General features: G+C 44.2%; 1 protein-coding gene and 1 pseudogene across 2 annotated transcripts in view; both read right to left on the bottom strand.

The window, feature by feature from the left end:
- Positions 1-2618: 2618 nt before the first annotated feature.
- LOC109908717 (integrin beta-1-like) lies at positions 2619-48416 on the bottom strand (annotated as a pseudogene).
- Positions 48417-63185: 14769 nt separating this feature from the next.
- LOC109908715 (neuropilin-1a) overlaps positions 63186-72089 on the bottom strand; it is an 86382-nt gene continuing 77478 nt past the window's right edge. For both annotated transcript variants that reach the window (XM_031796383.1, XM_031796382.1), the window contains exons 14-19: positions 71874-71921; positions 70471-70614; positions 68259-68536; positions 67026-67122; positions 66506-66559; positions 63186-66219 (exon numbers count right to left, since the gene is read on the bottom strand). In XM_031796383.1, coding sequence (XP_031652243.1) covers positions 65918-66219; positions 66506-66559; positions 67026-67122; positions 68259-68536; positions 70471-70614; positions 71874-71921 — 923 coding nt within the window. In that variant the 3' untranslated portion in view covers positions 63186-65917. The remainder of the gene's footprint in view (positions 66220-66505; positions 66560-67025; positions 67123-68258; positions 68537-70470; positions 70615-71873; positions 71922-72089) is intronic.

A 72089-nucleotide genomic window follows, 5' to 3' on the forward strand; every position in this document is an offset into this window, starting at 1 on the left:
GACAGGTGGGGGCGACGGACATGTTGCGTTTATATTTTTGTTCAGTATAGTACCGGATCGGACCCCCCTTTGCCTCAAGAACAGCCTAAATTCTACAATATACTGCAAGGTGTTAAAAATGTTCCACAGGGATGGTCCATGCCAACGCGACGGCATCATGCAGTTACTGCAGATTGGACGGAGGTACATTCATGCTGTGAACAGCCCGTTCCATCTCATCCCAAAGATCTTCTATTGGGTTGAGATCTGGGGACTGTGCAGGCCACTCAAGTAAATTGAACTCAATGTTATGTTCCAGGCAATATTTTTCCACTCTTCAATTGTCCAGTTTTGGTGATCGTGTGCCCACTGGAGCCACTTCTTCTTGTTTTTAGCTGATTGATGTGGAACCCAGTGTGGTCGTCTGTTGCAATAGCCTATACGTGACAAAGATCGACAAGTTCTGAGTTCCCGAGATTACGTTCTGCACATTGTTGTACTATGCAGTTTGTGGCCCGCCTGTTAGGTTACACGATTATTGCCATTCTCCTGCGACCTCTCATCAACAAGCTGTTTTCGCCAACAGGACTGCTGCTGACTGGATGTTTTTTTGGTTGTCGCGCCATTCTCAGTAAATCCTAGTCACTGCCATGCGTGAAAAGCTCAGGTGGGTGGCCGTTTCTGAGATACTGGATCCGGCGTGCCTGGCACCGACGATCATACCACGCTCTAAGTCGCTTTGGTCACTCGTTTTGCACATTCCGACGTTCAATCGAACAGTAACTACATGCCTCGATGCCTGCTTTATATATGTCTGTAGGCCAGCTTCCTTAGCTATTACGCCTGCCAAACTCTCGCCATAGTTAACAGAACTTCAGGTAAACTGTGCCTGACAGGTGGGGGTGAAGGACACTGGGAGACTCTCAATGACATACTTCTCGCTCACTCTTAACGATCGGCTATGAAAAGTCAACTGACATTTACTCCTGAGGTGCTGACTTGCTGCACCCTCGACAACTACTGTGATTATTATTATTTGACCATGCTGGTCATTTATGAACATTTGAACATCTTGGTTATGTTCTGTTATAATCTCCACCCAGCACAGCCAGAAGAGGACTGGCCACCCCTCATAGCCTGGTTCCTCTCTAGGTTTCTTCCTAGGTTTTGGCCTTTCTAGGGAGTTTTTCCTAACCACCGTGCTTCTACACCTGCATTGCTTGCTGTTTGGGGTTTTAGGCTGGGTTTCTGTACAGCACTTTGAGATATCAGCTGATGTACGAAGGGTTACATAAATCAATTTGATTTTGATTTGATGAGAAAGCCAGAGGTCCCTCCCCTCTGACCTTCTCCTCCAATGGATTTTGAAAAGGAGGCGAGAAGAGAGGATGCGAATAGTATGCAATTGAGATTCCTTTGTATACCGTTTTCCTAGCTAGCTAGCTCCACCTCTGCTTCTGTGGGGTTTATCGCCAGTTTGCATCCAACGATAAGGTGCATTACCGCCACCTACTGTACTGGAGCGCCCCCACCTCCCAACTGTGTACGGGAGTCCAAGACCAATAGAAGTATAAAGAGAAGTTCCTGCAGAGTTTGAATTGTCTACAGTGTCTTTGGCTTCCCGCTTGATTTTGAATTAAATTTGTCCGCTGTTCCAATTGGCTGCTGCAGCTTTTCAATTGGATGACCTTATTTGTCTTGTGTTCCGGTTCAACCGAGGTACCGGGTTAACTTTGGTCCTGTTCCCCTGCTCAGACATTGCATGCATCAACCAAAGGTTGGGTGCCATGTAATTGACTGTGCCATCAGCCCTGTGATTTCAAAAACTAACTTGTATCAGTATGTCTTTAGAACAAATTTCACTTATTTTTTTACATTGATCAACATGAAACACAATAGTGCAATGATCACTTTTAAAACAATGTAAAAGTTATTCGCACTTCTTCATGCATTGTTATCTGAGTAAGTTTAAGTTTAGAATCAACCAATGGTTTTCTATGATTGACAATTATGCCAATGTTGAATGTTTATCCTTCAAGCTTGGAAAAGAGACCCTTAAACCCAGACTTGGACCACACACCCACCCCACTGAATAGCAGGCTAGTCATTGCTTTGCAATGCTTTGCAGTTAGCCACTGATTCCCTCCAAACCACTCATTGTTGAATGTGCAATTTCCAACTTGTGAAATGTTTGTCCAATAGCCAATGAGCACCGATACGTTCTCTAATTTCTCTTCATTATGACAAGGATTGAAAAGGTTTTGCCAGTAGATTGTCAACTTGATTCATGATGATGACTGCTAGCTTGCTAGCTCAGATTTAGAAAGTGTGATGTTGACATGATCAGTCCAATCAAAGCTACTGTGGATGTAACGTGATTTGAAGTAATTCTATCTGTGGCCAATGACCTTGAGCCTTCTTGGATGGGCACTTCTAATGTAACTCTATGACAGCACCCAAGGGGCTTGAATTTTTGAGCTCTACCCGCAGATTTTGTTCTGAACACTGAGCCAATCACTGCACAACTGGAGAACATTACCAACCCCTACGTTCTGTATTTTCCACTGCCTGCCGTACCACCACAGAAAGCACCAACATTTTGGAGTTGCCTTACTCAAGAAACCAGAAAAGAGACCATGTTTGTATGCAGCTTTAGTAACTCAATGACAATTTTTTGTACATTGTTTGCAAACTGATATGTGACATATATTAATGCTAAAATAACATGCAAAACAGGCAAACAGGTGGAGCTTTGCCTGCCCTGAATGACGGGTCACCACTGCTTGTAGATAGGGATTTCGCCCTGGAAGGCACAAGAGAAACAAGGAGAAAACGTTAGAATTGTAATGTACAGTCAGTCATAATATATGTCACATAACATGTCAGTCGTATGACAACAGCTGCAATATGAGACAATTTATTAGGAAAAAAAACACCACAGCAAAATCAGAGCCATTCATTGAGAATATCAAATGATTATGAAGCATTCTTTGGACAGATCTTTCCAACTGATCGTGCTATCACCTGAATATGTTGCTATCATTGTGAGTGAGCATTTGTGTTGTCATCCAGGGAACACTTTTAGAAGAAATATCAACAAACGTCACAGTCACAACATGCCATTTCCATCATACTGTAGCATTAAATATGATATAAATACTAGACTTAAACTGAAGTGTACTGGGCCTACACGTGACCACCTGTTAATTACTTACCTCCATTTAAACTACTAACAGACAGGACAGCTTGTGTTGACCAACAAAACAATAGATATTATTGTGGGTTTTAATATCCCCTCACATGGATCTTTCTACACAGTTTCATCAACTGTCTTATTTGGCTCAAAGAGACCAAATGAAAGACAGAAATAATGAGATGGATGAAGAAGTGACAGTTTACAGTAAGATGACAAACATACATATTGTCACGCCTTGGTCTTAGTATTTTGTGTTTTCTTTAATTATTTGTTCAGGCCAGGGTGTGACATGGGCTTATTGTGTTGTCGTATTGGGGTTTTTGTAGGCATTGGGATTGTGGCTGATTAGGGGTGTGTCTAGCATAGGCTTGTCAGGTGAGTCAGGTGATTCTCGTGGTCTCTGATTGGGAACCATATTTAGGTAGCCGGCGTTTCACTGTGTATTTTGTGGGTGATTGTTCCTGTCTCTGTGTAGTGTTCACCAGATAGGCTGTAATTAGGTTTTCACGTTTCGTTTGTTGTTTTTTGTATTTATATTAGTTATTTCATGTATCACTATTCTTCATTAAAGAACATGAGTAACCACTACGCTGCATTTCGGTCCGACTCTCCTTCAACATACGAACGTCGTTACAGAATCACCCACCACACACGGACTGAGCGGCGTGGTAACAGGCAGCGACAGCAGGAGAAGCGAAAGGAGGAATGGACATGGGAAGACGTGTTGGATGGCAAAGGTTGTTACACTTGGGAGGAGATACTGGCCGGAAGAGATCGCCTCCCATGGGAACAGGTGGAGGCACTTAGGAGAGCAGAGGCAGCCGGAGATAAGAGCCGACGATACGAGGGAACACGGTTGGCAAGGAAACCCGAAAAGCAGCCCCAAAAATGTATTGGGGGGGGCTCAGGGAGAGAGTGGCAGAGTCAGGAGTCAGACCTGAGCCAACTCTCCCTGTTAATCGTGAGGAGCAGCGATCAAAGGACTTCTGGACTTGGGAGGAGATATTGGACGGAAAAGGACCCTAGGCACAGCCTGGTGAATATCGACGCCCCAAAGAAGAACTGGAGGCGGCTAAAGCGGTGAGGCGCTGGTATGAAGAGGCAGCACGGCGACGCGGATGGAAGCCTGAGAGTCGGCCCCAAAAATGTATTGGGGGGGGGGGCTTACAGGGAGTATGGCTATGCCAGGTAGGCGACCTGCGCAAACTCCCTGTGCTTACCGGGGGGCTAAAGAGACCGGGCAGGCACCGTGTTATGCTAGTGAGTGCACGGTGTCTCCAGTGCGGGTGTATAGCCCGGTACGGTACATAACAGCTCTTCGTATTAGCCGGGCTAGAGTGGGCATCGAGCCAAGTAAGGTTGGGCAGGCTCGGTGCTCAAGAGCTCCAGTGCGCCTGCACGGTCCGGTCTATCCAGTGCCACCTCCACACAACAGTCCTCCGGTAGCAGCTCCCCGCACCAGGCTTCCTGTGCATGTTCTCGGTTCAGTACCACCAGTTCCAGCACCACGCACCAGGCCTTCAGTGCGCCTCGCCTGTTCAGCGCAGCCAGCGCTTTCCTCCTCTCCTGCGCTGCTGGAGTCTCCCGCCTGTTTAGCGCAGCCAGAGCCTTTCTCCTCTCCTGCGCTGCCGGAGCCTCCCGCCTGTTCAGCGCAGCCAGCGCTTTCCTCCTCTCCTGCGCTGCTGGAGTCTCCCGCCTGTTTAGCGCAGCCAGAGCCTTCCTCCTCTACAGCGCTGCCGGAGCCTCCCGCCTGTTCAGCGCAGCCAGAGCCTGTCTCCTCTCCTGCGCTGCCGGAGCCTCCTGCCTGTTCAGCGCAGCCAGAGCTGTCAGCCTGCATGGAGCAGCCAGAGCCGTCAGTCTGCATGGAGCAGCCAGAGCCGTCAGCCTGCATGGAGCAGCCAGAGCCGTCAGCCTGCATGGAGCAGCCAGAGCCGTCAGCCTGCATGGAGCAGCCAGAGCCGTCAGCCTGCATGGAGCAGCCAGAGCCGTCAGCCTGCATGGAGCAGCCAGAGCCGTCAGCCTGCATGGAGCAGCCAGAGCCGTCAGCCTGCATGGAGCAGCCAGAGCAGTCAGCCTGCATGGAGCAGCCAGAGCCGTCAGCCTGCATGGAGCAGCCAGAGCCGTCAGCCTGCATGGAGCAGCCTGAGCCGTCAGCCTGCATGGAGCAGCCTGAGCCGTCAGCCTGCATGGAGCAGCCAGAGCCGTCAGCCTGCATGGAGCAGCCAGAGCCGTCAGCCTGCATGGAGCAGCCAGAGCCGTCAGCCTGCATGGAGCAGCCAGAGCCGTCAGCCTGCATGGAGCAGCCTGAGCCGTCAGCCTGCATGGAGCAGCCTGAGCCGTCAGCCTGCATGGAGCAGCCTGAGCCGTCAGCCTGCATGGAGCAGCCTGAGCCGTCAGCCTGCATGGAGCAGCCAGAGCTGTCAGCCTGCATGGAGCAGCCAGAGCCGTCAGTCTGCATGGAGCAGCCTGAGCCGTCAGTCTGCATGGAGCAGCCTGAGCCGTCAGTCTGCATGGAGCAGCCTGAGCTGTCAATCTGCATAGAGCTGCCAGTCTGCATTGAGCAGCCAAAGCTGCCAGTCTGCATGGATCAGCCAGAGCTGCCAGTTTGCATAGAGCAGCCAGATCTGCCAGTCAACCAGATTCTTCCAGATCTGCCAGTTAACCAGACTCTTCCAGATCTGCCAGCCAGCCAGGATCTGCCGGAGCCAACTACCTGCCTGAGCTTCATCTCAGTACTGGGCTTCCTCTCAGTACTGGGCTTCCTCTCAGTACTGGGCTTCCCCTCAGTCCCGGGCTTCCCCTCAGCCACGAGCTGCCCCTCAGCCACGAGCTGCCCCTCAGCCACGAGCTGCCCCTCAGTCCAGTGGGGTTCTGGGTGAGGACTATTAGGCCATGGTCGGCGGCGAGGGTGGATTATCCCAGGACGCGAAGGGGAGGAACTATGACATTAATGGAGTGGGGTCCACGTCCCGAGCCGGAGCCGCCACCATGGACAGACGCCCACCCGGACCCTCCCTATGGTTTTGAGGTGCGTCCGGGAGTCCGCACCTTGGGGGGGGGGGGGGGGGGGGGGGGGGGTTCTGTCACGCCTTGGTCTTAGTATTTTGTGTTTTCTTTAATTATTTGTTCAGGCCAGGGTGTGACATGGTCTTATTGTGTTGTCGTATTGGGTTTTTTGTAGGCATTGGGATTGTGGCTGATTAGGGGTGTGTCTAGCATAGGCTTGGCTGCCTGAGGCGGTTCTCAATCAGAGTCAGGTGATTCTCGTGGTCTCTGATTGGGAACCATATTTAGGTAGCCGGGGTTTCACTGTGTATTTTGTGGGTGATTGTTCCTGTCTCTGTGTAGTGTTCAACAATTAGGTTTTCACGTTTCGTTTTTTGTATTTATATTAGTTATTTCATGTATCACTATTCTTCATTAAAGAACATGAGTAACCACTACGCTGCATTTCGGTCCGACTCTCCTTCAACATACGAACGTCGTTACACATATAATCAAACTGAAATCCATGCAGGAAAACAGAGGAGAGGGAAAGTAAATACAAACTTATAGATCCACAGCTTTATATCCATAGTTCGGATTCTGGAACTTATTAATGGGGCTCTTGTAAATGGGATTCTCTTGCTATGGGTTGAGAGAGTGGGACAGACAATTAAGAACAGGAAACAGAGAATGAAATGATGTGATAACATGCGTCTTGGTGAGAGGTGTAGGAGTCAGGCGCAGGAGAGCAGGGATGTCTGAGAAGCATGTTTAATAATATAGTCCACTAATACAAAACGGCACAGACAAAAATCCCAAAACTACGCTCTCGAATACTCAGAAACTCGTGCAAACGCACGGAGGAACAAACACAGTTCCGACACTTTACATACACGTGCGTAATAGCGAAAAAACAACAAATATCAAATACAATCGTGCGCAATACACACAAATATAATCCTGCACGAATTACGGCAGGTAACAGGTACCCTATATATCCACAGAAATCAGAGCAATTGAAAACCAGGTGTGAAATGGAACACAGACAAAACAGAAAAAGAAAAAGGGATCGGTAGTGGCTAGTAGACCGGCGACGCCGAGCGCCGCCCGAACAGGGAGAGGAGTTACCTTCGGTAGAAGTCGTGACAAATGAAAAGCATGGGTGAAGACAAATGAGAAGGAATGAAACAATGATATGACAAAGAAGTGAAAAAATGAATCCCCTGAAAAAGGGATGTTTCTACATCAGGATCCTGGACTCGGAGGTTGATCACCTCCCTTTGAAAATCATCTTACAGTGCTGGTTATATTCCACATTAATATGTAACAAGTCAGGTCAGTCTGCTCTCTCATACAGTCATTTAGGTCTGGTGTCTTCTCCATGTACCATAATGAGAGGGTCCAGAAGCCTCAGTGCCCTGCCCATGTCACCAGACCAGAGAGGCTATCACATGTGGTGGGTCTGACTGGGAGTAATCAGGATGAGCTGAATCATTAAGCATTTCAAACCCTGCCAGCTGTCTGGAATTGAACCTCTCCTGCTGTGTGGATAACACGCCACTAGGTTGAAGCATAACACAGAACAAACTAAGCTGCTGTAGCCACTCCCATGAAAAGACAGATGTGTGTCCAGACCTTCGCATTCCAAAAAGACTTCCTTTTTTCATAGCTGTATTTTGCACAGAGATGACTTAAAACTACAGGGTTTTATGAACATTTTAAACAAACTATTGGGTAGGACTGTGGAAAAATGTGTGTGGCATCTTACGAAGTCATCGTCAAAAGCAACAGGTCTGTCATAGTCATCAAAGGTTGAGAGAGAGTAAAATATTTCCAATTCTGTGTTCCTTCAGGAGGCTGTTCTCTGTATAAGAGATTCACACATTGACCATATCTATAACACCAGTTTTCCACATCTCAATCAACCTACTGAAATTACAGTCAGGGAGAATACAAACTAGGACCTGCAAAAGTACATCATCATCATCCCCATTATGGGCCATAACGAATAGTTCTCCAACATGGCTTCTTGCATCCTGTATCTACCATCTCCACTCCCTTACCGTGTCCCATTTAGCATTCATCTTCTCCTTCTCAAACTTGGCGAACTCTCTCCTGTCGTGGATGATCATGAGCAGCTTCCAGATGAGAAGCAAAGCCAGGCCGATCAGCACGATGCCCGCCACCACGCCAGCCCACAATGGGGATGATGTCAGAGCCCGTAGGGCAGTCTGGAACACAGGCAGGAACATTCAGTTATCCCAACTTTTATTTATTTATTTGACCATGCAAGTCAGTTACTGTAAGAACAAATGCTTATTTACAATAAAGTCGTTCCTGATTTGCATTATATATAGGCCCAGGAACTACAAGTAGAGCCTAGAATTTTTCCTAGTCAGGTCAAAAACTCCTAGCTCTAATCACAAAACGACTTTATAGACAAACAAATAACCTCCCTTTTCACTGTAATATCCTCAGTCACAATGACATAGTAGGCTGTATGTAATATCCTCAGTCACAATGACATAGTAGGCTGTATGTAATATCCTCAGTCACAATGACATAGTAGGCTGTATGTAATATCCTCAGTCACAATGACATAGTAGGCTGTATGTAATATCCTCAGTCACAATGACATAGTAGGTTGTATGTAATATCCTCAGTCACAATGACATAGTAGGCTGTATGTAATATCCTCAGTCACAATGACATAGTAGGCTGTATGTAATATCCTCAGTCACAATGACATAGTAGGCTGTATGTAATATCCTAAGTCACAATGACATAGTAGGCTGTATGTAATATCCTCAGTCACAATGACATAGTAGGCTGTATGTAATATCCTCAGTCACAATGACATAGTAGGCTGTATGTAATATCCTCAGTCACAATGACATAGTAGGTTGTATGTAATATGCTCAGTCACAATGACATAGTAGGCTGTATGTAATATGCTCAGTCACAATGACATAGTAGGCTGTATGTAATATGCTCAGTCACAATGACATAGCAGGCTGTATGTAATATGCTCTCACCTAGTGTTTCCACCACATGGACCTCCTTCTCTGTCTTGTTGACAGCGTAGGTATAGTAGAACCAGCAGTCGTTGGCATCCATCTCCTTACAGTGCATCAGGGGGAAGGCCTGTCCTGGCTGAGGCAGCTTGTCCCTGTCCTTCACCTTGATCAGGTTGAAGTAGCTACAGTCTCTCTCGCACGTGTCCTTCTTCTCCCCCGTCCCAAAGGCCCTGCACTGAACACACTCCCTGTGGAAGACAGGACATTGACATGTAACTCTGTACAGATGGAGTAACACACGCAGGTAGTCTCACATTGTGATGCTTGATAGACTTGTGACATATTCACTAGTAGGGCTGTGGCGGTCACAAAATGTATTGTCAAGCAAATAACTGTCGGTCTCATGGTAATTGATGCTAATTATAACACATTTATCATCTCCTGGCTTCCACACTTACAAACCACTGATGCAGGCCTTTGGAACATCTACATTTTTACAAATCTAATAAATCCATGTAATATAGCCTACACCTTCACAATAAATCCATTATTTATTTTAAACAGGTTTAAAGAAACATGATATGAAAATATAGTCTATTTCAAAAGAACAGAATAGCATACTCTTAGTTGTCCTTATGTTAGGTCCTGATCTGGCTATGATAAATGGATATGGGCTACAAAGATTTGCTTAGAATTCTGTGGCATTATTTCATAGTATGAAGAATACAATTGAACAAAGCTGAATAAAATAGAAAGGATATAAGTGATTAACACAGAATGAGGTATTCCTATATGCTTCATTTAGAGTTATTAATGTAACTTTAGTTCTACAAATGTTGGGCTATATGCTTTGATTTGTAATCTTTGTAAGGATGCATGATGTGACTAATGATGATTTGAAAAAAGTCGCTTGAAAGGCATGAGCTTTGCTTAGTTTTTTTTGCGCAGGCTGTACACACTTTATCAGTCTCTCATTCACAATATGACAAGCACTTGACAAGGCCTCAAGTGCTGCGTTGTGCCGTTCTATCTGAGTGCTGCGCGCTCCGAAGCACCTCTCACTTACATGGCTCTCCATCACATGATCGGGTCTTTCTCACAGGCTACAAGTGAAGACAGACACATCGGGGACGCAACTGCACACATCCTTTTCCAATCCTGAGGTGAATATTGAAGATATTGGAAGAACTGTCCACGTGTACGTTTAGTCAGCCAACAAAATGAGTAGGCCAAACGAACAGCAAAAGCACAAAAGCACTATGTCAATCTGCTATCCCCCATAGTGCAAAAGTTGACCTATTCTATTCTGTGCGAGAAATAAATATTCCAAATAAAGTCTGTGACATTTGTGGGATGCGATAGATCCCAAATTAATACAACCATCAGCACCAAAAAACATTTTTCAAGCTAAATGGCTAACGCAACAGATTAGAAAGTTTAGCATTAAATGTTGATAAACTAATTGGCTATTTATTCATATTGTAAACCCAGCAATGCGCACATGGCAATAGGCTATAAGCACAGATATTCCATTAGCGGGAAAACACCATTATTAAAACTGACCGCAAATGTGATTACGCATGTAATGCATTTATCATGAAGGTGCATTTTTATGGTGAAAATTATCTTCCCCAAAATTGAAACTCACGCGCTCATTATGTATGCCAGTTAGGCTCTACACCCCTTGTAAAGCGGATTAATGTGCTTAATTTTAAGAAGTTATTTGGCCACTTTAGTTGTGATACAAACTGAATCAAAACATATAGGTCTATGGTCTAGGCTACATGAGGTGTGTGACTATGATTAGAAAAAGTCATGAAAACAAGCAATTGATTCTTGCCTTATGCTGGGCATCATTCACAAGTGATAACATATAATTCACAAGTTATTGGCTAATTTTGCCACCCATCAGACTATTCTTGATTTAATCTGGTCTTTACATAAAGTAAATACATGTGTGAAATTATTTTTTATTTAAAACTGGACCATTATCATGCACCGGTCTCAGAACAGGGGCAGTGGGATAAAAAAATACATGTAATCTTTGCACTTAAATAGCGAACGAAGGACGTTTTTCCCATGGTTCATTTTCATGCCAACCAGGTAGGCTATACTCCTTTTGTAAATATAAGCAATGTGCTTAATATTAGGAAAGTTGAGAAAAAAAATACACTAGGCCTAGCCTATAGAAAGCTGATGAGATACTCCTCTTTTTAATAGAGGACACGACTCACGCAAATGCATAGCCTATAGAAATGTTGCACAACATTGGGGTGGCAGGTAGCGTAGTGGTTAGAGCATTGGATTAGTAACCAAAAGGTTGTAAAATCAAATCCCCGAGCTGACAAGGTAAATAAAAATCTGCCCTTCTGCCTCTGAACAAGGCTGTCATTGAAAATAAGAATTTGTCATTAACCTCTTTCAGCTAGGTAGCACTAGTTTTATTTTTGGAAAAATAACGTTTCCAATGTAAATGGCCTATTTCTCAGGCCCATATGCTAGAATATGCATATAATTGACAGATTAGGATAGAAAACACTCTAAAGTTTCCAAAACTGTCAAAATATTGTCTGTGAGTATAACAGAACTGATATTGCAGGCGAAACCCTGACGAAAATCAAACCAGGAAGTGGCTTCTATTTTGAAAACTCCATGTTCCATAGCCTGCCTTTGCTCCATTTAAAGGAATATCAACCAGATTCCTTTTCCTATCGCTTCCTCAAGGTGTCAACAGTCTTTAGACATCGTTTCAGGCTTTTATTTTGAAAAATGAGCAAGAAAGATAACATTGCGTCATTGTATGGCTGGGTGCCAGCAGCGTTTTGTATGCGCAACAGAGCTTGGGCGGCCATTGCCTTTCTCTCTCCTACTGAAAAAGACAGTTGCGGTTGATATATTATCGATTATATATTTGAAAAACAACACGAGGATTGATTATAAAAAACGCTTGACATGTTTCTGTGGACATTACGGATACTATTTGTAATTTTCGCTCTTTCCTGTGGATTTCTGAACATAACGGAGGTATTTTGGATATAAAAATAATCTTTATGGAACAAAAGGAACATTTATTGTGTAACTGGGAGTCTCGTGAGTGAAAACATCCGAAGATCATCAAAGGTAAACGATTAATTTGATTGCTTTTCTGATTTTTGTGACCAAGCTACTTTGATGCTAGGTGTTCATAATGTTTTGTCGAGCGATCGACAAACTTACATAAACTCTTGGATTGCTTTCGCTGTAAAGCATATTTTCAAAATCTGGCATGACAGGTGGATTAACAAAATGCTAAACTGTGTTTTGCTATATTGCACTTGTGATTTCATGAATATAAATATTTTTAGTAATATTATTTGAATGTGGCACTATGCAATTCAGCGGTTGTTGATGACAATTATCCCGCTAAAGGGATGGGTAGCGTCAAGAAGTTTTAACTGACTTGTTAAATAAGATGGGCAATCATGAAGTGTTTGATTAGATTTAGCATTTGTCAGAGTGATTAGAGGGACAATAGAGTGCTGAATACCAGGCAGTTAACAAGTTTGGTAGGCTACTAATGACCATCAGCAGCATCAGAGCTTAGAGAAGCCTAAATACCGTGACTAAACGGTCACGTGGAATTTGACTGCCTTCATGACTTGTGACCGCCGGTGTGGCGGTAACATGGTCACCGCAACAGCCCTATTCATTAGTCTACTTGAATGCAAGAAAGCTGGATATTGAGGTTCCACTCCACATGCAGGTGTTTGTAGTGGACAATGCTGTACCCTTGCCACCACTACTGGTTTTAGATATCACAGTTGTGTCTAGACTTTTCATTGGTCCCCTATCTTGGAATTATCAGAAGAAAGTAAACAAAGGTCAAAATAATAATTGAGGTTAAGACGGATAAAGGAAGACATCTCTTTATGCCTACTTTAAAAGGTTAAGAGGCATTAAACTCAGGCTGAGGAAAGAGACAAGGAACCGGTCCCTCAGATGAACAAAAATAAAAAGCAGAATTCATTTCAACCATCACAACAAACCTTTATGTAATCCACCCATAACATTCCCAGAAGGAAATACTATCATGACTTAGGACCACCAAGGGACAGGCAAAAGGACAGGTCGAGGGCAGGCAGAGGTTCGTAGTCCAAGGCAGAGTCAAAAAGGGACAGACCGACAGGCAGGTTCAGGGCAGGCGGAACGGTCGGAACGGGGAAGACTAGAAAACAAGAACTCGTGAACAGGAGAAATGGGAAACACGCTGGTAAGAGCTGACAAAACAAGGCAAACTGGCAACAGACAAACAGACAAACAGAAAACGCAGGTATAAACACACAGGGGATAATGGGGAAAAATAGCACACTTGGTGGAGGGTGGAGACAAGCACAAGACAGGTGAAACAGATCAGGGTTTGACAAATACAGCATATGAAGAGTTTCAATCCAAATTGCTATATATACACAGTACATTTTAAAGAAGCTTTTATTGTTTTCAGAAATTCTGAAAGAGATTGGTGTGTATTTTCACTATCTAATCATGGCACAGGGTTGATCAATGACAACCATGTGTTTGTTTAACCAGGCTGTTAGCCAGCCTGCCCGCTTAGTGGAGTCTGCCACTAGCACAGTGTAGTCAGCTCAGCTATCCCCATTGAGACCGTGTCTGTCCCTCGACCTAGGTTGAGCACATGGCGGTGTTCGCCTTAGCAATCTCACTAGAATAAAGACCTCATCCATTCCTGCCATTATTGAAAGAGATTGTGATACCTCACATCTCAAAATAGGGCTACTTAATGTTAGATCCCTCACTTCCAAAGCAGTTACAGTCAATGAACTAATCACTAATCATAATCTTGATGTGATTGGCCTGACTGAAACATGGCTTAAGCCTGATGAATTTACTGTGTTAAATGAGGCCTCACCTCCTGGTTACACTAGTGACAATATCCCCCATGCATCCCGCAAAGGTGGAGGTGTTGCTAACATTTACGATAGCAAATTTCAACCCCCCCGACGTTTATCTTTTGAGCTTCTAGTCATGGAATCTATGCAGCCTACTCAATCACTTTTTATAGCTACTGTTTACAGGCCTCCTGTGCCATATACAGCGTTCCTCACTGAGTTCCCTGAATTCCTACCAGACCTTGTAGTCATAGCAGATAATATTCTAATTTTTTGTGACTTTAATATTCACATGGAAAAGTCCACAGACCGACTCCAAAAGGCTTTCGGAGCCATCATCGACTCAGGGTTGGGTTTTGTCCAACATGTCTCTGGACCTACTCACTGCCACAGTCATACTCTGGACCTAGTTTTGTCCCATGGAATAAATGTTAATGTTTTTCCTCACAATCCTGGACTACCACCATTTTATTACGTTTGCAATCGCAACAAATAATCTGCTCAGACACCAACCATGGACCATCAAAAGTCGTGCTATAAATTCTCAGACAACCCAAAGATTCATTGATGCCCTTCCAGACTCCCTCTACCTACCCAAGGACGTCAAAGGACGAAAGTCAGTTAACCACCTAACTGAGGAACACAATTTAACCAAGCGCAATACCCTAGAATCAGTTGCACCCCTAAAAACTAAAAACAAACATTGGTCATAAGAAACTAGCTCCCTGGTATACAGAAAATACCCGAGCTCTGAAGCAAGCTTCCAGAAAATTGGAATGGAAATGGCGCCACACCAAACTGGAAGTCTTCCGACTAGCTTGGAAAGACAGTCCCACGCAGTATCGAAGAACCCTCACTGCTGCTCGATCATCCTATTTTTCCAACTTAATTGAGGAAAATAAGAACAACCCGAAATTTATTTTTTATACTGTCGCAAAGCTAACTAAAAAGCAGCATTCCCCAAGAGAGGATGGCTTTCACTTCAGCAGTAATAAATTCATGAACTTCTTTGAGGAAAAGATCATGATCATTAGAAAGCAAATTAAGGACTCCTCTTTAAATCTGCGTATTCCTCCAAAGCTCAGTTGTCCTGAGTCTGCACAACTCTGCCAGGACCTAGGATCAAGGGAGACACTCAAGTGTTTTAGTACTGTATCTCTTGACACAATGATGAAAATAATCATGGCTTCTAAACCTTCAAGCTGCATACTGGACCCTATTCCAACTAAACTACTGAAAGAGCTTCTTCCTGTGCTTGGCCCTCCTATGTTGAACATAATAAACGGCTCTCTATCCACCGGATGTGTACCAAAATCACTAAAAGTGGCAGTAATAAAGCCTCTCTTGAAAAAGCCAAACTTGGACCCAGAAAAAAATATAAAAAATATCAGCCTATATCAAATCTTCCATTCCTCTCAAACATTTTTGAAAAAGATGTTGCGCAGCAACTCACTGCCTTCCTGACGACAAACAATGTATATGAAATGCTTCAGTCTGGTTTCAGAACACATCATAGCACTGAGACTGCACTTGTGAAGGTGGTAAATTACCTTTTAATGGTGTCAGACCGAGGCTCTGCATCTGTCCTCGTGCTCCTAGACCTTAGTGCTGCTTTTGATACCATCAATCACCACATTCTTTTGGAGAGATTGGAAACCCAAATTGGTCTACACGGACAAGTTCTGGCCTGGTTTAGATCTTATCTGTCGGAAAGATATCAACTTGTCTCTGTGAATTGTTTGTCCTCTGACAAATCAACTGTAAATTTCGGTGTTCCTCAAGGTTCTGTTTTAGGACCACTATTGTGTTCACTATATATTTTACCTCTTGGGGATGTCATTTGAAAACATAATGTTAACTTTCACTGCTATGTGGATGACACACAGCTTTACATTTCAATGAAACCAAAATTGCCCTTGCTAGAAGCCTGTGTTTCAGACATAAGGAAGTGGATGGCTGAAAACGTTCTACTTTTAAACTCGGACAAAACAGAGATGCTTGTTCTAGGTCCCAAGAAACAAAGAGATCTTCTGTTGAATCTGACAATTAATCTTGATGGTTGTACAGTCGTCTCAAATAAAACTGTGAAGGACCTCGGCGTTACTCTGGACCCTGATTTCTCTTTTGATGAACATATCAAGACAATTGCAAAAATCAGAAACTTTCTGTCCAAAAATGATGCAAAAAAATGAATCCATGCTTTTGTTACTTCTAGGTTAGACTACTGCAATGCTCTACTTTCCGGCTAAATAAAAAGCACTAAATAAACTTCAGTTAGTGCTAAATACGGCTGCTAGAATCCTGACTAGAACCAAAACATTTGATCATATTATTCCAGTACTAACCTCCCTACATGGGCTCAGCAAGGGCTGATTTCAAGGTTTTACTGCTAACCTACAAAGCATTACATGGGCTTGCTCCTACCTATCTTTCCGATTTGGTCCTACCGTACATACCTACACGTACGCTAAGGTCACAAGACGCAGGCCTCCTAATTGTCCCTAGAATTTCTAAGCAAACAGCTGGAGGCAGGGCTTTCTCCTATAGAGCTCAATTTTTATGGAATGGTCTGCCTACCCATGTGAGAGACGCAGACTCGGTCTCAACCTTTAAGTCTTTATTGAAGACTCATCTCTTCAGTCGGGCATATGATTGAGTGTAGTCTGGCCCAGGAGTGAAGAGAAAGGCTCTGGAGCAACGAACCGCCCTTGCTGTCTCTGCCTGGCCGGTTCCCCTCTCTCCACTGGGATTCTCTGCCTCTAACCCTATTACAGGGGCTGAGTCACTGGCTTACTGGTGCTCTTCCATGCCGTCCCTAGGAGGGGTGCGTCACATGAGTGGGTTGAGTCACTGACGTGATCCTCCTGTCTGGGTTGGCGCCCCCCCCCCCCTTGGGTTGTGAAGTGGTGGAGATCTTTGTGGGCTATACTCGGCCTTGTCTCAGGATGGTAAGTTGGTGGTTGAAGATATCCCTGTAGTGGTGTGGGGGCTGTGCTTTGGTAAAGTGGGTGGGGTTATATGCTGCCTGTTTGGCCCTGTCCGGGAGTATCATCGGATGGGGCCACAGTGTCTCCTGACCCCTCCTGTCTCATCCTCCAGTATTTATGCTGCAGTAGTTTAAGTGTCGGGGGACTAGGGTCAGTCTGTTATATCTGGAGTATTTCTCCTGTCTTATCCGGTGTCCTGTGTGAATTTAAGTATGCTCTCTCTAATTCTTTCTCTCTCTCTCTCGTAGGACCTGAGCCCTAGGACCATGCCCCAGGAATGCCTGGCATGATGACTCCTTGCTGTCCCCAGTCCACCTGGCCGCGCTGCTGCTCCAGTTTCAACTGTTCTGCCTGCGGCTATGGAACCCTGACCTATTCACCGGACGTGCTACCTGTCCCAGACCTGCTCTTTTCAACTCTCTAGAGACAGCAGGAGCGGTAGAGATACTCTGAATGATCAACTATGAAAAGCCAACTGACATTTACTTATGATGTGCTGACTTGTTGCACCCTCGACAACTACTGTGATTATTATTATTTGACCATACTGGTTATTTATGAATATTTGAACATCTTGGCCATGTTCTGTTATAATCTCGACCCGGCACAGCCAGAAGAGGACTGGCCACCCCTCATAGCCTGGTTCCTCTCTAGGTTTCTTCCTAGGTGCTTCTACACCTGCATTGCTTGCTGTTTGGGGTTTTAGGCTCGGTTTGATATATCAGCTGATAAATTTGATATTTGGGGAGTTTCTCCCATTCTTCTCTGTGAGGTGGGATGGGGAGCGTCACTGCACAGCTATTATCAGGTCTCTCCAGAGATGTTTGATCGGGTTCAAGTCCAGGCTCTGGCTGGGCCACTCAAGGACATCCAGAGACTTATCCCGATTCCACTCCTGCATTAGACGCTGAACCTTCTGAGGTCCTGAGCTCTCTGGACCAGGTTTCATCTGTTTTTTAAATTTATTTAACTAGGCAAGTCAGTTAAGAACAAATTCTTATTTTCAATGACGGCCTAGGAACAGTGGGTTAACTGCCTGTTCAGGAGCAGAACAACAGATTTGTACCTTGTCAGCTGTGTTCATCTTTCCCTTGATCCTTACTAAGTCTCCGAGTCCCTGCCGCAGAAAAACATCCCCACAGCATGATGCTGCCACCACCATGCTTCACCATAGGGATGGTGCCAAGTTTCCTCCAGACGTGAAGCTTGGCATTCAGGCCAAAGTGTTCAATCTTTGTTTCATCAGACCGGAGAATCTTCTTTCTCATGGTCTGAGAGTCCTTTAGGTGCCTTTTGGCAAACTTAAAGTGGGCTTATACAGTGTGGAGAACAAGTATTTGATACGCTGCCGATTTTGCAGGTTTTCCTACTTACAAAGCATGTAGAGGTCTGTCATTTTTATCAGGTATACTTCAACTGTGAGAGACGGGATCTAAAACAAAAATCCAGAAGATCACATTGTATGATTTTTAAGTAATTAATTTGCATTTTATTGCATGACAAGTATTTGATACATCAGAAAAGCAGAACTTAATATTTGGTACAGAAACCTTTGTTTGCAATTACAGAGATCATACGTTTCCTGTAGTTCTTGACCAGGTTTGCACACACTGCAGCAGGGATTTTGGCCCACTTCTCCATACAGACCTTCTCCAGATCCTTCAGGTTTCGGGGCTGTCGCTGGGCAATACAGACTTTCAGCTCCCTCCAAAGATTTCTATTGGGTTCAGGTCTGGAGACTCGCTAGGCCACTCCAGGACCTTGAGATGCTTCTTACAGAGCCACTCCTTAGTTGCCCTGGCTGTGTGTTTTGGTTCGTTGTCATGCTGGAAGACCCAGCCAAAACCCATCTTCAATGCTCTTACTGAGGGAAGGAGGTTGTTGGCCAAGATCTCGCGATACATCCATCCTTCCCTAGATATGGTGCAGTCGTCCTGTCCCCTTTGCAGAAAAGCATCCCCAAAGAATGATGTTTCCACCTCCATGCTTCACGGTTGGGATAGTATTCTTGGGGTTGTACACATCCTTCTTCTTCCTCCAAACACGGCGAGTGGAGTTTAGACCAAATAGCTCTATTTTTGTCTCATCAGACCACATGACCTTTTCCCATTCCTCCTCTGGATCATCCAGATGGTCATTGGCAAACTTCAGACGGGCCTGGACACGTGCTGGCTTGAGCAGGGGGACCTTGTGTGCGCTGCAGGACTTTAATCCATGACGGTGTAGTGTGTTACTACTGGTTTTCTTTGAGACTGTGGTCCCAGCTCTCGTCAGGTCATTGACCAGGTCCTGACGTGTAGTTCTGGGTTGATCCCTCACCTTCCTCATGTTCATTGATGCCCCACGAGGTGAGATCTTGCATGGAGCCCCAGACCGAGGGTGATTGACAGTCATCTTGAACTTCTTCCATTTTCTAATAATTGCGCCAAAGCTGTTGCCTTCATCAATCTGCTTGCCTATTGTCCTGTAGCCCATCCCAGCCTTGTGCAGGTCTACAATTTTATCCCTGATGTCCTTACACAGCTCTTTGGTCTTGGCCATTGTGGAGAGGTTGGAGTCTGTTTGATTGAGTGTGTGGACAGGTGTATTTTGTTCAAACAGGTGCAGTTAATACAGGTAATGAGTGGAGAACAGGAGGAAAAGAAAAGAAAAACTAACAGGTCTGTGAGAGCCGGAATTCTTACTGGTTGGTAGGTGATCAAATACTTATGTCATGCAATAAAATGCAAATTAATTACTTAAAAATCATACATTGTGATTTTCTGGATTTTAGTTTTAGATTGTCTCTCACAGTTGAAGTGTACCTATGATAAAAATGACAGACCTCTACATGCTTTGTAAGTAGGAAAACCTGCAAAATCGTCAGTGTATCACATACTTGTTCTCCCCACTGTATGTGCCTTTTACTGAGGAGTGGTTTCCGTCTGGCAACTCTAACATAAAGGCCTGATTGGTGTAGTGCTCCAGAGTTCCACTGTGGAGATTGGAGAACCTTCCAGAAGGACAACCATCCCTGCACTACTCCACGAATCAGGCCTTTATGGTGGAGTGGCCAGACAGAAGCCACTCCTCAGTAAAAAGGCACATGAAAGCCTGCTTGGAGTTTGACAAAAAGCACCCAGAGCACTCACACCATGAGAAACAAGATTCTCTGGTCGGATAAAACCAAGACTGATCTCTTTGGCCTGAATGCCAAGCTTCACGTCTGGAGGAAACCTGGTGAAGCACGGTGGTGGTAGCATCATGCCGTGGGGATGTTTTGACCGCCAGGGACACAGACAAGTCAGAATCGAGGGAAAGATGAACGGAGCAAAGTACAGAGAGATCCTTGATGAAAACCTGCTCCAGAGAGCTCAGGACCTCAGACTGAAACTAAGGTTCACCTTCGAACAGAACAACAACCCTAAGCACACAGCCAATAAAACGCAGGAGTGGCTTCCGGAAAAGTCTCTTAATGTCCTTGAGTGGCCCAGGCGGAGCCCGGACTTGAACCTGATCAAACCTCTCTGGAGAGACCTGAAAATAGCTGTGCAGCGATGCTCCCTATCCAACCTGACAGAGCTTGAGAGGATCTGCAGAGAAGAATGGGAGAAATTCCCCAAATATTGGTTTGTCAAGCTTGTAGCATCATCCCCAAAAAGACTTGAGGCTGTAATCGATGCCAAAGGTGCTTCAACAAGGTACTGAGTAAAACATCTGAATACTTACGTAAACGTGAGATTTCAGTTTTTATCTTCAATAAATGTGCTAAAAAAACGTAAAGCCTGTTTTTGCTTTGTCATTATGGATTATTGTGTGTAGATTGATGAGGAAATAAAAACATTTAATCCATTTTAGAATAAGGCTGTAACATAACAAAATGCGGAAAAAGTCAAGGGGCCTGAATAATTTCCGAATGCAATGTATCGCAGTCAAATATACAGGATACGAACATTCCATTCATGCTAAACAATGGACAGACAGGACCTGAGACTAAAGCATACATTTTGCATTGTGGTTTACAAAAATATTACATTTTTCATCTAAAATCTATGAATAAAAACATCAGAGAACAGTAATATTTTACACACACATGAAGGTACCCATAAGGAATCATTTCTGATGTAAAAACGCGTGAATTCTTTTCAAGAGAGCATTTTGGAAATAAACTCGTTGTATATTGTTGTTTTCTGCATAGTTAAAACAGAATAAAATAAACAAATACAATTCATCCATTCCTTTATTCAACTCACTTGTGTTCTGCGCAGACCCCTGGACAGGTAGGACAGATCTCACAGCTGGGGCCCTGGAACTTTGGGTTAGTACACTTGCAGGTGCCACACTCACAGGTGCCTTGTCCATTACAGATCTGCTTGTTTGAAGCCAGGCAGGTCGTGGTGTCCAGAGAACAGTCACAGGCACTGCCTGTCCAGTTGGCATCACATATACACCACCTGCACTCACAGTGACCATGTCCTGCCACAACACACAGGGTCAGAGATGATCCTCTATAGTTCAAACATCATTTCATATTATAGATAATATTCTAGATTAGAGATGAAATTAAGATAAATTGAACACGGGAAATCTAATTTCGTAAAAGGCCACGTCTTTATCAACTGATCTCTAATTTAATTGGGAAATCACCCATTACGCCACAAACACTAGAGGTAGTTTGTGTTCTGAGGAATATGTTCCACAGGTCTTCAGATGGAACACAGGTCTTGACCGTCATTTCATAGCAAACAAAATCTTTACTGATCATCCAATGAACTGAACTCGCGTACCTCCACAGAGTTTGTTGTTGGAGCGGTCACAGTTGAAGTTGTCACACTCGCAGAACATCCCGCTGTAGCGCTCCTCTGGGTTCTCTCTCTTCTTGCACTCACAGGTTCCACACACACAGTCTCCGTTGTTGCTGCAGATGTCTGTACCGCTGTCTTCACGGCAGCTCTTATCCAGGTCTTCGATGGTCACCTCGTTGGTGCTGCACTCACACTGTCTACCAATACGGCCCTCATTGCACCTGACAGATGATAAAGGAAATGTAATGTTATTAACAACAAGGGAGGACTACATAAAAGACTGCCTATGTAAAAATATTCACATACAAACAGTCACATGCTAATGGCCCATAGAAATGGATTTACAACACATTATAAAGTGCATTCGGGAAGTATTCCCTTGACTTTTTCCACACTACAGTCTTATTCTAAAATGGATTCAATAGTTTTTTCCCCCTCATCAATCTACACACAATTCTCCATGACGACAAAATAAAAAAAGTTTAGACATTCTTGTAAATGTATTAATAATTTCAAAGATCTTTGAACTTTTCTTCATTCATCTTTCCCTCGATTCTGAGTAGTCTCCCAGTCCCTGCCGCTGAAACACATCCCCACAGAATGATGCTGCCACCACCATGCTTCACCGAAGGGATGCTACCAGGTTTCCTCCAGACGTGACGTTTGAGATTCAGGCCAAAGAGTTCAATCTTGGTTTCATCAGACCAGATCATCTTGTTTCTCATGGTCTGAGAGTAATTTGGGTGCCTTTTGGTAAACTCCAAGCCTTGTCATGTGCCTTTTACTGAAGAGTGGCTTCTGTCTTGCCACTCTACCATAAAGGCCTGATTGGAGGAGTGCTGCGGAGATGGTTGTCCTTCTGGAAGGTTCTCCCATCTCCACAGGTGAACTCTGGAGCTCTGTCAGTGTGACTATCGGGTTCTTGGTCACCTCCATGACCAAGGCCCTTCTTCCCCGATTGCTCAGTTTGGCTGGGCGGCCAGCTCTAGGAAAAGTCTTGGTGGTTCCAATCTTCTTCCATTTAAGAATGATGGAGTCCACTGTGTTCTTGGGGACCTTCACTGGACGTTTTTGGTACCCTTCCCCAGATCTGTGCCTCGACACAATCCTGTCTTGGAGCTCTACGGACAATTCCTTCCAGCTCATGGTTTGGTTTTTGCTCTGACATGCACTGTCAACTGTGCGACCTTATATAGACAGGTGTGTGCCTTTCCAAATCATGTCCAGTCAACATCTCAAGGATGATCAATGGAAACAGGGCGCACCTGAGCTCAATTTTGTGTGTCTCATAGCAATGGGTCTAAATACTAATGTAAATAAGGTATCTGTTTTTTTGTTTTAATAAATGTAAAACATTTCTAAAAAACTGTTTTTGCTTTGTCATTATTGGGCATTGTGTGTAGATTGATGAGGGGGGAAAAATGTGTAATGCAAAGGGGAAGGGGTCTGAATACTTTCCGAATGCACTGTATATACGGTATCAAATATCATGATGTATCTCTATACCATGGAAATTATTACAATATGGAAGGTGAATAGAGGGTTAAGATCTTCTGCTAGTGAAACAAGTGCCTGACCTGCAGGTTCCACATTCATATGTCCCGTTGCCGTTGTGGCAGATGTCACTGTTCTCAATGCCATCTTTGTGACAGTCACACTCGCAGATGAAGTTCAGAGTGATCTCCACCTCCTCATTGAACCCTAGGGGTTTGATCTTGATGGTCTCTGGTTTGCCCATTTTAGGACACTGCTTAGCTGTGATGCTTATGGTGAAAGACACCTACAGATCAGGGATGAAGGGATGCATTCACACATAAGGCATAATAATCACATTTTGTAATAAAAACAATGACCTTGACACCTACAGATACGGAAAACATTATATTTACTTGATCAGAAAGCTAAAATAACTAAACCTGAATTTAAAAGAAAATCTCAAATAAATACATATGTATTTAGAATAGAAAACATTCAATGTCATCAAATCAAATTTATTTATATAGCCCTTCGTACATCACCTGATATCTCAAAGTGCTGTACAGAAACCCAGCCTAAAACCCCAAACAGCAAGCAATGCAGGTGTAGAAGCACGGTGGCTAGGAAAAACTCCCTAGAAAGGCCAATACCTAGGAAGAAACCTAGAGAGGAACCAGGCTATGTGGGGTGGCCAGTCCTCTTCTGGCTGTGCCGGGTGGAGATTATAACAGAACATGGCCAAGATGTTCAAATGTTCATAAATGACCAGCATGGTCGAATAATAATAAGGCAGAACAGTTGAAACTGGAGCAGCAGCACAGTCAGGTGGAAGTTGAAACTGGAGCAGCAGCATGGCCAGGTGGACTGGGGACAGCAAGGAGTCATCATGTCAGGTAGTCCTGGGGCATGGTCCTAGGGCTCAGGTCAGTTGAAACTGGAACAGCAGCATGGCCAGGTGGACTGGGGACAGCAAGGAGTCATCATGTCAGGTAGTCCTGGGGCATGGTCCTAGGGCTCAGGTCCTCCGAGAGAGAGAAAGAAAGAGAGAAGGAGAGAATTAGAGAACGCACACTTAGATTCACACAGGACACCGAATAGGACAGGAGAAGTACTCCAGATATAACAAACTGACCCCAGCCCCCCGACACATAAACTACTGCAGCATAAATACTGGAGGCTGAGACAGGAGGGGTCAGGAGACACTGTGGCCCCATCCGAGGACACCCCCGGACAGGGCCAAACAGGAAGGATATAACCCCACCCACTTTGCCAAAGCACAGCCCCCACACCACTAGAGGGATATCTTCAACCACCAACCACCGTCATGTTGTTTTGGTTACTCACGTCGTCACCGATTGAGATATTGGAGCATTTTCTTCCCATCTCTCCCTCACCAGTCACTCCGTTCTTGCAGCGTGACTGATACATTATGGTCACTCCCTCTGGTAGCTTGCTGTTCTCCAGAATCACCTCTGAGGAAAGAGACTAGCACATAAAGAACAATTAGCCCTTTGTACACTATATACAACATTTTCAGTAGGCTTCAGTTTTACAAAAGCAGAAATGCATATTTTTGACTATTCCCATAGAAAGATCAGTTCAGAAAGAGAAATGTGATGACTTAACAGTAGCAGCAGCATGGTTTTGCCAACTATTTTAAGGATGAAAGTTAGATAGTGTGCAGAATTAAATCTTCTCCAGTAACTAAACCAATCCAATCTATACTTACATTGTAGGCATCAATAATGAGGTTGATAACATTGCTGGAGTTAGCAGAGAGTATCCCCACTGCAGATTTAGGAATGAGATTCTTTAACTCCTGAGAGAGAAAACACAATACACTAAATGATCATGTACTCGTATGTCAATTGGAATCCTGTCAATCTCTAAATACTCACCAGAAAAGTCTAGAGCAAAACAGTTTTGTCATGTTTTGCCTGACCCATTCAGATTGCTGAGTGGTTTGATTGTGGTCTGCATCACATAGCGGTAAAGTCAATCTAAAGTTACAACGTTTTGCAGTGTTATGAGGTTCTAAATTCAGAGATCAAATCAAATGAAAGTTTGTCACCTGCTCCGAATACAACTGGTGTAGACCTTACAGGCTCTAACCAATAGTGCAAAAAAGGTATTCGGTGAACCATAGGTAAGTAAAGAAATAAAACAGTAAAAAGACAGTTGAAAATAACAGTAGCAAGGCTATATACAGACACCTGTTAGTCAGGCTGATTGAGGTAGTATGTGCATGTAAATATGGTTAAAGTGACTATGAATATATGACGAACAGAGAGTAGCCCGGTTAGCCAATGCGCGGGAGCACTGGTTGGTCTGACCAATTGAGGTAAAAGAGGGATTGGGGGTGGCACACAATGCAAATAGTCCAGGTAGCCATTTGATTACCTGTTCAGGAGTCTTATGGCTTGGTAGTAAAAACTGTTGAGAAGCCTTTTTGTCTTAGACTTGGCACTCTGGTACCGTTTGTCATGCGGTAGTAGAGAGAACAGTCTATGACTGGGGGGGCTGGGGTCTTTGACAATTTTTAGGGCCTTCCTCTGACACCGCCTGGTGTAGAGGTTCTGGATGGCAGTTTAGCCCCAGTGATGTACTGGGCCGTACGCACTACCGTCTGTAGTGCCTTGCGGTCGGAGGCCGAGCAAATTGCCGTAACAGGCAGTGATGCAACTGGTCAGGATGCTCTCGATGTTGCAGCTGTATAACTTCTTTTTGTTTTTATTGTAGGAACACAAAGAAAGTACAAATGTTGAGTCTAAAATGTTGAGTCTAATATGTTGAGTCTAATATGTTGAGTCTAATATGTTGAACCATGTTTCATCAGTTATTTCAATGTTAAGTTCCTCCCATTTCTTTTTAATATACATATAGTTTGTAGAATGTTTCTTTGAGGATTGAATAGCCAAGTAGAGATTTGAAATAGTTTTTTTGTTACTCCCCAAGTTGTATGCGTTAGTGAATATTTGGATTAATTTTGGAGGTGCTCGAGGGTCAGTCACTTTTATCTCCCTTAAGAAATAGTGTCGAACTTGTAGGTATCTGTAAAAATCTTGTTTATCCAAGCCATGTTTTTTACTTAGGTCCTGGAAGTTATCTAGGTTCCCATTCCTTATAAATGTACTGAATGATGTGATGCCTTTCTGTGTCCATTGTTTAAACCTGCAGTCCTGGGTTGCAGGGATGAAGCTGGGGTCGTATGCGGGCCAACTCAGCAGTTTGATCTCTCTGTCTAAATTATTTTGCTTAATTAACTACTGATTTTGTCTATTGTATATTTATTTTACCATGTCCTTATTTCCCAAAACTGACTGTATGGGTATCTCTGTCAAAGTAGTCTCGATGTCTTTCCATTTGGATTCGTATTCTGAATTGCACCAACACGCCAGGGGTCTCAATTGGGCTGACACATAATAATATTTTAGGTTTGGTAAGGCCATACCCCCACAGTTTTTTGGTAACTGTAATGTTGTATACCTAGTTCTTGATCTCTTACTGTTCCAGATAAACCTTGATATCCGTTTATCCCATTCCATAAACTGTTTAGGTGGGATTTCTATGGGCAGTGATTGGAACAAATACAGTAACCTTGGCAGGATGTTCATTTGGATTGTTTCAATTATACTACTAAGATCTAAGGGAAGTGATTTTCACCTGTCTAGGTCATCATATATTTTCTTGTTAATGTGGTCGTAATTCATGCAATAAAGTTTGAGTGTATCTTTTGGTAAATTTACTCCCAGATATTTAATGGATGAAGAGGTCCAGGTGAAGTTATACCTACTCTTCAGCTCTTCCTGTGGGGTATAATTATATACTAGGGCTTGGGTCTTGTGTACGTTAAGCACATACCCTGAATATGTTCCAAATGTTTGTAAAACATCCATCAATCTAGGTACACTTGAGCCTGGGTCTTTAAGGAACAACAGCACGTCATCAGCATACATGCATATCTTATGTTCACTGCCTCTTATTGTTATTCCCTCTAAAGTTGGGTCTTGTCTTATTGCCTGTGCTAATGGTTCGAGGTACAAGGAGAAGAGCGTGGGTGAAAGATTACAGCCTTGTCTTTCCCCTCGCTCTAATTTTATCGTTTGTGTCAAATGTCCATTTATCTTTATTCTAGCGGTCGGACACGAGTACAGTGTTTTGATGCACTGTATCACTTTGTTGAAACCAAATCTTTCCATAACTTGGAATAGATCATCACATCCTACTGAATCAAATGCTTTTTTCTGCATCTAGGCTGATTAATATTGCACTTGTCTTATTCTGAGTAATGTGGTCCATGACATGTAGTGTTCTCCTTTTGTCCTGTGTCTGCCTATTTTGTATGAAACCAGTTTGATCTCTGTCAATCAATTCTGGGATTATGTTCTCCATTCTTTTGTCTATTATTGATGCATATAGTTTATAATCTGTGTTAAGAATTGCGATAGGTCGATATGAACTGCATTCTTTCTTATCTTTACCCTCTTTTGGGATTACAGATATGATGGTCTCTCTCCATGAAGATGGGAGACCCCCTCCCTCAGAGTCCAGTTAAAACAGGCCTTAAGTAGAGGTGCTAATTGTTCTCTGAAGGTCTTGAACCATTCTGAAGGGAAGCCATCAGTGCCTGGTGACTTGTTGACTTTTAGTTGAGCTATTGCTTTATTCATTTCTTCGGTGGATATTTCTAAAGTTAGTCTATCATTTCGCTCTGTCCCAATTGCAAATATTGTCCAAACATTGGACTGATGTGGATATGATAAAAGGTCATTACGGAACTCCAGGCAGACTTCTAATTGGCTTGAAAAGCACTAGAGGGCAGCAGGGAACATTCAAAGGCTGCTGCCCAAATGGAAACCTATTCCCCACAAAGTGCAGTACTATTGACCTGGACTCATAGGGATCTCGTCAAAAGTAGTTCACTTTTTAGCGAACATGGTGCCATTTGGGGAACAACCAGAGATCCAAAGAGATGCTACTGGTAACAAGGAGCAGAAGCTGCTCTTCAAAGAGTTGGGCTTCTTCTAACCTACAACAGACAAGCACAGGAAATTGAAAAGAAGAAAATGTTTTCCACACACGTCCACGCACGCAAACACGCACGCAAACACGCACGCACACACACACAACTGACCATGTAAACAGGCTGGAACTCCTCTGTGACGGCAAAGATCGTCTGGATGTTGTTCTCGCTAAGTTTCTGAACCAGGTGAGCGATGGAGGGGTGGTCCTGTTACAGGGAGACAATGAGGAAGTACAGGTATCAGATAAGCCCTTTGATGACATCACTAAGGGCAAGTAGCCCATTCCCTTCAAACTTGTCATATTGAAAATGCAGACTACACAGAAGACTAGAAAGAAAAGTCACAATACATACAGTACATAGGAGTGCATGATTATACTACATAGTGTATTACTATAATGCATTACTATAATACATAGTGTATTACTATAATACATTATTATACTACATAGTGCATTACTACAATACATAGTGTAATATTATACTACATAGTGCATTACTACAATACATAGTGTAATATTATACTACATAGTGCATTACTATACTGCATAGTGCATTATTATACTACATAGTGCATTATTATACTATAGTGCATTATTATACTGCATAGTGTATTACTATAATGCATAGTGCATTATTATTCTACATAGTGTATTATTATACTACATAGTAAATTACTATAATACACAGTGCATTATTAGACTACATAGTGTATTATTATACTACATAGTGCATTACTATACTACATAGTGTATTATTATACTACATAGTGCATTATTATACTACATAGTGTATTATTATACTACATAGTAAATTACTATAATACACAGTGCATTATTATACTACATAGTGTATTATTATACTACATAGAGCATTACAATAATACATAGTGCATTATTACATTACATGTACATAGTACATTACCATACATACATAGTAGTGGCTCACTGTGTACATGTTGTTCTCCAGGTGACATTTCCCATCGTTGGGCAAAACTATCCCTCCCAGTTTCCCGTCTCCAGCAAAGTGGAAGCCAGCGTCAGTGGAGAACACCAGCAGACGGGTGACGTTCCTCCAGCCAATGTGCTCCTGGGGAAGGGAGGGAGGACTATTAAAACTTGTAAAAATTAACCACATACAGAAAATGGACACAGCCTACAGAAATACCAGAGAACAAAATTACAAGACTTACAAAAGATTCAGGATGTTTATATCAAAAACTATGAACAACTATGTGAAAGGTTACCCTCCTAAAATAGCAGTTTAGCGCCCTAGTGTGAATGAACTTTCAAACGTTTTATAAAAAGGCCTTCTCTAAGCATATACACATTAAGCCTTGACTCCAGCCATTCTCAAATGAGAATAGGGTCTGAGGTCTGGTACCATGAGAAAGTCAATATAAAGCCCTGATAAAAGTATTATTGGAACTTTATGGGCTGGTTTTCTGGACAGATATCGAGCCTAGTCCTGGAGTATAAAATAAGCTCAATGGAGAAATCTTTTCAGTCCTGGACTAGGCTTGATCTATGTCCAGGAAACTATCCCTAAATATGATATAAAAACATATTACTTACACCACACACAGCCACTTGCATGATGGCATCGAAGCCTCCCTCTGGTGAGTCCAGGTTTCCATCAATCTGCTGTTGACCAACCAGGGTGTTAAACTCCTGTCCATTGCTGGTCAGCGTCAGGAGGTTCTTATAGCTGAAGGGACTGGTGCAGTTCTGGTCCCCAGTACAGGGGTTCAGCAACTTCTTCTCTACAAAGGAACCAAAACCTAGAAGAAGAAGAAGAGTTCCATCCCATACATAAACTGTATTGTTAGGGAGACGGGACACCAATTTGTTAGCTTCGAAATGTCTATACTAAGATCAAACCGGAAATCTTTATGGGCATTATGGCTATTGTAGTACAATGGTGTTTGGAGGATATATTGGCACGGGTGTTATTGGCATTCAAACCGTGCCAATATATCCTCTCAACACCGGCTTTGAGGGCATCATCACTTTTATACCAGGGGTTACCAACATATTCAAATAATGATTGACAGATCTTCATTAAAAATGTTTTTGTTTTTTTATGAATTCATTCGTACTGTCACCCTTCCACAAGATCTAGTCCAGACACAAATCTAGGGTTGCTACCTAAACCAGCTGGTCGTTGATCCAGTCGTTCAGTCTTTATGTTCTGTATGGATGCGACCCAGTCGTTCGTTCTTAATGTTCCATTGCTGGCTGGTAACGTTCTTATCCCTTGCTTTCTAGCTAGCCAACTACGGGTAACTTACAGTCATGGTCAAACAGTGCATCCAGAATAACAGCAAACTTGCTGGATTGGCATAAGTTGTTTTCTAGTGACATTTATTTGGATACAACCATAACAATGAGATAATGAGGCGTGATTTCTCCTGGCATAGGAGCTAGCCAACAACACAGCTAACACAATCACGTTAAACTGAAGCTGGAAAGACTTTCGTTTGACCTTTTATTCAATTTACATTTCTTTATATATTTCCATAAAAATGATGCAAGCTGATTCATGATTTTGACTGGCTGAGAAACGCTGCCTGTGTCTGTCTCGTCCCGACACGTACATAATTATGGGACAGCTTGAAATGGAATTTGAATATTGAAACAATGTTGCAAATGTCCGAGAGGCAGACAGCAAGGTCTATGAAAACTAAATGTTAGTCTAAAAGAAATGTGAGATAATGTCTAGATGCTTTTCATAGTGGAGATCAAGTTTATAAAGTGCCTGGCTGGGCTGATGAGACAGTGGATTGTGCAGTCAGATGGAACAGAGTAAATAGTCATTTTAAAGTCATAGCCCGTGGTAACTTGTGGAATAGACACCTGCTGGAATGCGGTTTTAACCAATCAGCACTCAGGATTAGACCCACCCATTGTATAACTATGCAATATGCACCCAACCAGAACTGAAAGCAGAAGAGATCAATTTAAAATGGAGAAGAGGTTCAAAGAAATATGGACATCCTCAATCCTCATACAACCAGGCTGATTCTCAAGCTCACCGATTCTGAAATCAGACGTGATCTTTGACATCTCCAGCATGAGCTGTGTTCCCAGGTTCTTGACGTTTTCCAGATCGTCCTTCATGGAGTAGGACAGGTCCATCAGGTAGTAGAGGTCAATGGGGTAATCCTCGGCCCGTTTGAACTTCAGGTTAAAAGACTGGGGTTCACCTGCAGTACACAGACAATTGGGCAAGGTTAAGCCGGGGACTACTGACTTGCTAACTCTGGCATATTTACATTGATGTGAACAATGAAATCTTGATTCATGTGCACCTTCCCTGTCAAATAAGGTGCTGGCATTCACATTAAAGAGTATAAGGAACACTCCTTCCAAATCATAATAGCTAAAACACTCAAAAGAAAATGGAGGCTACTGTAACTAATCAACATAACAGTGAAAGACCACGGAGGAACAGCAGGATAAACAAAAAAGACCCTCAGCAACGCTGCATCAACAATGGTTGTCAAGCAAGATGTTTTGTCTGAAGCAAAGTTAACTAAGACCGCATCCCTAATGGCACCCAATTTCTACCCAACCCAAAAGTAGTGCACTAAATAGTGAAACGGGCTCCATTCGGGACGCATCCCATTTAAACATAGCAGTTCCACTTAAGTTTTTACCCAATCTGAGGCTGAGGGTGAGTTTCTGTGGCTGGACCTGTGTGATGTCCTCTGCTCTGAGATTCTCTGCTCCCTTGTTCCACAGGTTGGTCACAGCCTTGTTCTTCAAGACCCGTTGGCTGCCTCGGGGGTTCTCTACCTTGGTGGAGCTACAACCTCTCTTCCTCAGGGACTCCAGCTCGTCACAGCGGGTCGATGTGGCCTCACCCTGCTTCAGGAACCCCTGGGAGAGAGGTATAAGTATTATGCAACATTGCATTATGGCACTCAGAGGGAATCCACCCAAAATGTAAGGTCCTTATTTTCTGAAAATGTATTTCCTACTCTCCCAAGCAGGTTATAAAGGTTACAAACAATATTGCCCGACATTCTAGTGTTTTAATTCCAAGGAACAGTTTAGATGATTCTTTCAATGATTTGCATACACCTGCAAGTTGTAACACTGAGTCAGTTGATATTAAGGTTGTGTAGCATCAATGCAGTAACTGTAATGGTTCTCTTCATCTGAAGGAGAGGCGGACCAAAGCGCAGCGTGGTGGTTATTCATATTCTTTAATTGATAAAGAAACTACACATGAGATAACTAACAAAAACAACAAATGTGAGAAAACCTAAAACAGTCCCATCTGGTGCAAAACACAAAGACAGGAACAATCACCCACAAACACAGTGAAACCCAGGCTACCTAAGTATGATTCTCAATCAGAGACAACTAATGACACCTGCCTCTGATTGAGAACCATACTAGGCCGAAACATAGAAATACCCAAATGATAGAAAAACAAACATAGACTGCCCACCCAACTCACGCCCTGACCATACTAAATAAATACAAAACAAAGGAAATAAAGGTCAGAACGTGACAGTACCCCCCCCCAAAGGTGCGGACTCCGGCCGCAAAACCTTGACCTATAGGGGAGGGTCTGGGTGGGCGTCTGTCCGCGGTGGCGGCTCTGGCGCGGGACGCGGACCCCACTTAACCATTGTCTTAGTCCGCCTCATTGTCCGCCTCCGTGGCTTTCTAACCATGGCGACCCCTCTCAATGACCCCACTGGACAGAGGGGCGGAAGCTCTGGACAGAGGGGCGGAAGCTCTGGACAGAGGGGCGGAAGCTCTGGACAGAGGGGCGGAAGCTCTGGACAGAGGGGCGGAAGCTCTGGACAGAGGGGCGGAAGCTCTGGACAGAGGGGCGGAAGCTCTGGACAGAGGGGCGGAAGCTCTGGACAGAGGGGCGGAAGCTCTGGCGCCTCTGGGCTGAGGGGCTCTGGCGCCTCAGACTCCGGCAGCAGCGCCGGACAGGCGGGAGACTCCGGCAGCGGCGCCGGACAGGCGGGAGACTCCGGCAGCAGCGCCGGACAGGCGGGAGACTCCGGCAGCGGCGCCGGACAGGCGGGAGGCTCCGGCAGCGGCGCCGGACAGGCGGGAGGCTCCGGCAGCGCTGGAGAGGAGGGAGCCCCTGTGAGGATGGGCCGGAGAGACAGCCTGGTGCGGGGGGCTGCCACCGGAGGGCTGGTGCGTGGAGGTGGGGACGGATAGACCGGGCCGTGCAGGCGCACTGGAGCTCTTGAGCACCGAGCCTGCCCAACCTTACCCGGTTGAATGGTCCCGGTCGCCCTGCCAGTGCGGCGAGGTGGAATAGCCCGCACTGGGCTATGCAGGCGAACCGGGGACACCGTGCGCAAGGTTGGTGCCATGTAAGCCGGCCCAAGGAGACGCACTGGAGACCAGATGCGTAGAGCCGGCTTCATGGCACTTGGCTCAATGCCCACTCTAGCCCGGCCGATACGCGGAGCTGGAATGTACCGCACCGGGCTGTGCACCCGCACTGGGGACACCGTGCGCTCCACCGCATAACACGGTGCCTGCCCGGTCTCTCTTGCCCCCCGGTAACCACAGGGAGTTTGCACAGGTCTCCTACCTGGCATAGCCATACTCCCTGTGAGCCCCCCCCAAGAAATTTTTGGGGCTGACTCTCGGGCTTCCATCCGCTCTGCCGTGCTAGTTCCTCATAATGCCACCTCTCTGCTTTTGCTGCCTCCAGCTCGGCCTTGGGGCGGCAATATTCTCCTGGCTCTGCCCAGGGTCCTTTACCGTCTAGAATCTCCTCCCAAGTCCATTTCTCCAAATAGTGCAGCCTCTCCCACTGCTGCTGCTGATGCTGCTCCTGCTGCTGCTGCTTCTCCTGCTGCTGCTTTTGCCGTTGCCCGTTACCACGCCGCTTGGTCCTTGGTTGGTGGGTGATTCTGTAATGGTTCTCTTCATCTGAAGGAGAGGCGGACCAAAGCGCAGCGTGGTGGTTATTCATATTCTTTAATTGATAAAGAAACTACACATGAGATAACTAACAAAAAATGTGAGAAAACCTAAAACAGTCCCATCTGGTGCAAAACACAAAGACAGGAACAATCACCCACAAACACACAGTGAAACCCAGGCTACCTAAGTATGATTCTCAATCAGAGACAACTAATGACACCTGCCTCTGATTGAGAACCATACTAGGCTGAAACATAGAAATACCCAAATGATAGAAAAACAAACATAGACTGCCCACCCAACTCACGCCCTGACCATACTAAATAAATACAAAACAAAGGAAATAAAGGTCAGAACGTGACAGTAACAATGTTATTGGCAAATTCATATCCACGTACTGGGTCCATGCACCAGCCACATTTCGCTCCCACTTGAATACACTCCCCACAGGATTCAGCAATAGCCGTGATGCACTCGTTCCCTTCTGGAATGGAAAAACAAAGGTTGCTTCTTTTCAAACTCATCATTGTGTAATTTGGAAAACTGTGTGGCTCAGAGAGAACAGTAAACTGAGCCAGAGACAGAATATTCCGCTGTTCCATGATGTCTTCACTACTATGCTCAAAGAAACATACACTGTAAACCCCAGTGTGATGTCATTACACAACTTTTGAGGAAACCTGTAGCACTTAATATATCTGAGTACAGTTACTTAAAGTGATTTTGAGTGCCTTCGGACAGAAATCAGACCCCTTGAGTTTTTCTACATTACAGTCTTATTCTAAAATATATATATTTTTTATATTCTCAGTAATCTACACACAATGCCCTATAATGACAAAGTGAAAACAGGTTTTTACAATATTTTGCAAATGTATTAAAAATAAAAAACAGAAATACCTTATTTACACAAGTATTCACACCCTTTGCTATGAGACTCGACATTGAACTCAGGTGCATCCTGTTTCTATTGATCATCTGAGATGTTTCTACAACATCATTGCAATCTACCTGTGGTAAATTCAATTGATTGGACATGTTTGGAAAGGCACACACCTGTCTATATATGGTCCCACAGTTGAAAGTGCATGTCAGAACAAAAACCAAGCCATGAGATCAAAGGAATTGTCCGTAGAGCTCAGAGACAGGATTGTGTCGAGGCACAGTTCTGGGGAAGGGTATCAAAACATTTCTGCAGCATTGAAGGTCCCCAAGAACACAATGATCTCCATCATTCTTAAATGCAAGAAGATTGGAACCACAAGCTTCCCACAATATTTTGGCCCATATTTTGGTGAATTTTGGCCCATTCCTCCTGACAGAGCAGGTGTAACTGAGTCAGGTTTGTAGGCCTCCTTGCTTGCACACGCTTTTTCAGTTCTGCCCACACATTTTCTATATGATTGAGGTCAGGGCTTTGTGATGGCCACTCCAATACCTTGACTTTGTTGTCCTTAAGCCATTTTGCCACAACTTTGGAAGTATGATTGGCGTCATTGTCCATTTGAAAGACCCATTTGCGACCAAGCTTTAACTTCCTGACTGATGTCTTGAGATGTTGCTTCAATATATCCACATAATTTTCCACCTCATGATGCCATCTATTTTGTGAACTGCACCAGTCCCTGCTGCAGCAAAGCACCCCCACAACATGGTGCTGCCACTCCCGTGCTTCACAGTTGGGATGGTGTTCTTCAGCTTGCAAGCCTCCCCCTTTTTCCTCCAAACATAATGATGGACATTATAGCCAAACAGTTCTATCTTTGTTTCATCAGACCAGAGGACATTTCTCCAGTTGCAAACCATAGTCTGGCTTGTTTATGGTGGTTTTGGAGCACTGGCTTCTTACTTGCTGAGAGGCCTTTCAGGTTATGTCGATATAGGACTCGTTTTACTGTGGATATAGATACTTTTGTACTTGTTTCCTCCAGCATCTTCACAAGGTCCTTTACTGTTGTTCTGGGATTATTTAGCACTTTTCGCACCAAAGTACGTTCATCTCTAGGAGACACAACGCGTCTCCTTCCTGAGCGGTATGACGGCTGCGTGGTCCCATGGTGTTAATACTTGCGTACTATTGTTTGTACAGATGAACGTGGTACCTTCAGGCGTTTGGAAACTGACTTGTTGAGACTTGTTGAGGCCCACAATTTTTTTTCTGAGGTCTTGGCTGATTTCTTTTGATTTTCCCATGATGTCAAGCAAAGAGGCACTGCGTTTGAAGGTAGGCCTGGAAAAACATCCACAGGTACACCTCCAATTGATTCAAATGTTGTCAGTTAGCTTATCAAAGCTTCTAAAATCATGACATCAATTTCTGGAATTTCCCAAGCTGTTTAAAGGCACAGTCAACCTAGTGCATGTAAACTCCTGACCCACTGGAATTGTGATACAGTGAATTATAAGTGAAATAATCTGTCTGTAAACAATTGTTGGAAAAATGACTTGTGTCATGCACAAAGTAGATGTCCTAACCGACTTCCAAAAACTATAGTTTGTTAACAAGAAATTTGTGGAGTGGTTAAAAAAACGAGTTTTAATGACTCTAACTTGTGTATGTAAAGTGAATGTAAACTTCCGACTTCAACTGTATATGTGGGTATGTGGATGTATATACATAAATATATTTACCACAAAAATATATGGGGGATTGGAAATTGTGCAGACAATTACATTGATGGAAACTACAATCTATCTGCAATATTAAAGCTGATCTACCGACTAAAAAAAAAAGAGTACGAGGTAAAGGGCCTGAATACTTAAATGTGATATTTCAGTTATGTTTTTTAATTAATTTGCTAAAATGTAAAAAATAAATAAAAAAAACGTTTTTTGCTTTGTCATTATGGGGTATTGTGTGTAGATTAATTAAGAAAAATATATATTTAATCCATTTTAGAATAAGGCTGTAATGTGACAAAACATGGAAAAAGTCAAGGGGACTGAATACTTTCCGAATGCACTGTACATGCAAAAACACACACACATATATATATATATATATATTTTTTTTTTTTCATCTACCTGCAGTAGATTTTGTTGTCATAAATAAAAACGTTTAGTTGATGTGACTTCTCATTGTCCCCCACGATGAAATCGGGGAGGGAACTGTGGATCTGTAACACATCAGACAGCACTGGCCCGATTTTGACGAAACTTTGGTGGATGATGTGTCTAGCCACAGAGATACGGCATCTAGAAAGTTGCACTGAATGGCCTAAACCGGGAGCTATAGTAATTAGCTGAAATGCGTTAGTCACACACAATCTCAATTTGCTCAAGGGGGGGGGGGGCACTGCATCATTTGTGTGGAATGACATGTTTACTGTTGCCTTGTTTAGTTGAGTCAGGACAACTTAAACATTTTCAAGAAATAATGACTTTTCATTGACTTTGAGATCAACTTACTTGAAGTATTTGAGTAAAAATGTCTTGGGGTTTACAGTGTAGGCGGAGCTGCTTCTTCTTTTGGCTAATGACATCATTACATTACAGCAGCATGCTCAGTTGGGGTCGGCTCACCCTTACAGGACATCAGGCAGTTAATCACTATTCTGTACATTTATGATGCGGTTTAGTAGAAATATATTATGATTAGATGATGTACTGTGTAGTCAGTGTACAGATACAGAATACTGGTGTTACTGTTGAGGGTTGATTTGGTCTAACAAGGTGGAAGTTACAGTAAGTAAATCAGAAACTTGAGATAAGATGGAGAATAATCTTACCTTGCTGAGCACTGCTGTAACAAATGACTCCTAACAACGTTGAAATCAGAAGTAGTTTCAGGTCCATCTGAAAAAAATAAAATGTGTGGGGATACAGTAAAGATGGAGGTGAATACTGTGTTTTTGTTTACATTTCTTGTACCATAGAAGACAGACATTGTGGATGTATTTACATATGTAGTACCATAGAATCCATTAGGCTTGGTGACCTATTGAATACATTCCTCCTTCCCTTGACAAAAAGGACCAGTTAACTGATATAGCCTTAGGGCCCAGAGTTCTTCCTGGTCAGGTGGTCACATGGTCTGGACACCTATATATTATAGATATAATTAGTAACTGTATTAACTCATGACATGGGCCATTACTCTCCTTATGGTCCCATGTAAGCTGTGGTTCTCTAATGGTCCGTTTAGCCAGGGAAGTCAGAGTGTATTTAGTCTCCCTGTCGTTAAGGAGGGTTGAGCTGGGGACTGAGTGTAAAACGGAGAATGATTCATTGACCTGAGTCATCAAAGGTTGTGTGTGTGTGTACCGGATGGGGATCGATATACATTGCAGGAAGACTTTTGACACTATAGAGCCTAGCTCGGCTATTTACAGGAGGGAGGTAGGGAGGGAAGGAGGGAGGGTGATGGAGAAGGAGGTAATGAGAGAGAGAGAGAGAGGGGGGGGGGCTGCAGGCTAGTGAAGGAAGAAGAATGCCATGTGAGAGGTTGTTTTATTGAATTAACTCCTGACTGTTATCCTGTGACACACTGAGAATAGCAGACCTCCCTGCCACCAGATAGTTTATTACCTCCCATTATAACCAGGCCTTTTACAGCCTAGAGAGAAATCAGCCTCAATGTTTGGTGGTACAGCTTAAACAGAAGACATGGGGGAGGGGAGGGGACAATGCTACTACGCTAATGGAGAAGAGATAAGCACAGCATCCATGACACAGTCCCTTAAGGTGGAGAAGGGGGTTGAGAGTGCACCAATGTGGAGAATTTACTAGAAACTTCCTGTCTCAGTACAACAGACAAACCCTAGAGAGTTCAGTAGGGATGCATCCTATTCCTTTGGGATGCAGACTTCAGCTGGTAGCCTACAGGACAATCCTCTGCATTGTCTCTCTACTGAGTCCATCCATCCAACAAAGAACTGTTAATCACCAACATGCTGTCCAAACATCAATGCACATGGTTAACATTAAGGATAGAAGGGCTAGTGATGAGGAAGCTCAAGAGGAATTGTCCCCCATTTTACAGTGGTGGGAAGATGTCAAATTACCAAAATATATACCCCTGGCCTGTCAATGACAGCTAACACTACACAGTTACTGCACTGAGGGTGCTGTGCACGTCTGTATGTTGTCGCTTGTATGAGTATGTTTTGTAAAACAATATATGTAAGAAAATGAATGCTGGTGCAGTCTCAGCACAGTACGTGGTGAGAAAAAAGTTCTGGCAGTCAGTACTGTATGGTGTTGAGTGAAGCATTCCTTGTTACCTAGTGTGTGTGTGTCCCATCATGTTCTATATAGAGCCTAGCAGGACAGACAGCCAGTCTTCAACTCGCAGATTAGATCAGATGGACTAAGGCCTCTGACTGACTGACTGACTGACTGACTATAATTCAGTTATTGATGAGTTGTTGACAAAACAAATTGTAAGGGGTGCGTACTGGTGGCAGAAAAGTCAGACGCAGGAGAGAAAAAACTGTGTTTCCAACGGTGCAGTTTAATAATAAAAAAACATCGGAAACCAGAACAATCAATACAATGGGTACAAAACCCGTCGCACACCAGACATAACGTGCACAAGCACTACAATAAACAATACCGGACAAGGACATGGGGGGGAACAGAGGGTTAAATACACAACATGTAATGAATGGAATTGGAACCAGGTGTGTGGGAAGACAAGACAAAACAAATGGAAAATGAAAGGTGGATCGGCATTGGCTAGAAGACCGGTGACATTGACCACAGAACGTCGCCCAAACAAGGAGAGGGACCGACTTCGGAGGAAGTCGTGACACAAATGTCTTAGAGGAAGAGATTAAGGCAGCCTTTTGCTTTAGCTAAAAGCTTCTGCAAAGTAGCTGAATTTCACACAACAACGATTTGTACAAACGGCCCTGCAAACCCTTTGTCCCAGATAGAATAAACATCTGTGATCTCTGGACAGAACCAAAACCACAGCCTCTGTTGGCCCAGCACAGAGTTCCAGGGAACCATTATGTGTGAAACTATGCCTGTAAAATGCCAAGTTAGAAAAACAAAAGGGCTGCTTCTATTTTATGAAGCTTAGCAGCTGGTGACAGGAATGTTCTTCAAGTCCTCCACTGTCAGAGGGAAAGGGACTAGTGGACAGAACGATATGTAGACCAACACACTGGTACTGTCTAACCCCTATCGAAGACACATTATTGCTTTTAAGGAGTTGCATCTTAAACTCCATTAGTAACTTAACTTAAGAATCAGTTTCTGATACCAAAAAACATGTAAAGGTTAAGAACTTTCATGAAAGAGCACAATTTGAAAGATATGGCAAATAGAAATCAAACCAGATGGACATCAGAAATAGATGGTAGAGGTTGAGGGTAGAGGAAGGACAGGAGTAAAAACAAATACAATAGAACTGCAGTAAAATAGACAGTGTCCATAAAATGTATTTAGTATGTATAAGCTGGAAATACAGACCTAAGCATTGTTGTTCACTACTTTTCTATATATATATATATATATATATATATATTTTTTTTTAAAGATACGTAGGTTTTGTATGAGTATATGTACGTTTTGTAGGTGTAAATGTATGTATTTGTGTGTATATATACACTACCATTCAAGATTCTGAGGTCATTAGGAAATTCCCTCGTTTTTGAAAGAAAAGCACATTTTTTGTCCATTAAAATGTCATCAAATTGATCTGAAATACAGTGTAGACATTGTTAATGTTGTAAATGACTATTGTAGCTGGAAAGGGCAGATTTTTTTAATGGAATATCTACATAGGCGTACAGAGGCCAATAATCAGCAACAATCACTCCTGTGTTCCTATGACACGTTGTGTTAGCTAATCCAAGTTTATCATTTTAAAAGGCTAATTGAACATTAGAAAACCCTTTTGCAAATATGTTAGGGCAGCTGAAAACTGTTGTTCTGTTTAAAGAAGCAATAAAACTGGCCTTCTTTAGACTAGTTGAGTATCTGTAGCATCAGCATTTGTGGGTTCGATTACAGGCTCAAAATGGCCAGAAACAAAGAACTTTCTTCTGAAACTCGTCAGTCTATTCTTGTTCTGAGAAATGAAGGTTATTCCATGCGAGAAATTGCCAAGAAATTGAAGATATCGTACAACGCTGTGTACTACTCCCTTCACAGAACTGCGCAAACTGGCTCTAACCAGAATAGAAAGAGGAGTGGGAGGAGGACAAGTACATTAGAGTGTCTAGTTTGAGAAACAGATGCCTCACAAGTCCTCAAGTCCTCTAAATAGTTCAACATTCACAAGTCCGCGGGGCCAGACGGATTACCAGGACTTGTACTGCGAGCATGCGCTGACCAACTGGCAAGTGTCTTCACTGACATTTTCAACCTCTCCCTGTCCGAGTCTGTAATACCAACATGTTTTAAGCAGACCACCATAGTGCCTGTGCCCAAGAACACTAAGGTAACCTGCCTAAACGACAACCGACCCGTAGCACTCACGTCTGTAGCCATGAAGTGCTTCGAAAGGCTGGTCATGGCTCACATCAACACCATTATCCCAGAAACCCTAGACCCACTCCAATTTGACTACAGCCCCAACAAATCCACAGATGATGTCATCTCTATTGCACTCCACACCACCCTTTCCCACCTGGACAAAAGGAACACCTATGTGAGAGTGCTATTCATTGACTACAGCTCAGCGTTCAACACCATAGTGAATTCAATGCTCATCAATATGCTAAGAACCCTAGGACTAAACACTTCCCTCTGCAACTGGATCGTGGACTTTCTGATGGGCTGCCCCCAGGTGGTAAGGGTAAGTAACAACACATCCGCCACTCTGATCCTCAACACAGGGGCCCCTCAGGGGTGCGTGCTCAGTCCCCTCCTGTACTCCCTGTTCACTCATGACTCCACGGTCAGGCACGACTCCAACACCATCATTAAGTTTGCCGATGACACAGCAGTGGTAGGCCTGATCACCGACAACAATGAGACAGCCTATAAGGAGATGGTCAGAGACCTGGCCGTTTGGTGCCAGGACAGCAACCTCTCCCTCAACACGATCAAGACAAAGGAGATGATTGTGGACTACATCGACGGGGCGGCAGCGGAGCAGGTTGAGAGCTTCAAGTTCCTTGGTGTCCACATCACCAACAAACTAACATGGTCCAAGCACCCCAAGACAGTCGTGAAGAGGGCACGACAAAACCTATTACCCCTCAGGAGACTGAAAATATTTGCCATGGGTCCTCAGATCCTCTAAAGGTTCTACAGCTGCACCATCGAGAGCATCCTGACTGGTTGCATCACTGCCTGGTATGGCAACTGTTCAGCCGACCGCAAGGTACTACAGAGGGTAGTGCGAACGGCCCAGTACATCACTGAGGCCAAGCTTCCTGCCATCCAGGACCTCTATACCAGGCGGTGTCAGAGGAAGGCCCTAAAAATTGTCAAAGACTCCAGCCACCCAAGTCATTGACTGTTCACTCTGCTACCGCATGGCAAGCGGTACCAGAGCGCCAAGTCTAGGTCCAAGATGCTTCTAAACAGTTTCTACTCCCTATAAGACTCCTGAACACCTAATCAAATGGCTATCAAGACTAAAATTCGATTTGATTTGAGAGGCAGGGAGAGAGGCTGTGTTGTTCTTTGGGACACACCTAGCCCTGATGTTATCTTTAGGTCATGACGCCAACACATATCATCAAGAAGTTTACTCCCCCCCCCCCACACACACAAACCTCTCCCTCAAGGATCAATACCACCACACATTAGATAACGTGATGATGCCAATAAACAGAAGCAGCTGCATGTCTTTAGTCCATAGCATCCTTATTGTCAATTTGGCACAGACCAACTTGTATAAGATTCTAAGAAGCTGATTTCTTCATACCTCAACCGTGAACAATTATAGTGTATATTATCTATTGTAGATCTGTGGCCCTAGAGTTGAGCCCACTGTAGGGTCTCAAGCAAGGTAACCTAGGCAACGCATGTACAAAAACGTCCAACATCAACATTACAGGAAACATGACAATTACATGTTTGCTGTTGAATACGAAAAATAACGCAAAATTGTCAGATTAAATGAAGTTTGGAACACTATTTAACAGCAATATCTTGTCCCAAACAATATTTATCTGTATTAGTGATTATGAACATTCAACCTTTCCATCAACGCTCAAAAAGAAGACAGATTGAGATCCATCTGGAACAAATATATTCCCTCTCCTCTCCACTCAAAATATTTATTCTGGTCCACGTTCGAAGACTGCCAAGATCCTACTGTCTCTGTCTGTGAAAAACTAGAAATCTGGATAAGGGACAGTTAGAAATGTACTGGGGTGGGCGTGTCCAAAATAAGGGAGGGTTGCCTAACTTTTTTTGTCTTTGGAGAGGGTTGTGTGTTTTTTTTATTGGGCACAGTGTTTTTTCCCTTGGTTTACATTTGCTCTTTTGCAGGCGTTCTACTATACATTCTCTTCCACCAAATTTCCTCATCTGTTTGAATGCACTTCCCCCTATATCAAGGTGTTTTGGTACTTCCCTGGTGCACTACACTTTTCCGTATGCTAACTTTTGGTCCAACGCTCTAACCGCTAGGCAATCTGCCGCCCTAACACAATAGTGGTTGGTGGATCATTTTTTCAGATCCGCAATAGGCTGACTAGCAATCATACCACACATAAAATAGCGTTGGAACCGCTTTTAACTGCAAATATTGATATAATAACCATCATATCGAAGTAAACTTGGAGTCACACAATGATATGTTGTGTTTTGATGAACTTCACAGGGTGGTGAAAGTGCATGGTGATGACGTTCCTTTCAATAAATATCGAGGGTCTTATTCTGGTGACATGATGATCCATGCTTTAACAAGTAAAATTAATCTCATGTAGGCATTTACCCTTACTGTATCTGGAAGCTGTTGGCTAGAGGGCACCTGCCAATACCAGAGTGTGCACATTCTCTATACCGACACAAAATTTTTAATGACAAAACAATTAGTAGGCCTAGACGTGAAAATGCGATGGAAACCTGTAATGGTCCTATGTGTAGCTGGTGTAGGGAGTCAGGCGCAGGACAGTAGATATGAGTAATCAAAGTACTTTACTCAAAAAATACAAAATATACAAGGCAACAATGATAGCCCACAATCACGGACCGAATTACAATAAACAATCACTCACAAAATAAACATGGGGAACAGAGGGTTAAATAATAAACAAGTCATTTGGTTGAGTGAAGCCAGGTGTGTAAAGACACAAGACAAAACAAATGGAAAATGAAAAGTGGATCGGCGGTGGCTAGAAGGCCGGTGATGTCGACCGCCGAACGCCGCCCGAACAAGGAGAGGGACAGACTTCGGGAGAAGTGCACTTATTGTTTTTATGCAGATTTTACAATATTAACATGAAAATCTATCGCCAATAGCTAAAGACACCCTCAAGACTCTGGCAAGTGGGCTAGTCCAGTGTCACTTTGATTCTGGCTGCTCATCGTGGCTCACCAGCAGCCCCAAACGTCTAAAGAATAAGCTACAGATTAGCCAAAACAAGCTTGTGTCACGATCGTCAAAATAACATTCGGACCAAGTCGCAGCGTGATATGGGTTCCACATATTTATTGACGTGAAAGGCACAAAACAATAAAAAGCAAACGATACATGACGCTATGGAGTGCTCACCGGCAACTACACATAAACAAGACCCCACAAAACACAGTGGGGGAATGGCTGCCTAAATATGATCCCCAATCAGAGACAACACTAAACAGTTGCCTCTGATTGGGAACCATACCAGGCCAACATGGAAATAAAACAACCTAGATTACCCACCCTTGTCACACCCCGACCTAACCAAAATAGAGAATAAAAAGGCTCTCTATGGTCAGGGCGTGGCAGCTTGTAAGAATTGTACGTAAACTTCCCCCTCATACTCATCTGGAGGTTGAGTGTTTTAAGCAGCTAGGCTGGCTATCTGTGGGGAAAAAGGATAGCATTACTTCAACATGATTTGGTCCACAGAATTATCATGGACTCAGCCCCAGGTACCTATCCAACTATTTTTCATTTGTTAAAGATGTCCACCAGCAAAACACCAGAGCCAGAGACTCTAATATTCTCTGTTTTAAATATGAGAATCTATCTGGTATGAAAACATTTTAATATATCTTGGCGCTTTTGAGTGGAACAAACTACCACAGCAACTCAAAGCCAAACATAACCACTTTTAAAAAGAATGTCAAAAGCTGGCTAATGTGTGAACAGTGGAACCTATTTTTGTCTGTATCTCTGTATCTGTATGACTGTATGTAAAGAAAATAGGGACCACAATGGAAATAAGTCCCCGGCTTTATTGTGCAATCCCGGTCACTTTTAAAAGTCTTTGTGCTGTGTGAATACGTTGTTTTTTTTTACTGACAAATGTAATCAATTATTCAATCCAAACTGTGCAGCGGACATTTGATGAATGGAAAGAGACATCTGTAACAAAACACCAGAAAGATGAATGACATTCAGGGATTGTCAAGCCAAGCCTTCGATAGTGGGTAGGCCTACAAGGTAGGGAGGGAAGTATTTTCTGTCTGTCTTCTATTTATTGTGGTGTTGAAAACGCAAACCATGATATTGAAGTGCCCAAAGTTGGTATGCTTAGTTTATTGGATGTGGGGTGAATTGGCACATAAACCTGTTGTTGGAAAATTCATTAAATATATTTTATATAATTATAAATATGACATCAAAATATCGAAAATCTGATTTCCCCCTAGCTGATCATTGTCTGCTGCCAGCTCTGATTGTAGTGTAGGTCTAATGAAACCAAAAGTGTGCAACTGCAGCCCTCAAGCATCCTATTGGTTCCTGCATGAACCCTCACCTCACCTTGAGCACACCATTGGTTTGTGCAAGAACGACCGCGAGCATGTCATCTTCATGCTTGCACCTCTGCCTCCTGCCTATATACTGGAGTCATAGCTTAATAACAATGGACAAATAGAAGTATAAAGTGGGGTTCCTGCAGATGCAGGAATGTCCATATGCAGGAACGCCCCGAATTGCGCGCTGCAGTTGCACCCTTCTCAATGAAACAGGCAGGGAGAGTGAGCTCGTCCGTGATGGTCGGCAAAACCCTCAACCTTATGGCCTGTGCCATTGCGTGGCATCTACGGTGCCATAAAAGCATACTGAAGTGGCAATGTCGATATCCACGTTTATAAACACAGGGTCGCTACAGTAATTGTTATTTGTGGTCGTAAACATTATTTTGAGTGAAAGATGCACTATGCAGAAATCGCTCCGCCATTTCTTATTTGCAAAAATTCTAATAGTTTTCCTAATTTCTGCTTGTGACAAAACAAGTAAGTATAGTGTACAGAAAAAGATGTACCATGTAAACCGCTGTGAAATATAATTTTCCATAACCCAAAAAATTGTATTTCCAGTAAGTAAAAAGTAAAAGACGCTAAAAGAAGGGAAGCATAGAAATAGCTCTCTTAGAACAGATATACCACTTCTTACACATGCTTTCAAAGAGAATGACAGATTTATAACACGCATTTCTATGTGAATTTTGTTGGGTCGCAAAATAATGACACATTGCATCTTTAATTGTGTGTGTGTGTGTTTTTGTTTTGTTTTACATTACAATGGGAGTGTTACATTGGGTGGGAAGCGAGGTAGAGGCCTTCACGGGTCCGAAATTGACCTGGTCCTTTCCCATCCAGAGCTAATATGCATAAATAGATGTTTTAAATATAGAGACCCGTTCCGAACGGATATAGCCGTTCCGTATAGACCTGTCTGGACCAGGTCCGATCCGAGTGAGGGAAGCTGCAGAAAGGTAATTTTTTTAGATAAACTACTTTATTAACCATAGCTGATCTAGCGCGAAAGAGAAGAGGTAGAACGTGGCGACGCTCTAGCAGGGGCGGTGCTGTGTGTGTAGGCTACTACTGGGACTTTCATCCAATATGATTACGTAGTACCTGTCCTGACTGCATCAAACTGGGAGAAGCTAGCTAATTGAGGCTACTCCAGAATATTAAGTAGAAGTCTACCTGTTGGCTCTTGGTCGTTGTAGCCTATCCTCCTCCTTTAACTTTTAATTCCATCTTCCATTGATGAGATATCTCCTAACTTTTGCCACACACGGCGGCCTAGCCTATTGCCGCTCTCAGCAATGGGTATTCTGAATATTTTCGGTGTTCCGGCTCGTTTGGCTTCGTTTACGTAAAACAGCTAGCTCATTTGGCTCCCAAACAGCTCTTCCTTCAAAATGCTTAAGAATCGACCTAGAACCTTGACAACCATTTTTAAACCCCAATGTAAAGCTAAAAAGGCTACCATTATGTCAGATTGTGAAATGCATGCTCAAATGCATATTTACCTGGCCAAATGATTAAATGGCATGCACATTTCTTTTACGCACAGAAAGAAATCACTGTGGACCAGATTGGTGCGCTCTCCCTGTTGTCTATTGTTTCTGCAGAGGATTCACCCTCTTTAGATCATTATTTTGTTTTGAGCTTAAAAAGCAGCACGCAAAAAAAATGAACGGCTCTTTCACCAATGCGATTCGGTTCTGACGTTCACCAAAAATATCCTTTCAAAAAGAGTCACCCATCACTATTCTCTCTCTCTACTGCAGCAGTCAAGTTCGGATCTGTACGGGTCCTTCCGGAGAAGTTAGTTAAAATGACATATACCCAATTGTATTAGATCAGACCCTTGACAATGTTTGTCATTCTGGATCTGGACCCGCTCGGGTCCCGGGGATTCGGGTACAGGTGGATCCATGAAGACCTCTAGAAGGGGGTGTTTTTATGACATGAGTTATACCAGTCCCCTCAGTAGAAGTCGAACTGTCATTAAGATATTCATCATCCAAGTCCTTCACTCATGTGGAAAATGCATAGACGTATTGGAGAGTAATCAAGAACGGATGAAAAACAGGATTCATACAATTATATTTACCTTATCGGCGTGATTTATTTCCGAGGCAACATACATACAGTAAACGTATCCTCTTCAGAATCCCCGTCGTGATCCGCTACCCAGCGTAGACACCGCAACAATTGCCTTGTTGGCAACGGGAGCTACTTTCTCCTCCTGCGAAAAGTCACACTCAATTCACTACTCCTCCGCAGGTCATTCCTTATTCAGTTACTCCATTGAGAAAGAGAAAAATACAGTCTACAATTTAGTTGTATACAAGTGTTGGCGTATTTAATTAATATATATATATATATATATATATATATATATATATATATATATGGGAATATATATATTCCCGTTGCTGCGTGAACTTGTTTTTATTTTCAAAATTAGATGAAGACAAGTCCGCAGTCCTCTCCGCCGAAGCTAAGCCCCGCCTCCACAGGAAATGCAGATACGCCCATATTCTATTACAGTGAACATGATATGTACGATCATTTTGTATTTGTATTTATCTAGGCAGGTCAGTTAAGAACAAATTCTTATTTACAATGACGGCCTACCCGGGCCAAGTCCTAACCCGGACGACGCTGGGCCAATTGTGCGCCACCCTATTGGACTCCCAATTACGGCTGGTTGTGATACAGCCCGGAATCGAAACAGGGTCTGTAGTGACGCCTCTAGTACGAAATGCGGTGCCTTAGACGGCTGTGCCACTCGGGAGCCAAAAGACATTGTCACTTTTAAAAATCTTTGTACTGTATGTATAGTTGTACTGTGTGTACATATACCAGGTTACCTTTAGTCTGAAGGTAACCTGGTACTTACCGAAAAATGAATGGAAATGGATAAGGCATGCAAAAGGTATAGGGGTAATTCCATAGTAAAAAAAAAAAAATATTTTTACATTTTCTTTGATCGCTCAGATATAGGACAGACACTTCAATGCGTTTCTATTGGCTAATATCAGTAAAGGCCAAATTCAATGTTTCATCAAATTGTTTTTTTAATATATATATATTTTTTTATAACTAAAGGGATTCAAAATCAAATAACTAAATTATCCTTGATATGACCATCTTAAAACAATTCCATATGTTAGTTTAGTAGAAACCCAGCCTCGGGCCTTTAGACTCTAAGGGGATACAATACGCATTTCTCTAGTAAAAAGAGTTGCTGCTGATAACTGCCGATTTCGTCACTAATTGTAAGTTGCTCTAGATAAGAGTGTCTGTTAAAAGACTAAAATGTAGAATGTAAATATACATGAGTTACATATAGTCCTAATAAGACAGAAGGACACTTTCTCCAGTAAGACAGTTTCAGCCACTTGTGAATTGAAGGAAAGTTGACAGGTGTACAGTGCACTGTTGGGATGCTTTGCAGACACCCTGGACCCAAACTGCTACAGACCTATATCCATCCTGCCCTGCCTATCTAAGGTCTTCGAAAGCCAAGTCAACAAACAGATCACTGACCATCTCGAATCCCACCGCACCTTCTCCGCTGTGCAATCTGGTTTCCGAGCCGGTCACGGGTGCACCTCAGCCACGCTCAAGGTCCTAAACGATATCATAACCGCCATCGATAAAAGACAGTACTGTGCAGCCGTCTTCATCGACCTGGCCAAGGCTTTCGACTCTGTCAATCACCATATTCTTATCGGCAGACTCAGTAGCCTCAGTTTTTCTAATGACTGCCTTGCCTGGTTCACCAACTACTTTGCAGACAGACTTCAGTGTGTCAAATCGGAGGGCATGTTGTCCGGTCCTCTGGCAGTCTCTATGGGGGTGCCACAGGGTTCAATTCTCGGGCCGACTCTTTTCTCTGTATATATCAATGATGTTGCTCTTGCTGCGGGCGATTCCCTGATCCACCTCTACGCAGACGACACCATTCTGTATACTTCTGGCCCTTCCTTAGACACTGTGCTATCTAACCTCCAAACGAGCTTCAATGGCATACAACACTCCTTCCGTGGCCTCCAACTGCTCTTAAACGCTAGTAAAACCAAATGCATGCTTTTCAACCGTTCGCTGCCTGCACCTGCACGCACGACTAGCATCATCACCCTGGATGGTTCCGACCTAGAATATGTGGACATCTATAAGTACCTAGGTGTCTGGCTAGACTGTAAACTCTCCTTCCAGACTCATATCAAACATCTCCAGTCTAAAATCAAATCTAGAGTGGGCTTTCTATTCTGCAACAAAGCCTCCTTCACTCACGCCGCCAAACTTACCCTAGTAAAACTGACTATCCTACCGATCCTCGACTTCGGCGATGTCATCTACAAAATAGCTTCCAATACTCTACTCAGCAAACTGGATGCAGTTTATCACAGTGCCATCCGTTTTGTTACTAAAGCACCTTAAAGCACCCACCACTGCGACCTGTATGCTCTAGTCGGCTGGTCCTCGCTACATATTCGTCGCCAGACCCACTGGCTCCAGGTCATCTACAAGTCCATGCTAGGTAAAGCTCCGCCTTATCTCAGTTCACTGGTCACGATGGCAACACCCACCCGTAGCACGCACTCCAGCAGGTATATCTCACTGACCATCCCTAAAGCCAACACCTCATTTGGCCGCATTTCCTTCCAGTTCTCTGCTGCCTTTAACTGGAACGAATTGCAAAAATCTCTGAAGTTGGAGACTTTTATCTCCCTCGCCAACTTTAAACATCTGCTATCTGAGAAGCTAACCGATCACTGCAGCTGTACATAGTCCATCGGTAAATAGCCCACCCAATTTACCTACCTCATCCCCATACTGTTTTTATTTATTTACTTTTCTGCTCTTTTGCACACCAATATCTCTACCTGCACATGACCATTTGATCATTTATCACTCCAGTGTTAATCTGCCAAATTGTAATTATTCGCCTACCTCCTCATGCCTTTTGCACACAATGTATATAGACTCTTTTTTCTTTTTTTTCTACTGTGTTATTGACTTGTTTATTGTTTACTCCATGTGTAACTTTGTGTTGTTGTCTGTTCACACTGCTATGCTTTATCTTGGCCAGGTCGCAGTTGTAAATGAGAACTTGTTCTCAACTAGCCTACCTGGTTAAATAGGTGAAATAAAAATATTTTTTGGGGGGGATGAACGTGAACTTTTTGAAGTGATTTGTTTGATAGTCAGATGAAAACATCCTGAATGGTTGTGTTCATGACACATTAATAAAAGGTAGTTCAATTTTACATGTCTTCACTTTAAAACCCATATATTTTTTGTGGCACCCATAGAACGGGTGGGGTGGGGGGGGGGGGGGCTCAGACTGGCCTCCGCGCGGAGCCTCAAAATCACATAGTCCGCCCCTGCAAACATCAAAAACATTAGTCCTGGAAGCTTGACTTTTCCTGTTTAATCCCTGGGGTCTATTTCCAGAGGAACGTTGTTATTCATTTTTCCTTTCATTCAGCACTCTCTTCAGGGTCATTACAGTTTCTTCATCACTGCCATATTGTATGTCCCTGGCCCTCTCATGCAGCTACTCCACAGAGCATTTGGTCCACACATGTTGACCTATCCTTCCTGGCTCTTGAATAACCATGATAATAATGAATAACTGTGGAAATGTTCTACTGTACAGCCTTTTAGACACATTAGAGAATCATTTATGCAACTCTTTATGAAACTTTATAGAACTACAAGGGGATGAGATTTTATTATTTTGTAATAAAGTGTTGGTCATCAGATTTCTTTTCCTCAAGAACTTTATTAGGTGTTGATTGTATGTCTCTGTCAGTAGCCCTTATGGAACTATCTTCCAAATGAAACAAAGAATAAATAGATAGAAAGGCCAGCGATTGAGCTGGGAAACAGTCTATGCCTGAAGCTATATGGTATGCAGACATGAAGATTCTGGCTCTCATTTCCTTCTTATAGTTTGAGTCTTATCTATATCCCTTTTTATCATATCTAATATATCATCAGTGCAAATTCACACCTACAGTATATGCACAGATTATTATGAGCTGTAATTCAGCATTGTGTCATAGTGAATGAATCAAAGGCAAAAATACAATGATATAGTTGTTTATACATTTTTCCTCTAAATGTACATGTTTCTACTCTGTTGAGTCTCCTCGTGGCCCTTTCAGAAATTGCACAGGGAACAGCAACATATGCCAAGTTATTGTTGCTTTTTGAAAACTCCTGATTTAGTTGGTCTATTTTTCAAGCCTACTTTTTGCATAGTAAAAACACAATACATGCCAAACAATCTTGTCTGGATTTTGAAGCCAAACTACTACAGAGGCAATTGACAATGACCCAGGTCACAATCACATGGAAATCATGATACACATATTCAGAAAGACATTCAGTAGCCAGGCTCAAGCCCCCACAGTGATGTACATGTTGCTTTTGGCAGTGTGGATCTTAAGGGTCTATCAGAGTAACAAAGGTGTGTATGCACAGCAGTCTTCTAGAATATTGGACCGTTGGCATTCATACTTTTCGAATTGTCAGTGCAGCTTGTTTTATTTCTCCAACTTTTAACACATTTATATGAGTAGAGGATGTGTACCGGTAGATTTGTTGGTGTGTAGGTGCACGTTCCGCAGATGGTGGTCTCAGAGCTGGTACCTATGTCACAATGGGACGCCAGATTATCGCATCTCAGTGTCTGGGGACTATGATTTATGCTTAGATGGTTTATCAAGAGCCATATACTCTTACCGGACAGTTTATTAGGGACACCCATCAATACTGAACAAAAATATAAACACAACATGTAAAGTGCTGGTCCCATGTTTCATGAGCTGAAGTAAAATATCCCTGACATTTTCCATATGCACAAAAAGCTTATTTCTCTAATTTTAGCACAAATTTGTTGACATCCCTGTTAGTGAGCCTTTTGTCTTATGTCAAGATAATCCATCCACCTGACAGGTGTGGCATATCAAGAAGCTGATGAAACAGCATGATAATTACACAGGTTCACCTTAAAATGTACAGTTTTGTCACACAGCACAATGCCAAAGATGTCTCCAGTTTTGAGGGAGCGTGCAATTGGCATGTTGACTGAAGGAATGTCCACCAGAGCTGTTGCCAGAGAGTTGAATGTTCATTTATCTACCATAAGCCGCATCCAACGTCGTTTTAGAGAATTTGGCAGTATGTCCAACCTGCCTCACAACCACAGACCACGTGTAATCATGCCAAGGGGTGCTGATGAGTATTTCTGTCTGTAATAAAGCCATTTTGTGGGGAAAAACTCATTCTGATTGGCTGGTCTGGCTCCCAGTGTGTCGAGCTGGCTCCCAAGTGGCTGGGCCTATACACTCCCAGGCACACCCATGGCTGAATTCCCCTAGCCCGACGCCTCGAATCCAGTATGGAGCGAACGGAGTACGGCGGGGCCCCCTCGATGTCCAGAGGGGGCGGAGGAACCTCCCGCACCTCAGACTCCTGGAGCGGGCCAGTCACCACCGGCCTGAGGAGAGACACATGGAACGAGGGGTTAATGCGGTAATTGTGGGTAAGCTTTAACCTGTAACTAACCCCGTTCAGTCTCCTCAGGACTTTAAATGGCCCCACAAACTGCGGGCCCAGATTCCGGCAGGGCAGTCGGAGGGGCAGGTTTCGTGTTGAGAGCCAGACACCGGGGCCTCACTGCTGTGAAGGCCTCCGCTGGTTTTATGGCGCAGCGCGCCTGAAACAGTCGTCCACCGCAGGAGCCTCTGATGCCAAGGAGCCAGAACCGGCTGGTACCCCAGTACGCACTGGAAGGGGGAGAGCTTAGTGGAGCCATCTAGTTCCAGGGAACGAATGCCGCCCACTCCCCCGGCCGGTTCTGGCAATAAGACTGCAGAAACCTACCCACATCCTGGTTCACTCTCTCCACCTGCACATTACTCTCGGGGTGAAACCCCATAAGGCTGATCGAGACCCCCAGACGTTCCATGAACGCCCTCCAGACCCTCGAAGTGAACTGGGGACCTCGATCAGACACCATATCCTCAGGCACCCCGTAGTACCAGAAGACGTGCGTAAACAAGGCCTCCGCAGTCTGCAGGGCCGTAGGGAGACCGGGCAGAGGGAGGAGTTAGACTTAGAGAAATGGTCCACAACGACCAGGATCATGGTGTTACCCAGTGAGGGAGGGAGATCGGTAAGAAAATCAATCGACAGGTGCGACCAAGGCCGTTGTGGAATGGGTAAGGGGTGTAGCTTACCTCTGGGCAGGTGCCTAGGACCCTTACACTGGGCGCACACCGAGCAGGAGGAAACATAAACCCTCACGTCCTTAGCCAAGGTGGACCACCAGTACTTCCCACTCAAACAGCGCACTGTCCGACTGATCCCTGGATGACCAGAGGAGGGGGACGTGTGGGCCCAATAGATCAGCTGGCCAAGGACAGCCGACGGAACGCACAGACGCCCAGCAGGACACTGCACGTAACGCCTGCTCAATGTCCGCGTCCAGCTCCCATACTACCGGTGTCACCAGGCAGGAGACCGGGAGTATGGAGGTAGGATCCATGGTCCTCTCCTCTGTGTCATACAGCCAGGACAGTGCGTCTGCCTTCACATTCTGGGAACCTGGTCTGTAAGAAAATGTGAAAACAAAACGGGTGAAAAACATAGCCCACCTTGCCTGACAAGGATTCAGTCTCCTCGCTGCCCGGATGTACCCCAGGTTGTGGTGGTCAGTCCAGATGAGAAAAGGGTGTTTAGCCCCCTCAAGCCAATGTCTACACGTCTTCAACGCCTTGACGACAGCCAACGGCTCCCGGTCCCCCACATCGTAGTTTCGCTCCACCGGGCTGAGCTTCTTCGAGAAGGCACAGGGGCGGAGCTTCAGTGGCGTGCCCGAGCGCTGAGAGAGCACGGCTCCTATCCCAGCCTCGGATGGGTCCACCTCCACCGTGAACCCCAAAGAGGGATCCGGATGGGCCAGCACGGGCGCCGAGGTAAACAGAGCCCTTAGGTGACCAAAAGTCCTATCTGCCTCAGCCGACCACTGCAACCGAACCGGACACCCCTTTAGCAGTGAGGTAATGGGAGCCGCTACCTGACCAAAACCCCGGATAAACCTCTGGTAGTAATTGTCAAACCCTAGAAACCGCTGCACCTCCTTTACCGTGGTGGGAGTCGGCCAATTACGCACGGCTGAAATGCGGTCACTCTCCATCTCCACCCCTGAGGTGGAAATGCGGTATCCTAGGAAGGAGATGGACTGCTGGAAGAACAGGCATTTCTCAGCCTTAACATACAGGTCATGCTCCAACAGTCGACCAAGAACCTTGCACACCAAGGACACATGCTCGGCGCGTGCAGTGGAGTATATCAGAATGTCATCGATATACACCCCTACACCCTGCCCGTGCAGGTCCCTGAAAATCTTGTCCACAAATGCTTGGAAGACGGATAAGAGCGTTCATCAACCCGTACGGCATGACGAGGTACTCATAATGCCCTGAGGGGGTACTGAACGCTGTCTTCCACTCGTCTACCACCCGGATACGCACCAGGTTGTCAGTGCTCCTGAGATCTAGTTTCGTGAAGAAGCACGCCCCGTGCATTGACTCAATCGCTGTGGCTATGAGAGGTAGCGGGTAGCTGTACTTCACCATGATCTGGTTTAGGGCTCGATAGTCAATACACGGGTGCAGACCTCCCTCCTTCTTCTTCACAAAAAATAAACTTGAGGAGGCGGGTGAAGTGGAGGACCAAATGTACCCCTGAGGCAGAGATTTGGAGACATATGTCTCCATAGCCACCGTCTCCGCCTGTGACAGGAGATACACGTAACTCCTAGGAAGTGCGGCATCTACAGTACCTGGAGGTTTATCGCGCAATCCCCCGAAGATGGGGTAGTAATTGAGTCACCTTCTTCTTGGAGAAGGCGAGTGCCAAATATTCAGGGAGAATGCGCACGGTGGATACCTGGTCTGGACTTTCCACCATCACCATGTCCAGGAGAGCGGTGGCCCCCTAATTAACCCCGACCCTATTGGTCGACTGTCTAAGGCATGAACTGGGAAGGGCATAGCAACTAGAACAATGGGGATCCCTAAACTGTGGGCGAATTATCTGTCTATGAAATTCCCAGCCGCGCCTGATTCTACGAGCGCCTTATGCTGGGAATGCAGGGAAAACTCAGGAAAAGTAATGTGCAAAACAGGTGTGCAACAGAGGGCTCTGGGTGAGAATGGTGCCGGCTCACCTGGGGTGACACCAGAGTTCCCTGCCTGCTGCCTCGTCCCCTAGAGGAACCAACCCGACACCGACCGGCAGTGTGACCTCTGCGGCCACAGATGGTGCACGTGAAGGAACCTCCTCCGGTCTCCCTGAGCGCAGCACCTCCCAGCTCCATGGGTATCGGATGGTGGTGCTGGGGGATGGAACCGACAGATCCTGATCTGGACGTCCAGGGGTAGCCAGCAGGTTATCCAGCCGAATGGACAGGTCCACCAGCTGGTCAAAGGCGAGGGTGGTGTCCCTGCAGGCCAACTCCAGACAGACGTCCTCGCGCAAACTGCAGCGATAGTGTTCAATCAGGGCCCTGTCGTTCCGTCCCACGCCGCCAGGGTCCGAAAGTTCATTGCGAACTCCTGGGCGCTCCTCCTTCCCTGCCTCAGGTGGAAGAGACGTTCACCCATCGCTCTTCCCTCGGACGGGTGGTTGAAGACGGCCCAGAAGCGGCGGGTGAAATCCTCAAAGTGGTCCAGCTCCTTCTCCCCACACAACGTTGGCAAGGGTGGACACCCTCTCATGGCCCGAGGGAGCCGGGTGAACGGTTGCCAGGTATAAATCCAGCTGCAGCAGGAAACCCTGGCAGCATGCGGCCATCGCATCGTACTCCCTGGGAAGTGCGAGACGAATCCCACTGGAACAGGGTGCGAATGGGGTGAGCTTTGGAGACCCCTGTTGGAGGCGCTGGAGGGACTCTCTGTCTCTCCCAGAGGTCCATCGTCTGGACAACGTGGTCCATGGCGGCGCCGAGATGGTAAAGCATCGCCGTGTGCTCCTGGACGCGCTCCTCGACCCCGCTAACAGGGGTACCTGCCCCTGCTGATACCATAATTCGGTTGTAGAATTCTGTAACGGAGTGTGTAACTGGCTTCAGGAAGTCAGGCGCAGGAGAGCAGAAATGGGTAGCAAACGGAGCCCTTTATTGTGGCGAACAAAACACGGCACTCAGAAAACGAAACACACACGTGTTACAATAACCCGGCGCAAACCAGCCTGGAGTACACATACATTTACACATAACAATTCCACACACAGACATGAGGGGAAACAGAGGGTTATGTGCAAGATGAGCAATGAGGGAATGCAAACCAGGTGTGCGGGAAAACAAGACAAAACAAATGGAAAATGAAAGGTTGATCAGCGATGGCTGGAAGACCGTTGACGTCGACCACCGAACGCCGCCCGAACAAGGAGAGGGACTGACCTCGGCGGAAGTCATGACACAGGAAGAATGAAGTCTTCCACAATAGTACGGGGCTTGCCTGTCTTAGCCACTCAGTAGCTCACCATATAAGACTCTTCTAGCCCCTTCTTATTAATGGTGTCTGTTGCTTTTATACATGTCTTACAACTCGAAAGTTGTCTTAATTCTTTCTCATTTTTGAGCAAACGGAATGAGCAGCAGCTATGTTTTGCTACATAAGGACCGTTAGTGGAATTCCCGCGAGAGTAATGGTTAATGTGATGTTAGTTATTTGACTTGGCTACCTGTATTTTACGTTGTGTTGTTATTTCGCTGAACAATTTTACTTTTGGCAGTGAAACGAGAAAAAAACCTCACACAAATGTATAGTCCCGTTGGAAAATATAAATAGACTGTTTGAAAATGTGACGAATATTTTTGTACATTTAAAAAAAAATATTATTATTATTATATATATTTTTAAATGTGAATTACATTTTTATTTGGCTTACCCCCGACGGCATTGTGCGTACCTCTGGGGGTACGCGTACCCCAGTCTGGGAATACCTGCTCTATTAGGTTGAGGTCCCCCGGCCACTCAAAGTGAACTGCTGTCATGTTCCAGGCAATGTTTTTCCACTCCTCAATTGTCCAGTTTGTGATCGTGTGCCTACTGGAGCCACTTCTTCTTGTTTTTAGCTGAAAGGAGTGGAACCCGGTGTGGTCGTATGCTGCAATTGCCCATCCGTGTCAAGGATTGACGAGTTGTGCGATTCGAGATGTCGTTCTACACACCACTGTTGGTTGTACGGTGCACTCGCCGTCTTTAACAGAATTTCAGGAAAACAGTGCCACAACAGGTGGAGGCGAAGGACACTGGGAGACTCTCAATTGCATACTACTCGCCCATTGGATGAGAAAGTCAGAGGTCCCTCCCCTCTGACCTTCTCCTCCGATGGATTTTGAGAAGGAGGCAAGGACAGAGGAGACAGGATGCGAAGAGTATGCAATTGAGAGTCCCCTTTTGTGTACCGTTGTCCTAGCTAGCTAGCTACCGTGTCAACCCTGCCTCTTCTTCTGTGTGGTTTATCGGCAGTTGGCATGCAACGATAAGGTGCATTACCGCCACCTACTGTACTGGAGCGCCCCCGCCTTCCATCTGTGAACGGGAGTCCTAGACCAATAGAAGTATCAAGAGGGGTTCCTGCAGATGGAGGAATGCCCCGAAGTGCAGGCTGCAATTGCACCGTTCTCGAAAATGTGCTTTTTGCTGACTGCAAGACAAAGCAAAAAGGCTGATCGCTGATGGACACACGCTGAAGAACCTTTCAACAGATAAAGGTTGCACAACTAATGGTTGTGTGCCACGTCATTGACTGTACAGAATTGCATTCCTCTGCCCAGGCATTGCTGACACCTGCCAGATCTTACAATGCCTGGATAGGTATTTTATGTATCAGCTAACCACATCATATGTTATGTTATAATCTGTCAGTTGATGACACAGTTGATGACGTGGCACACAACCATTGGTTGATGCATGTAACATCTGAGCAGGTAGAAATATTAATTGGAGAAACAACATGTCATTATGTTTTTGGGCAAATTATATTCCAGAGCTAATTGAAATCAAATGTCTGCTAATTAAACATCAATCTGACAATCCAATTTCTGTAGGCATATGTGGTTGTTGTGGCATAGTCTAATAGGTTTGTTGCCAAGTTTTCACTTTGTAATTTTGCAAATAGGCCTTAAATCAAGTGATTTAGAATGGTAGTAAGACGTGTTCTGTTGTAACAACTTTACAGGGTTGCAATAGCCGTTTGCAACTGTGTGGTTGTTTGGTAAAGTAAAACTTTTGAAATGTGTGTGCTTGCTTCACCTGTCTAAAGAATGCATTAGGTATTCGACTGTAATCCATTGGTCAGATACCTGTTGAATTGCATCTGTCCCTCCACACCATCTCAAGCTATTTAAGACATTCAACAATTTTCACGTGTAAAACCCCTCTTAGTAATCCTAAACCTAACTTGTTCACATGGAGCTGAGTGGCGGACGTATTGGAAAACTGCTGCCCTGTGCAGTCCTGGGTAATTCTGCAATGTGGCTTATAGCCGGACATCTTTATTGAGAGTTATGCTGGCTTTCTGTAAAGGTTAAGTCTCATCATAAAGTCCTTTTGGAATTACCCTCTGTTGGATTCTGCATTTCTATGGAGTTATAGTGGTTCCACATGCCAGTTGCTGCTTCTAGCAACACTGGTCCATTGCTATAACAATAGCATAGTTCACTAATAGGTCCCAGAAAACAACAGTCCCTGCAAAGCAAGAATGTTGAATAAAATGTCTGCCAGCTGTCTGGGTGCATCGGGTTTGTCATTTGTAGTTTAGGGTGTAATTTGCTCCAGGCCTGACAATGTGCCTTTCAAATAATCTATTTGGTGTTCCAACCCCCAGGAGACTAGGAGAAAGGAGTAGGCCACCTGACCAATCTTTCTGTGCTGGCAACGGCAGAAGCTCCTCCAGTGGACTTTACCACCTCCGGTGTCCCAGATTTAGCTGAAACTGCCCACCATTAGCTAGGTAAGGATGTACTCCCATTGGAAGCAAGGTTTAGAGTACCACCAACTGCTGTCCCAGTTCCTGGTCCTGTGGTTGATCGACCTGTCCCTGTTCCTGACTGACAAACAGACCCATTCACCTGTGTCTTGAAGACCGCTAACCCCTCCTAATTGACCAGCAGGTGGCCAGCCATGCCCTTTGGTTACTGAGCTAAGCCCCCCCACCTCCAGAACCACCAGCTTAGTATTACACGGGCAGCCAGGGGCCCAATGCCATGCCACTGCCTGCAGTCCCGTGATGGGGCGGCGCTAAGTCCCTCTGCCTCCACCTATACCCCCCAACCTCTCAGAATTCCTAATGAACAGAATTTCCCTTTTTGATACATGTCCCGTATTTGGAATGGCTGTAGGAAATTCCCACCACTACCCTTGACGGACTTTCCCCATTACCCAATACCCATCCAGTTCCTGCAGCAGAGGCGGGACTTCCTCCGCACCCTTTACATAGACACACCTATGGCTAATCAGTGTGGCGGCCTGTGTTGTTAGTTTTATTCCTTTTCAACTTCTCATTTACCTTTTGGATGTATATAGTTTGTATGGCTTAATCTTGAATCTTTGATTTGATCACATTTATTATGATTGTTAGCCTAACTGATTGTTGCCATGTGCTCGTTGTACCTAAGTAACTCCTTTACCTTAGGATGTATGTTGTATATATTAATTCATTTACTTACATGCTGTTTCATACAGTATAGTTAAATAAAGGCTAAATGTAAAGAAATATACACTACCTTTCAAAATTTGGGGGTCACTTTGAAATGTCCTTGTTTTTGAAAGAAAAGCACATTTTTTTGTCCATTAAAATAACATAAAATTGATCAGAAATACAGTGTAGACATTGTTCATGTTGTAAATCTACATAAGCGTACACAGGCCCATTATCAACAACCATCACTTCTGTGTTCCAATGGCATGTTGTGTTAGCTAATCCAAGTTTATCATTTTAAAAGGCTAATTGATCATTGGAAAACCCTTTTGCAATTATGTTAGCACAACTGAAAACTGTTGTTCTGATTAAAGAAGCAATACAACTGGCCTTCTTTAGACTAGTTGAGTATCTGGAGCATCAGCATTTGTGGATTTGATTACAGGCTCAAAATGGCCAGAAACAAAGCACTTTCTTCTGAAACTCGTCAGTCTATTCTTGTTCTGAGAAATGAAGGCTATTCCATGAGAGAAATTGACAAGAAACTGAAGATCTCGTATGCTGTGTACTACTCCCTTCACAGAACAGCGCAAACGGTCTCTAACCAGAATAGAAAGGGGAGTGGGAGGCCCCGGTGCACAACTGAGCAAGAGGATAAGTACATTAGAGTGTCTAATTTGAGAAACAGACACAAGTCCTCAACTGGCAGCTTCATTAAATAGTACCTGCAAAACACCTGTCTCATCGTCAACAGTGAAGAGGTGACTCCGGGATGCTTGCCTTTTAGCAGAGTTGCAAAGAAAAAGCCATGTATCAGGCTGGCCAATAAAAATACAAGATTAAGATGGGAAAAAGAACACAGAGACTGGACAGAGGAACTCTGCCTGGAAGGCCAGTATTCCACTGTTAACTTTGAGACTGGTTGAGACTTTTAAAAAGATAAACTTGGATTAGCTAACACAACGTGACATTGGAACACAGGAGTGATGGTTGCTGATAATGGGCCTCTGTACGCCTATGTAGATAAAAGAAATCTGCCGTTTCCAGCTACAATAGTCATTTACAACATAAACAATATCTACACTGTATTTCTGATCAATTTTATGTTCTTTTAATGGACCAAAAATGTGCTTTTCTTTCAAAAGCAATGACATTTCTAAGTGACCCCAATCTTTTGAACGGTAGTGTTCATGTTGTAGTCATTATTCTGTTACAGTATATTAGAGTATACATTTGGGTTTATTTGTATTCTAATAGTTTGACTACCATGTATGTTCTTTACCTTGTTTATAGATCAATCATCCAGAACCTTGTACCATATAAGATTTGGCACGGGTCCCCAGATCCTCAAAAAGTTCTACAGCTGCAACATCGAGAGCATCCTGACCGGTTGCATCACCGCCTGGTATGGCAACTGCTCGGCATCTGACCGTAAGGGGCTACAGAGGGTAGTGCGTATGGCCCAGTACATCACTGGGGCCAAACTTCCTGCCATCCAGGACCTATATAATAGGCGGTGTCAGAGGAAAGCCCATAAAATTGTCAGAAACTCCAGTCACCCAAGTCATAGACTGTTTTCTCTGCTACCGCACGGCAAGCGGTAATGGAGCGCCACGTCTAGGATCAAAAGGATCCTTAACAGCATCTACCCCCAAACCACAAGACTGCTGAACAATTAATAAAATGGCCACCAGACTATTTACATTGACCCCCCTTTGTTTTGTACCCTGCTGCTACTCGCTGTTTATTATCTATGCATAGTCACTTCACCCCTACCTCCATGTACAAATGACCTGGACTAACCTGTACCCCCACACACTGACTCGGTACCGGTACCTCCTCATTATTGTTATTTTATTGTTACTTTTTATATTTTTTTACTTTAGTTTATTTGGTAAATATTTTCTTTACTCTTTCTTGAACTGTACTGTTGGCTAAGGGCTTGTAAGTAAGCATTTCACAGTAAAGTCTACACTTGTATTAGGGGCATGTGACAAATAAAGTTTGATTTGATATCATCCCTTTCCTTCCTACCATATAAACTGGGAATTGGCCCTTTAACTGTGCCTCTGTATCCTCCTGTGTTATCAACACAGCGCTGCAGTAGACGACACGACCAGCATGTTGACCTCCAAATACAGTCCTACCAACCACAACCAGAACAATACAAATGTTCCGCCCAGTTTTTTTTTTAAGGCTTGCTGTTTATTAATCTTTTCCTACAACAGCAAATTACAGAAGCAGTATTGAAAATAAAAGTTTTTTTTTTTTGGTAAAAAAAATGTGCACAAAATTTGAATGACAGTACAAAACGAAGCTCTAATAATCCAGGTAAATGGGGACATAACTATAGGAATTTTGTATACCTTTTTACAATAATGAAAACATCTCAATTTGTACATTTCTGAATTATATCACAATCTGAAACTATAAAAAAGAAGAAAGAAAATGAACACAGTTTTTTTCAGTTTTAGATTTTCTTTACAAATTAATGCTATAAACACAAACTTCTTAAATATATTTATCAGTGCAACATTGTTTCTTTTTAGTTTCCACCCTACAGTATCCTTTTCTCTAGTTACCAGACTGTGGATACTGTCCTCAAAGCTGAATGCACAAAACAGTAAGCATTGCAAAGTGGGACACCAAACCTGAAATGAACAAAAGCCAAGCTGAGCATGTGTTCACCACAGCACACGACATAGTACACAGATATAGCAGATGTCCTCCTGTTCAACATCATTATGTCTCTGATTGTTGTGGTGTAGAAAATCCAATGGGCCTTTCCAATGGTCAAGCCCTCCTTAGACCTTTACTTCCCCATCCAAAACTCTTTTGGAGCATTGCTAGATCCATCGGTAGGTCTCAAGAGATTTCAGAGTTTACATTGACGCAAGATATGCAACTTCAGCTGAAAAACATGTATAAAAATGAACCATCAAACACTGCAGTTTCTATAGTCAACCCACCTTCCTCTTTTTGAAATTGCCCGGGAGTCCATTCCAGTCAGTGCAACGCAAGAGGTCAATTTCCTGTGAACGTTCATTGAAAAAGGTGTGGATGTGGTTAAAAGGCTGCGGACCGTCCAGTAGTAGTGTGCTGATCACAAACCCCTCCCCAAGTAGAAGAGGTATCCAATCATCCTTTGGTAAAGACAACAGGGCGAGTGACCTGATTCGCCATGCATGATGACATCACTCGACCGCTTAGCTCTGTACCAGCGTCCTTCCCTTATGACATCCGCCCTGACATCGCAACATTTGGCTGCTACACGTTTTATAGACGTAAACCTAGGCCGTAGTGTGTCCAATATGTGACAACACAATACAAACCTATGATTATGAAAATCTAACCTGTTGTGTGAACATGAAAGCCAGTTGTGAAAGCCTTTCTTCAGTAAGCTCCCCTCGGCCTAAATCACTCTAGAGAGGATTTAGACGTTGAATGACAAAGTGCATTCTAAGTTGCAATGTTTTTTTTGTAGGACAATACACAGATGCCTGGGAAAGGAGATACCTAGTCCGTTGCACAACTGAATGCATTCAACCAAAATGTGTCTTGCGCATTAAAGCCCTCTGAAGGGGGCTGCCTTAATCAACATCCACAGCACACAGTTGTTTTGAGGGGTAAACCGCCTTGCTCAAGGGCAGAAAGGTAGATTTCTCCACCTTGTCAGCTCAGGGATTTGAACAAGCAACCTTTTGGTTACTGTCCCAACTCTCTAACCCACTAGACTACCTGCTACCTATGGAACTAGAGGTGGTCAACTCCACTGGTCAACTCATATAGCTAAAGCAAAGCAAAAGCAATGGTTGTTTTTTTGGTATGCTGGCAGACAGACATTCCATACATCTTCCTCCACTGCTGCTGTTGATATGAGAGAAGAGGACAGACCCTGTGTGAGGGGAGGAGGATAGGGGTGTGTGGCTGCCATATGTTAATTAGTGTGTTGAAGTTAATAACATGAATACAACTGTTTGTCTTTTTTGATTTGTGTTTATGATAACTTCTTCGTTGTCCCCTCCATGGTGTCATGAAGTGGATTGCATCTAGGGAACAGAGATGACATTGGCTGCTCAGTCAGTGTTGAACGAGCAAGTCTTCTTTGAACGTGCACTGAACTGTCCTAACAGCGGTCTATCTTCACACAGCACACAGAGTCTGCTCTCTCTTCCGGAGAGCAACGAAATGAAACAATACAACCACAGCACTTCACTCTTCACAACAACAGTCAAATGATTGTATTTACAACACAACCCATTGAAAAAAAGGGATACCGCAGCTTTTTTTGTTGTTTTTTACCTTTTACTTTCTTAAAAAAGGGCAATAAAATATATTAAAACTTATATACAATATTATGTGTGTCTGGGACAGAGGGAGAAAAGCGCCATGGAGGGATTGGATTGGATCATGTTTTGCAGACTTGATTATTAGCTAATTTAAAGCCCCTGCTTTAGTTTTCAGATCATTATCATAACGTTGTCAGAACTTAATGGAGGAAAAAACGCCAACTAAGGTGTATTAAAGGCACTGTCAGAACCATCTACTGCCAAGGGGCGTGACCGTTACCCTTAACCTCTGATCCGCACCTGTAGACAGAGGCAGAGGGCAGGGGTCATAAGGGGGGGGCACGCCCTGCTTCTATCCCCCCATGTGGCAGTAGTACCAACAACATTGTCAGTTATGGTTCATTTTTGATTTTGATACTTCTCTTTCAACACAAAAATAACAACTTTGATTTAAAATAATAATAACAAAATGGTTTCTTCCTCCCAGAAAATGATAAATACTTTAAACATTATAATCATTAAATTGGTCTCAACACCAGCATCCGATTGTAAAAATGAATGAAAATCAAATAGAAAAATTAAAATAATCATCTCATCATCTGTACAGATTTTTTCTCCTGTATTTAATTTTGTACACAGTGTCCCCTACTGGTAGGTTCCTGTTACTGCAGCTCCTGAGAAAAGCAATGGATCAGTCACAACCTCCCATTGGTTCCTGAACCTGGGCCTCCTCCAATGAGAGGCTTCCGGCAGTCCCTTTAGGCCCGGCAACTTATTGAGTCTTGGCTATGCCTACAGTCTGGTGCACTCCCCACACGCACGTCTCACTTCCCCCTTCCTATTCACGCCTCTGTGTATGAGTTCTGTGAATTGAGTTTGTCCTTCTTTAGCTTGACTCCATCCACCAGCTCAAAGTTATAGTTCTCCAGAGCGGATAAGTTCCTGTCAGACATGTGGCCATGTGAGCAGGCACAGTAGAGGACGACCCCACAGATGGCCCCCAGGAAGACCCCTAGGGCGCTCATAGCGATGATGGTGATGAGGATAGGGTCCAGTGTCTTGAGCATGTTACCTGCCCCGCCACTGACACCGTTCAGGATCTCATTGTTCTCCACGATCTCAGGGAAGTCTGTGATGTCCACAACTGCAGGAGAGAATGAGCAGAAGAGGGTCAGTAGACTAGCGTAATGTGCCCTATAAGGACAACATTCGTCTCATATTCAACCGTCCCACTATTCAAGGAAATCTACAGCTTTGTAGATAGCTGTTGCATATGTTTGGACAAAGCTTATTTTTTTGTGTGTGATTATTTTTCTACACTAAATCCCTATGCTGTGTGTAACAGATAAGAGAGAGTGAAGAAGAGGTGAGAGTGAAATCTGTGGTAATCTCGTAAACGCTTTGTATCAATATGTAATAGGGTGACTTACGGATTTCATTGAATCTGTCTTCAGGCAGCATGGGCTCTGTAGGAACATCAGGATCTGTTGAGGAAGACAGAGAGATAGTTAGAAAAGTCCTTTCCTCCAGCACAATAATCCTTTCACTCTTTATTTTACTAGGCAAGTCAGTTAAGAACAAATTCTTATTTTCAATGATGGCCTAGGAACAGTGGGTTAGCTGCCTGTTCAGGGACCAAACAACAGACTTATACCTTGTCAGCTCAGGGGTTTGAACTTGTAACCTTCTGGTTACTAGTCCACCGCTCTAACCACTAGGCTACCCTGCCAACCCAACTGAACATGATATAGAGGGCCGGTTTCCGGGACACAGATGAAACATAGTCCTGAACAACAAATAAACCACCTTCAAAGGAGAGTCTGCGTTTTAGTCCAGGACTATGTTTCATCTGTGTCTGGGAAAGCAATGTAGAGGCCTGTAGAGACAGGTGTTCTTAGGTCACTGGCTCAAATCCGGCTTGAACGATCAATGTAGGAAAGAAACACTCACCCTTGCAGTCAGCCATGTTCAGATTGTCAAGGATCTTGATATCGTCCACAGCGATATCACCCCAGCTCTTCCTCTCCACCAACCCTTCAATCACCACCTGGGAGAAAGAGAGAACAACCTTTTGACAACTTTACAACAACCTCTCAACAACTCATTTCCCATTTTAAATCACCTCGCTAATCACTAAGTAGCACTAATCAAACTAAACGTGCCCTGCAACTAAAACAGTGTTGAATTTATACATATCAAACGTACATTACATGGTCAAAAGTATGTGGACACCTGCTCGTCAAACATCTCATTCCAAAAATAATGGGCATGAATATGGAGTTGGTCCCCTCTTTGCTGCTGTGACAGTCTTCACTCTGAATCGTCATTGTATGCTGTGGCATTAAGATTTCCTTCACTGGAACTATGGGGCCTAGCCCGAACCATGAAAAATAGCCCCAGACCATTATTCCTCCTCCACCAAACTTTACAGTTGGAACTATGCACTGGGGCAGGTAGCGTTTTCCTGGCATCCGCCAAACCCAGATTCGTCCATCGGACTGCCAGATGGTGAAGGGTGATTCATCACTACAGAGAATGTGTTTCCACTGCTCTAGAGTCCAATGACGGCGAGCTTTACATCACTCCAGCCGCCGCTTGGCATTGTGCATGGTGATCTTAGGCTTGTATGCGGCTGCTCTCCCATGGAAACCCATTTAATGTAGCTCCTGTCGAACAGTTCTTGTGCTGACATTACTTCCAGAGGCAATTTGGAACTCGGTAGTGAGTGTTGTAACCGAGGACAGATGATTTTTATGCACTACGTGCTTCAGCATTCCCGTTCTGTGAGCTTGTGTGGCCTACCACTTTGCGGTTGAGCAGTTTTTGCTCCTAGGCGTTTCCACTTTACAATAACATCACTTACAGTTGACCGGGGCAGCTCTAGCAGGGCATACATTTGACCAACTGACTTGTTGGAAAGGTGGCATCTTATGACGGTGCCACATTGAAAATCACTGAGCTCTTCAGTAAGGCCATTCTACTGTGGTGCATAATGTGGTGATTGCATGGCTGTGTGCTTGATTTTATACAGCTGTCAGCAACGAGTGGGGCTGAAAAAGGCAGAATCCACTGATTTTAAAGGGTTGTTCACATACTTTTGTATATATAATGTAGTTGTAATGTATATGAGACATACTACATTGATCTGTCCAACCCTATAGATCAGAGACTCTCTCTCCATACCTGATAGGGTTTACTGGAGTGCGGCACCAGCACGCGTCCCTCTCTCCAGCGGTTGCCCTGGTGACCGCTGACGGTCCACAGAAGTATGTCGGCCATGCCATCCACCGTCTCCTTCCTCTGTTTGATGTGTAGCGTGCCGATGTGCGAGCCAAACATGTGGTACCAGAACGAGACGCACAGGTCAGACTGACCGACTGTCACCACCGGACTGACCAGCCTAGCAACCTCCGTTTCCTGGGCGCCCGTCGCTAGTGTGTAGATGAAATTACCAGATCCACCTGGATGGGACATAACAAGGGGAAAGGGCCAATGAGAAAAAGGAAGATGTGATGTCATCACTCTTCAGCTAAAAGGCAGCAGTGGGAAAACAAATCACCTTGGTTTTGACAGTTAGAATACGTGTGACCAGCTTTGTTTTGAAGGACTTAGAAAAATAGATTGTGTGTGATACAATGTGTCAGAAGACTAGGTCAACTGGATATAAATGACTTACACAGTTGTCATTAGCTTACGTTGTTGTTGTTGGTGTGTCTGTACCTGTGTGGTCCATGTTGGGTCCATTGTTGATGTGTCTGTGTGTCTGTACCTGTGTGGTCCATGTTGGGTCCAGTGTTGATGTGTCTGTGCCTGTGTGGTCCATGTTGGGTCCAGTGTTGATGTGTCTGTGCCTGTGTGGTCCATGTTGGGTCCAGTGTTGATGTGTCTGTGTGTCTGTACCTGTGTGGTCCATGTTGGGTCCAGTGTTGATGTGTCTGTACCTGTGTGGTCCATGTTGAGTCCAGTGTTGATGTGTCTGTACCTGTGTGGTCCATGTTGGGTCCAGTGTTGATGTGTCTGTACCTGTGTGGTCCATGTTGAGTCCAGTGTTGATGTGTCTGTGTGTCTGTACCTGTGTGGTCCATGTTGGGTCCAGTGTTGATGTGTCTGTGTGTCTGTACCTGTGTGGTCCATGTTGAGTCCAGTGTTGATGTGTCTGTACCTGTGTGGTCCATGTTGGGTCCAGTGTTGATGTGTCTGTACCTGTGTGGTCCATGTTGAGTCCAGTGTTGATGTGTCTGTGTGTCTGTACCTGTGTGGTCCATGTTGGGTCCAGTGTTGATGTGTCTGTGTGTCTGTACCTGTGTGGTCCATGTTGAGTCCAGTGTTGATGTGTCTGTACCTGTGTGGTCCATGTTGGTTCCAGTGTTGATGTGTCTGTGTGTCTGTGCCTGTGTGGTCCATGTTGAGTCCAGTGTTGATGTGTCTGTACCTGTGTGGTCCATGTTGGTTCCAGTGTTGATGTGTCTGTGTGTCTGTGCCTGTGTGGTCCATGTTGAGTCCAGTGTTGATGTGTCTGTGTGTCTGTACCTGTGTGGTCCATGTTGGTTCCAGTGTTGATGTGTCTGTGTGTCTGTGCCTGTGTGGTCCATGTTGAGTCCAGTGTTGAGGTGTCTGTACCTGTGTGGTCCATGTTGGTTCCAGTGTTGATGTGTCTGTGTGTCTGTGCCTGTGTAGTCCATGTTGAGTCCAGTGTTGATGTGTCTGTGTGTCTGTACCTGTGTGGTCCATGTTGGTTCCAGTGTTGATGTGTCTGTGTGTCTGTGCCTGTGTGGTCCATGTTGGGTCCTGTTTGATGTGTCTGTACCTGTGTGGTCCATGTTGAGTCCAGTGTTGATGTGTCTGTGTGTCTGTACCTGTGTGGTCCATGTTGGTTCCAGTGTTGATGTGTCTGTGTGTCTGTACCTGTGTGGTCCATGTTGGTTCCAGTGTTGATGTGTCTGTGTGTCTGTACCTGTGTGGTCCATGTTGAGTCCAGTGTTGATGTGTCTGTGTGTCTGTACCTGTGTGGTCCATGTTGGTTCCAGTGTTGATGTGTCTGTGTGTCTGTGCCTGTGTGGTCCATGTTGGGTCCAGTGTTGATGTGTCTGTGTGTCTGTACCTGGGTGGTCCATGTTGGGTCCAGTGTTGATGTGTCTGTACCTGTGTGGTCCATGTTGGGTCCAGTGTTGATGTGTCTGTACCTGTGTGGTCCATGTTGGGTCCAGTGTTGATGTGTCTGTACCTGTGTGGTCCATGTTGGGTCCAGTGTAATGTGTCTATGTGTCTGTACCTGTGTGGTCCATGTTGGGTCCAGTGTTGATGTGTCTGTACCTGTGTGGTCCATGTTGGGTCCAGTGTTGATGTGTCTGTACCTGTGTGGTCCATGTTGGGTCCAGTGTTGATGTGTCTGTACCTGTGTGGTCCATGTTGGGTCCAGTGTTGAGCGTGGGTGTGCCACTGGACTGTATCTGCCATCTGAAGCCGCTGTCCTCTGAGGTCCAACCGCAAAACGAGGGGTCGTTGGCCCAGCCAAAATCACACGCAAACCACAGGAACGCTGCAGAGCAGGGGACAGATCACAGGTCAGTCTGTCACATAGAGACACACATAAACATTCTAGATTCTGTAGTAGGCCAGACCACAAACTGGTTGAAATAGACCATTGTATAAACATGACTCAGAGGGGATTTGTGATAACCTGAGAGCTCACTAGATTAGATACAGTGAATGTTGTGGAGATGATTTATTTGGGTAAATCACTAGAGGGAAGCAGAGAACTGTGAAACTCAAATATCAGAAGAAAGGGCTCTTGAGCTTCATAAAAAACCTACGAGACACAGCGAGAGGGAGAGACAATGAGAGGAGGGTAAATCCTGCCAGAATAGGGTGGATGGGGGGTGGGACTTTGCACGGAGATGTTGAATAAATCCAGTTAATGTTCTCTTTTAATAAACAGAGCGCATGAACAGGATATGGGCTCATAAAAAAAGATGTACAATGACAATAAGATAGCAGGAGAGAGAGAGATGGAGAGAGAGAGAGAGAGAGAGAGAGAGAGAGAGAGAGAGAGAGAGAGAGAGAGAGAGAGAGAGAGAGAAAGCGACTATGTATGTGTGTGTGTGTGTGTGTTCACAGCAGCCTACTGAGGGAGATGACTTTATAATGAGCCCCCCACACACACACACAGAGCTGAAAGGCCTTCTGAGAGTACAGTATGTATGTAAGAGTGGGGCAATGGGGAGCTTCGTTTTGTTATCAAATTGGATAAAGAAAGAGACTTCCAAAGAAGCAGCACAAGGGAGATATGTTAAGGATGTCAGCTCTGCCTCTGAAAGCCTGTATATCGGTGTCTGTGCAAGCGCTAAGGCCCCAGCTCTCCAAAGAATAAGAAATGTGAGCCAATATTCCCTTTAATAATCTCTGGGTTTTAACTAGTTTCTGCAGGCAGCAGAATATATTTACCCATTAAACACAAAGGATGGAATTCCCATGTGGAACCACATTTCAGGCACACAGACACATTTTTTCTGAAGACATCCTGTTCCCAATTAAGAGGTTTTTGGTTTTTCCGTTCTAAGGAGGATTGGAGCAGGGATAGTGACAAGCTCTCTGTAAGATGAGCAGCCCCACAGTTCACATCTGATGAATAGCAGAGGACAGATTTTTCTTCAGTAGACTACTACTGGACAAAAAACGATTTCCACCCACACAACGAATGAACCTCACACACATGGATTCTAAGCCCCTCACACACGCATACAATCACACAGACACACGTCTTGTATACAGTACATTGATAATACAATGGGTCCTAACCTGGGATGGTGTCCACATCTGTCATAGCCTCTGGCATTGTGGTTCCACCTGTCAGAACAACACAGTGTTAGCACAGTTAGCCTAGCCGTAGCCTGGGAAATCCTAGACATAGGGCAACCGCACTAGGAACATTGGTTACATTGTGGGAGGCGACCCGTCTGTCTAGAGAGACTAGCCTAGTCGTAACACATAACAGTGTAGCATAGTTAGCCTAGC

The sequence above is a fragment of the Oncorhynchus kisutch genome, linkage group LG18, assembly GCF_002021735.2.
Source record: "Oncorhynchus kisutch isolate 150728-3 linkage group LG18, Okis_V2, whole genome shotgun sequence".
Lineage (NCBI taxonomy): Eukaryota > Metazoa > Chordata > Actinopteri > Salmoniformes > Salmonidae > Oncorhynchus > Oncorhynchus kisutch.